The 71,698-nt window shown below is 47.6% G+C and overlaps 5 protein-coding genes and 1 non-coding gene across 7 annotated transcripts in view; 2 read left to right on the forward strand and 4 right to left on the reverse strand.

Moving 5' to 3' along the window:
- Positions 1–1,564, reverse strand: part of LOC135814899 (pyrroline-5-carboxylate reductase 2-like) — a 17,139-nt gene extending 15,575 nt beyond the window's left edge. The window contains exons 1-2 of the mRNA XM_065328097.1: positions 1,155–1,564; positions 885–955 (exon numbers count right to left, since the gene is read on the reverse strand). Coding sequence (XP_065184169.1) covers positions 885–955; positions 1,155–1,236 — 153 coding nt within the window. The 5' untranslated portion in view covers positions 1,237–1,564. The remainder of the gene's footprint in view (positions 1–884; positions 956–1,154) is intronic.
- A 6,537-nt stretch (positions 1,565–8,101) lies between these two features.
- LOC135814901 (E3 ubiquitin-protein ligase NEDD4-like) lies at positions 8,102–30,145 on the reverse strand. Its single transcript, XM_065328099.1, has 22 exons — positions 29,721–30,145; positions 26,566–26,653; positions 26,316–26,354; positions 26,059–26,112; positions 23,623–23,679; positions 23,127–23,188; positions 22,661–22,752; positions 21,409–21,437; positions 19,874–19,930; positions 19,156–19,265; positions 17,782–18,094; positions 17,243–17,362; positions 16,703–16,757; positions 16,142–16,200; positions 15,544–15,615; positions 14,462–14,628; positions 14,003–14,193; positions 13,706–13,776; positions 12,770–13,168; positions 12,009–12,105; positions 10,917–10,989; positions 8,102–9,535 (listed from the first exon to the last, which is right to left on the reverse strand). The coding sequence occupies exons 1-22, from the start codon at positions 29,828–29,830 to the stop codon at positions 9,433–9,435; spliced, it is 2,418 nt and encodes an 805-aa protein (XP_065184171.1). The 5' UTR covers positions 29,831–30,145; the 3' UTR covers positions 8,102–9,432.
- On the reverse strand, positions 11,450–11,521 carry Trnag-ucc (transfer RNA glycine (anticodon UCC)). The gene has a single exon. It is a non-coding gene; the product is annotated as a tRNA-Gly (tRNA).
- A 908-nt stretch (positions 30,146–31,053) lies between the features above and the next one.
- LOC135814904 (E3 ubiquitin-protein ligase Topors-like) lies at positions 31,054–45,045 on the forward strand. Of its 2 annotated transcripts, none has more exons than XM_065328101.1 (8): positions 31,054–31,679; positions 32,580–32,698; positions 35,985–36,073; positions 36,997–37,248; positions 37,453–37,520; positions 38,361–38,499; positions 39,821–40,029; positions 42,718–45,045. In XM_065328101.1, exons 1-8 carry the CDS (start codon positions 31,532–31,534, stop codon positions 44,544–44,546), a joined length of 2,853 nt encoding a protein of 950 aa, XP_065184173.1. In that variant the 5' UTR covers positions 31,054–31,531; the 3' UTR covers positions 44,547–45,045. The 2 variants fall into 2 exon arrangements, with proteins under 2 accessions (XP_065184173.1, XP_065184174.1); XM_065328102.1 differs by having other exon boundaries at positions 31,532–31,654.
- Positions 45,046–45,289: 244 nt separating this feature from the next.
- Positions 45,290–57,225, reverse strand: LOC135814902 (uncharacterized). The gene is made up of 9 exons (XM_065328100.1): positions 56,881–57,225; positions 55,796–55,959; positions 54,050–54,120; positions 52,290–52,703; positions 51,319–51,450; positions 50,102–50,326; positions 49,098–49,445; positions 46,972–48,385; positions 45,290–46,166 (listed from the first exon to the last, which is right to left on the reverse strand). Exons 1-9 carry the CDS (start codon positions 57,012–57,014, stop codon positions 45,928–45,930), a joined length of 3,141 nt encoding a protein of 1,046 aa, XP_065184172.1. The 5' UTR covers positions 57,015–57,225; the 3' UTR covers positions 45,290–45,927.
- A 7,081-nt stretch (positions 57,226–64,306) lies between these two features.
- The window catches only part of LOC135814905 (prolyl endopeptidase-like), a 27,501-nt gene continuing 20,109 nt past the window's right edge, over positions 64,307–71,698 (forward strand). The window contains exons 1-2 of the mRNA XM_065328103.1: positions 64,307–64,677; positions 67,890–67,985. Of these exons, the coding sequence (XP_065184175.1) occupies positions 64,340–64,677; positions 67,890–67,985 (434 nt within the window). The 5' untranslated portion in view covers positions 64,307–64,339. The remainder of the gene's footprint in view (positions 64,678–67,889; positions 67,986–71,698) is intronic.

The following is a 71,698-nucleotide window of genomic DNA, read 5'->3' on the forward strand; positions in this document are numbered from 1 at the left end:
ATAGTTGATTGAATCTTAACCAGAATCATTTTGAAAGAAAAATACAAAAATGAAGCAAATGCGGGAAATACGCACACCTCATTGAAGCCAGCAAGTGACATAGTTAGTCAATAGTCCCCCCCCCCCCCTTACGAGGCCGTCAGCCGTGGAAGCAGTTTTCCAGTGGTCGGGCCGAGCAAACTCAAGGGGAGTTCTGGAAGCGAAATGGTCAGGGTCGGCGACCAACCCGACAAGGTCCCCCACCCCGGCCCTGTGTACGGCGGCGCCACGGCCCTGTGTACGGCGCCGTCACGGCCCTGTGTACGGCGCCGTCACGGCCCTGTGTACGGCGCCGTCACGGCCCTGTGTACGGCGCCGTCACGGCCCTGTGTACGGCGCCGTCACGGCCCTGTGTACGGCGCCGTCACGGCCCTGTGTACGGCGCCGTCACGGCCCTGTGTACGGCGCCGTCACGGCCCTGTGTACGGCGCCGTCACGGCCCTGTGTACGGCGCTGCCACAACATGCCAGTACTGTAAGTTAGACGGTGCCGGGGACATGGCGGCACTCATCATTATCACGGTGCCGGGGACATGGCGGCACTCATCATTATCACGGCACAAGTGGTTGCTTTTATAAGCTACGGAAATTCAGTTTCCCACAGTGACACATGTCCACAATTTGAACCGTACGGAGCACAGAGTGCTACAGAAGCACCAGTTCTCAAGCCAGTACAGCGGGCTCAGCACTATAGAGAGTACAATCATGTACTACTACTACTACTACTCAGTACTGTCAGCAGTGCATGTACTGAGTCTGTGAGCAGTAGATCTACCGCGGTGCCGCGCCGTTACGTGACACCACAATATGAATGGCATGCATTATCCGGAGTTCACGCGCACGCACCTTGATCAGGCTGAGGTTGACTGACGTGTTTTGCGGAGCGCTGGCCAAAATGGATGTGCTTTCAATAATTCCTACAGGCCAGCAGAACAAAGAAAACAATAAAATAAGCTATGGTGACTTTTACCAACTAAGGATAAACAATCCTGCTTCGGAAAATGTCATTGACAATGAAACTTTCTTGGAAACACGCTACATGGCAAACGTCCGAAAACACACGGTTCTGTTTTTTGTCGGTAACGAACAAAAAGGCACTCAACACACGCTGCTTACCGCTTTTTATGAAGCCTCTACTGAGCGCTTGGGCCATTTTGCCAGCACCAAGGAAGCCCACTGATGACAGCGCTCCCGCCATTCTCCTCGATAAATACACTCCGACCTAGAACTTCATAGAACTGTATTGAAATCCGTATGACAATTAATTGGATGTCCGTTCAGTCACGACCGCTTCCGCTTCAGTATGGCACTCAACTCTCAGGACTCCATTGTTGACTAATCATTGCCAGCTCCTAGATCTTGTATTTGTAATCTCTCCACTCCATCAGTACACGATTCTGCTTCAACTTTTCAGCTTGCCTTGATGGACAGAACACCCCTCGGCCTCACCAAGAAACGAAATTTTCGAATCGCCACCCAGATCTCAAACAATGCGAGTTTGAACTGACTGGTGTAGTGGTGGTGAATGCTTGTCGCTGCTCAAGTCACCTTGACGGTTCGTTTTCCGTAGCTAGGAGTAGGATGCTAGCTCCGAAGGCAGCTTTGCCGCTAGCCAGCTGATGTGGCACGTGCTCGAGGCAAGTATTAGTTAGTACATGTACGCTTGTTACGTGTACTATAGAGTAGATCGCGTATATCGAGCTAGCTAGCTGAATGCGTGCACGGGTCAACAGCGTGCATGCTGCAAGAGCGCATGCACGTATATAGCATAAAATTAAAAAGCTCGTGCATGCATGCACGGCGGGTCCTGGTGTTGTTCGCGCGTGGACATTCGATCGATGGAGGCCGAGGCGCGCCGGCGGCCTGTTGCAAGATCTGATACCGTATACGAAGCGTTTGGAAAATGCAGTTCCCTTTGAAGTACGAGTCTACGAGTCACCACCGCGCCGGTGCACCGTGGTTGCTTTTTATCCTACGGCTACGCTCAGTATTACCAAGACGGCAAGAGTACATGATTGTACTCTTGGTATTACCAAAAGTTCATGAACTCGTGGTATTACTATTTATATAATAGAGGTTCCAAGAAAATGGCAGGTGAGAAATCCAATCACAAGCTGCTAACATTAATTTTCTAACGGCTAGGTGATAGTTTTAAAAGGATTTTGGCGAGCCACCAAACAAAGACAGTAGAGTACTATTGATTTCTCACCTGCCATTTTCTTGGAACCCCTGGCAATGTGTTGCTGGAGCTGGAGAGGTTAGCAGCTTGTGATTGGATTACTCACCTGCCATTTTCTTGGAACCCCTGGCACTGTGTTGCTGGAGAATTGTAACTTCTCATTCTCACACTTTGCCCGTCATCTTGCGCCCATGTTTTGCAGTATAAATCTGACCATCTCCACCTGATATCATCCTATTCAATATCACCTTCTCTGATGAGCCTTATGAAGGCGAAACAGCTGTCAGGAGGAATTTCAGTATCTACCTGCAACCCTTCCTTGGTTGGTGTGTGTAATGGCTACTGAGGGTAGCAGTGAGTCGGCTGTGAGAGCGCATGGAGGAGAGGAGAGGAAGAGTTCTTTACAAGTAGCTAGCGTAGTAACTATAGTATATGATGTACGGCCGGGTACGCGGTACTGGTTACAGTGGTGTAAGGAGTAATTGTGATGATGTAACCCCATCATCAGTGGATTGTCTGTAGCCTACAATAGTCAATAGGCATAAAGCTATACTAATACTATTTTCTCCATCCCACGGTGCCTGTTGTTGCCTGTTCGAGACGTTGTTCGCGACTACGTGTACGTATGTGTATTATGAATCATAAATTCATAATGCTTGTGTACTTTATGTGACCTGCGACCATCGTGGAAATCAGTGAAAGATGTACAATATGTATTTCTTTGAATGAAGAGCCATGTGGCATATCTTCACGGCAGCCCAAATGAATCTACAGACAGTAACTAGTAGTGACTAATGGCAATGCTTACTACCAGGTAAAGGCTTCTGCCAAGTAAGTTCTGGCCAAGCCAAGCACACTGAAGCATGGTCTCGGCCGTTGTGAGGAGCGATTGAACGCACGGAGTCTGTGCAGGTGCCAGGATCTCTGCAGACTGCGAGCCACGAATCGCCGGCTGCCTAGCCGGGTTTTCTCGTCTCTGCTGGCTAGCAGCAAGTGTCAGCTGAGCGCGTTCAGCCTGTCGAAGCGGTCCTTTTCTGCGGCTGAGTAAATGCCTGTCGCTGTATGTGTGTGACAGGTCGGTGTTATAACTGCAGCTCTTGCCGACACAATCATAAAAATAATTCATCCTTACTGGGACGTACATGTACATGCACAGCGATATCCAGATTGAAATGCTCATACTTGAAGTACCGGTACTCAGAGTCATACTCAGTCATAGTCATACTCATAGATATCAGACTTTGCTGATTATTTTGACGTCGCTCTTACCTACTACCTAGTCTGTACCTGCACTGCGGTCGTGCGGAGCAGGTCAGGGAGTCGTGAAAGGGCTTTCAAGTTTCACTTTTAGTTTAAACTAATACTTACTTACACGAATCAGGACTCCGTCTGACTGAGAACTTCAAGTGCCTTTATTTGATAACAAACTGGGTGTCGGAATGAAGAATTCGAAAAGCGCAAGCAAAGAAGGCAACGGGGGGGGGGGGGGGTGACAAATCCAGTCATGAGTCAAGTACATGTACATGTACATGTATATGTACATTGTAGATAGGAAAATCAAATCAAATAAATAGGAAAATCCAATTACTTCGAAGTAGAAAATAAGATTAAAGAATCAAGTCAACTAGGGAATACCAAAACAAAGAGTAAACCTGCATCCGCAAACACCATCCAAGCAGCACCGTTTACCCAACTCATCCAACAGGCAACAACCCAGACAAGAGAAAAACCAGATATTTTAAAGACAAACAAAGAAAACGAGTAAGTCAACCATCAACTTGCATCAAGTCATGACCAACATTATAACTAGTTACATGTACCGGTAATAGCACAATTGCTACAACAAAAATACAGACAATATCATGAAACAGTTACATGTACATGTAGGTCAGACGAAGAGTACATACAATGTCATGTACACTGTACATGTACCGGTACATACTACATGTACCGGTACATGTAACTCATTACCCCAATACTGTTATACTTCCCAATCCGTTGCTCCCAAAAATGGCAACTAATACTTTGTCCGGTACACCCTATCCTTGGTCATGTACATGACATTGTACATGTACAATCATGTACATGGACATACAATTCACTGTGCATACATGTAGTTCGAAACTCCCCCCCCACACACACACACAAATTCAATGGTTGCCTCTTTGCTTTGTCATACCACAACCATTCAATGCGGTGAACCCCTCGATAGGCGATTTGCCTTTGGGTTATCCTATTAGAAGCTGTTTTCATCCGTAAACACAATCCTAATCTATGCATTCAGAAAGAAAATGTCACAAAACTGAGACTCTTCACCTAGCATTCACACACGTATTCATTCGCATACACCTACACCTCACAGTTCCTCACTGTATCACATCCACCTGCTTCCACGCCTTCATTTCACTCACCTTATGTAGTAGCTCACACCGTCGGGAACACTCTCACATCCTTTCTTCTAATTTCTTTCGTCTTCTCTCCCACTTTAGTTTTTTCACACCTCACCTTGTATACTTCCCACTATCCAATAACCTATACATGTAAGTAGTTTGTTTCTCCGTATAGCCTCTATTGTGAGACGATTTTCCCTGATGATAGTCTCAAGAAAATCGATTAGGAACAACCATTTTAGATACATGTATTCTCATTCATCATTTTGTAATGTCCGCTTCACTAATACTATTAATCGCATTGATGAAGTTATTGTCTCCTCGTCGCCTTTTCATATCCTAATAAAGTTTAATATTATTATTATTATTATTATTATTATAACCAAGAGTACATAATGGTTACGACTCTTGTTATAACCATGTACGCTTGGTCAGACTAAACAGCCAGGTGAACGGGCTAGCTCTGCACTCCACCACAAAACCGCTATGACCAGCACCAAGAGTACATAACCTGTTTATCTACTCTTGCCAGCACCAAGAGTACATAATGGACTCTTGCCAGCACCCATGATAGTAATATCAGTTTTTAGAACGAGGTCTGTCATGTTGTCCAGGCTACGACCAATCAGTGAGGTTCCCGCCAAGGGCCTTATCAGAGTTTTTTTTTTTTTTTTTTTTTTTAATTTCGGCCAGTCGGCTACTATCATTTTCGTCTTGGGGGCTAGACAAGGGGAAGTAGCCATGTCGGGGCATGAGCCCGCCTTATCAGAGTTTAAAGCCCGCTCAATCGTAATTTTACTACTCTTTGTTCACCGCTGAATCAGTGAATATACTCTAAACAGCAGCGTACAACTCCCTGTACGCATTAGAGTACGATGCAGATAATGAACTCTGCATAAAAGGGTACGGTTATACTACAACAAGCTACACATTTCAGAAGTGTGTACGGTTTTTCTCCCGTGCTCTTTCATCTGTACGATTTTCTGTTGTCAACAGGTTGCGAACCCTATAAAACCGAAGATCGAAGACCGAAAAAAAAAACCCCGAAGATCATTATAGGTACATGTACAACATCGAAAAGGGCTCTCGAGGCTCCTACAATTGTAAATAGCTCCACAAGCTACATGTACATGTACATGTATGAATGTAAGAATGAAGCTCGCAATAAGAGCGGAGCATTTCATTTGCTTCTATTCTCCGTTGTGTAGTTCTCAGTGGTGCTGAGTTACCACACCAATTCTCTCTGCACACAAACCACACAACTACCCAATATTGAATATAAGGGTACTGTACGCATAATAAAATTAATAATAATGAAATAATGCATGTACATGTAATTGTAACCTCGTTCTAAAATAGCCCTCCCTGCCATGCACTAACTATTGTACAAATAGTATTACAATAGCAACCTCCGTTGGGCCTTTTGTGTGTACATGTACATGTATCATATCAAGAGTACAGGGTTATGTACTCTTGATCATATGTACAATAACATGTACATGTATGTATGTGAAGTAGTGGTTGCGACTTCGGCGATGATTTGTAAGAAAGGGGTTGCTCCCCACACCGGAGCTCGCGCTATTCCGCCGACTTTACTTGACACTTGACTGACTCACGACTGCCATCCAGAGCACACGAGAAGTCCATCGAACCTTCGACTCGGCAAACCTGCAAGAAAGCACCACTCCCTGCTCAATACACAGTGTTTCGGGGAATTCACCCCTCATCAGTTGAGCTTGAGTAGGCTGAGGAAGATTGTGCCTGAAGAGCACCACTTATATAGTGCTCTCCAGGCACAAACATCACCAGGGATACAAACTTACAGAGACGCTCCGTTTCCAGCGCGACAAACACCTCGTGAACACCAGATAGCAGCGTGAGTCAGTGTCGCTCCTGGACGGTGAGACAGACGTCGAGGACCCTCGGTCATTCGCAACGCTGTCACCTCCAAACCAACTAGTCGCAAGCCCGCGCTGGGCACAACAGTACGAAGTAGTGGTTGCGACTTCGGCGATGATTTGTAAGAAAGGGGTTGCTCCCCACACCGGAGCTCGCGCTATTCCGCCGACTTTACTTGACACTTGACTGACTCACGACTGCCATCCAGAGCACACGAGAAGTCCATCGAACCTTCGACTCGGCAAACCTGCAAGAAAGCACCACTCCCTGCTCAATACACAGTTTGAGCTTGCGACTAGTTGGTTTGGAGGTGACAGCGTTGCGAATGACCGAGGGTCCTCGACGTCTGTCTCACCGTCCAGGAGCGACACTGACTCACGCTGCTATCTGGTGTTCACGAGGTGTTTGTCGCGCTGGAAACGGAGCGTCTCTGTAAGTTTGTATCCCTGGTGATGTTTGTGCCTGGAGAGCACTATATAAGTGGTGCTCTTCAGGCACAATCTTCCTCAGCCTACTCAAGCTCAACTGATGAGGGGTGAATTCCCCGAAACACTGTGTATTGAGCAGGGAGTGGTGCTTTCTTGCAGGTTTGCCGAGTCGAAGGTTCGATGGACTTCTCGTGTGCTCTGGATGGCAGTCGTGAGTCAGTCAAGTGTCAAGTAAAGTCGGCGGAATAGCGCGAGCTCCGGTGTGGGGAGCAACCCCTTTCTTATGTATGTATGTGTGCAATTTTTTTCGGATTTCACCCAGCCTCTTTTGTACGGGCAAAATAACACATTTCTGATTGTATGTACATGATTGTATGTATATGTACATTGTACATGTACAATGCATGTATGCCTTCAGCACAATACGCAAGAGGAACCGTGACCGTGACAGGAAAGTCACTTGAAGGCTGTAACTCAGTATCACCAATCACCAGATAACAGTGAAGGGGATTGGAAGCAGTGATAATTACATACTTCGAAGTAAAAATTATTCTGCTGAGTAGTTTCATGGTACATGATACATTGTATACTCCTTCTTGGTAGATGCTGGTACCGTACATGTACATGTATATTCTTCAGGGAATATCCAAGTGATACTGGCCTTACGGCTTTCCGGGGAGGATTGTTGCAATGGAAACAGTGTTGGACATTCCCCGAAGAATATAGCAGCACCTACCTAGGAGGAGTATACAATACCTGTACCATGAAACTAACGTTACTCAACAGAATACCACCTGCACTGCACCAATGCCCTTCACTGCTGTTTGCTGATTGGCTGTTTAAAAAATAACCATGCCAGCATTCAGAGTTCATTTCCTTTGCGTGTCTCTGGAGTCTTGTCACTTGCGTACTGGGCTTTGCCCATCACAGGCATTGAAAGCTGGCACACTGCCCCTGTACATAACATAAATGTACGTACAGGCATGAATCTGGAAAGTAACTTACAATACTGCCTTCAATTACCATCGTTACATGTACATGTATGTAGTGAAGGTGTAGCCTATTTGTAGGTGTCACGAGCAGACGCTACAGTACAATACAGTACAGGACAGAGTTTGGATGGTTGCAGGTAGTACTGTAGAGGGAATCTGAAGTGAAGACCAAATAGCACTTTTCAATCGGTTTGTTATTCCGTTGCAGCAGAGCACATGATGGTGTTACTTGAACAAAAGAACGTAAATTCAATAACTAAAAAAGGGAGGAAAGGACTCGAAATGCTGATACTATGAACAGCAGTAGGATGTAAGGAGACGGCAAAAAAACAAAAGAACAAACGCATGGCTGGTTATCGGTTCATCAAGCAGCGCAAAGGGAAGAGACCAAAGTGACACCCCGAAGGGAGTTAGGGACAGGGTTAGCGCAGGTGACAAGTAAGGAGGTAAGGAGCATCTATGGACAGCGGAGATACGTAGGTAGGAAGCTCACGGCGAATACGGTAGCAAAGAGGAGGCAACGAGAAAGGCAACGAGAAAGAAAAAATATTAAATAGTAAACAAAACAAGCGGCACGCAAACTCAGCCACAACAAACAGGAAACGCCACAATAGCAAAAGAAGCAACAGGAATAAGCAACAGCGGAGAACAATCAGCTTAAAATACAATACATCGACCGACCCTCAGTTTATGAGTGGTTTCATTACCAGTACAGACCTAGAGAAAATCACTGCAGCTACAAGTAACACTATAATTACACATGCAGAGACCAGTCTGACTACATGCACATCGAGAATTATCAACACCGACTGAAAAAAAGAGAGAGAACAAGAAGAAAACCCCGACCAAATGATTCGGTAATGGCAATAACTGGCTTCACATAGGACAACACTTGAGCAAGAACAGAAAACTGACGGGTTACAGTACTCTCCATACTCTGCTAGGCCTCGGGGCACACGGCAAAGGAAAGGCAACGTTGAGCGGAAGCAGCGGTTGCACAAGGCTAAAAACAGCCCTGGGCGAAGAATGGCAGCGAAAAGGCGCGCACACCAAATGATGATCAGAAGAAAAAAGAGCGCGTGATCACCGAAGCACGCATGCTGTCACATGACACGGCATGCGAAGGCACATTGCGGAAATACGAGCTACCCATGCACCAGGCAGGCAGAAAATAGATATGCTGTGTGAGCAGTGATCATGCAGACTAAGTGGACGTGCAGAGAGACATTGCTCAGGTTAATTAAGTATGGAAATAGGAATTGATAAGCCTATGCACACGTTTCATCTTCAATATTATTGAAACGCATGCGGTCGAGAATACAGTTACTTTTGTGACTACGAGACGAGTGTCACGCTACTCACCTGCTCGGGGCAGGATCAGGAGCGTGACCGTGAGTGCGAAAGGTGCGCGTGCACGTGCAGGTGGCTAATGCCAGGAGCTTGGCAGTGAGTGCGAGCAGTACAGTGGTGCGGCTGCGGATATGGCCAATGCTGGCTCGACCACTCTTAGTCGACTCCTTCAAAGCCCTCGGTGTTCTCAATCGCGAGATTCAGCTTCTCGCGCAGCTGGTGATAGCTGGTGTACGGCGGCAAGTCCAGGCGGTTGAAGCTGCACACATGACAAACACATGACAAACCCATGACAAACACATGCACACACACACACACGTACACACACACACACACACACGCACATATACAAACACGTATACACGCACACGCACACACACGCACACACACACAGACAAACACAAACACACACATTATCTACCCACACACACTATCTACCCAAGTACCAGTGCATTTGGTCAGATTTGTCCAGGAAAACCACAATAGCCACGCTGTGAATACTGCAAACACACTTAGTTCGGCTTAGCGTAGTTTTTGGCATCGAGGGTCACTTCTTTTTTTGGGGAATGAATTTTGGGCACCTGTGGACATATTCTGCCGCAATTGAATGGAATAAAATTTAGGAGGAATCAAATAATAGGTGGCAGGGTAGAGTATCAAAGCACTGAACATCGGAACGAAACGAGAAAAAAGAAGGTGCGATTAAAGTGATGAGTGCTACAGGCTGTGTTGAGTCATTGATTAGACACAATTATTGGAACATTGCCCAAAGTTTCTACTTCAGCACGGTCAGATTACCAACCGAGACAATGATATTGACACACCCTACCAAACACATACGCAAATGAGAGAGGGAAAGAGTGTGTGTGTGTGTGTGTGTGTGTGTGTGTGTGTGTGTGTGTGTGTGTGTGTGTGTGTGAGAGAGAGAGAGAGAGAGAGAGAGAGAGAGAGAGAGAGAGAGAGAGAGAGAGAGAGAGAGAGAGAGAGAGAGAGAGAGAGAGAGACGAAGATACAGTCAGACCTCGCTTATCCGGTCCTCGTTTATCCGGATCCCTCGCCATCCGGAAGAAAATCGCTGGTTACCGATGTGCAGCATATGTTATGCATACAACAGAACCGGACCTCGCGATCCGCATACCGGTGCATGATTTTGTGTACGAACTGGTTAAAATGTGTACAAAAAGCTTCGTCGTATCCGGTTGCATGTGGCTTGCAGAAGCTAGAATCAGGGAGTTGTACAAGCAAATGAGGTCCTTGACCTGCTGGGTGCATGCGGACAGCACTCAGTTGCATGCACTTGTCATTTTTCTCGCTTGTTTTACATACTGTGCACGCTAGTTATACTGCATAGGACCCGTCTACATGTATGTACGATGTCACTGCTTTTGATATGCCACATGCATATACAGTATGTGTGTTCAGTTATCCGGTTCCCTCGCCTATCCGGATATTTTTGTGGAAAACAGATGTGTGCGGTTAAGCGAGGTCTGACTGTAGCACTGTTTTTTTTTTAATTTGTAATTTTTCTAAAACGCAACAAATTACTGTAGTACAACACACACACACACACACACACACACACACACACACACACACACACACACACACAGGCGCTGATACGTTCGTAAGCGTAAACTAACCATGTATGCGCACGGGGCAGGTCGCGCTCACAGCCCCAGCATTCAATGCAGAACGTCTGTTCACCATTGCTACCTGTAAACAGTCGAGCAAACAAGAGCACCAACGGACCCACACACACACACACACACACAAACGCAAGCACGGACAAGTGCACACGCAAGTGCATACGCAAAGCAGACGATACAACAATAATTATACTTAGGCCCAATATTGTAGACAAGTTGCAAGTGGGATTCCGAGGAGCACACAAGCCAGGCCGCAGTAAGGCTGTTATTACACTATGGCTCGCGGCACGTTTGCCGTCTAACAGCAGAGCTCGCGGAAAGCTGACCTGCCCTCGAAAGCCCAAGTCTGGATTTGTTCACGGCACGGCTCGCGTTTGGATCACGTGACCTGAAACCATCAGAATCTGATCAAACGTGAGCTAGACGCGAGCCACGAGCCGTAGTGTAATAACAGCCTAATAGGATGGCAGAAGAAAATGTTGACCCTCCCCACTCCTCTCAAAGTTCATTCCAAAATGGTAAAAAAATGCGTTGCCCGGGAATCGAACCCGGATCAACTGCTTGGAAGGCAACTATGCTGACCATTACACCAGCAACGCATTGCTGTCAATACATGAAACACCTGCAGTCTTATAGCATGGCCAGTGTTGGTGCACAGCATACAGTCGCAATGCCAAAGGCGACAGTAACTACCAGCCTGGTGCCGTGGTGGATAGATAGTGATTGACATTGTGCAGTTAGTCAGCCAGAATGCTTACACACACTGTCATAGACTCCTGAGTCCTGTGTGTGTGAGAGAGAGTGGGGGCAAGATAGCAGAGAGCCTGGCTGCCATGTGCACACATGCACTGCATGCACTGTGCAGTCAGCTGTCACAAAGACAAGTGCAGAGGGGGTGATGTGCCAAGGCCTGGCACAGATGGCACAGTGACAGACTAGCATCCAGCAGACAGGCCCATGCCATACACACACACACACACACACACACACACACACACACACACACACACACACACACACACACACACACACACACACACACACATACACACACACACACACACACACACGTGCATGCCAACTGACCTTGCAGATGAGCGAAGCCGTTCATGGGTACACGGGATGTGCCGGTCACAAACTGCAGCAGACGCGCCTTGTGCTCATTGTCAAAAGTACCGACAGCCTGAACAACAACACACCATACAAAAAACTAGAAATGGAAATTCAAAATCCGCGTACAGATAGGAGCACGTCTTGCTCTTAGGCACTGCAGTGTGCAGTACATTGGTGTTACAGGCAGGGATTATACGAGATCCTTCAACACGCCACGAACACAGTTTGAGCGCTTACATAATGCATTGGGCTCGACCTAGGTTGAAATAAAGAAGATGTACTAAGGTAATTACTAATTGCACCTTTGTGTCAATATTGCTATGTATATAGGACACGCATTTTCGCTGTTTATTTTAGCTATCTTCTTCTTTGCGCTGTTTTATCACCGCCTTTAATACTGTACTTAATTCACTAAGGTACCTGCGTACACATTTTCACGCCAGGTTTGCACATGCAAATTACTAGTAGCCCTCAAATTAGTCCCTCGACCATAGAAGGTGCTAGAAAGGGACTTTTGCTGGCATATCAACTAGTTGATATTGTCCTCGAGTCAACCTTCTTCACGTTAAACAACCATCACTATTTCAAACTATACCGAGTTTTCAACCCGGGTTGGAAATCCCCATGCAACCCAGCCCTATACTATAGGATGATGCCATTGCCCATTGGGCAGTACTAGTATCTGATTCAGCAAGAGCTGAAGAAAGCAGTGTCTGCACACGCATGCCCCTCACCTTCCAAAACCAGACGATCACCTGATCGCGATCGTTGTAGCGGCCGCGATAGCGTGTGTGCTTTCGCCAGTCGTCCACGTCAATCTGATCAATGCCGCAGATCAGCAGCTCCAGCTCGCGCTCATCAAAGATCTTGTACAAGTTGAACGGGATGAGCTCATTGAAGCCCTCAATAAACGAATCCATTTGCGACTTGATGCGGCTGACAAATCGCCACTGGATCACCAAGTCGACATACTCTTTCTTGTTGGCATTGGTCACCGGGATGTCGGCACCGCCAGGCTTCAGTTCCTTCATTGTCATCTGGCCAAACATTTCCTCATCGACACAGAAATGAGCATCCAGGTCCTCAGGGTCGTTGTCTAGGATCCAGTTCAAGCTGCGGAAGTACTCCTCGTCCTGTACAACATGCACAAATTAGCAGTCACAGACTATCCGCATACACGTACTATTGAAAGAAACTACATGCCAGCACGTGTGCAGTGATGCCCACTACATCTGTTGGAGCGTACCCATCCCGTTGCAGCTCAGGCCCGGAGCATACATGTACTCATGCAGGGGACATCAGTATTCTGCTTGAACATGGTCTAACACTGCCCAGCAAATCAAAGAAGAAACAGCCCCCCATTACTGTCATGAGAAGGCAAAGAGCAGTAAGGGACAGAACAACAAGTAAGAGCTAAAACAAACAAAAAGGTTACGATAACTACTGTAGAAGTGTAGAAGCAGAACATTTCGCCGGTGAAATTTTTCATCCCACTCCAAAGAAAGGCAGTTGGCCCCTTTCAAAATTTCGTCCATGGATCATGAAACACTTTGTGAAGCTACTAGTATACAAATTAAAAAACAGAATTAAAAATTTGCAGCGGATATTTCTGCTAAAACAAACATGAGTCAAGGCGCGAGTTTCCCAATGAGGAGGATATAGAGTCTTACCACAGACTCCATGTCAGCCAAGGTGATCTTCTTCCGCAGCATCATCTTGTAGAATGGACGTACAAAGAAACCTGACAAGAGGAGATAAATGAAGCGAACACGGACACAGATAGAAAACACCTTTGCCTACATGCAGAGAGAGAAGGAGAAAGAGATACGCATAATGATAGAGAGGCTATGCTTTGTGCGTCTTGTGCAGCAGTTGGCCTGCACTCACTGGATATTCAAGTGCCTGCTGAGTATGTGCAGGCTGATGCCCGGGCAAACCAGTTGAAGCAGAGAACGTGATCTACTCACCGTCAACAAGCTTCCCATGGAAAACAGCCATGCCGCACACACGTCCAATGAACTTGAAGTAGGAGAGATGCTCTTCATTGCACACACCGGAATTCGGGTTGATCTGCAGTGTGTAGTTATCGCTAGCTGAGCACTCAAACAAGCCGTAGTACGGGTTGAACATTTCATGCGACAACAGCTCAAACCATTCTCTGAAATGGAAAGTGATGAACAAAGAGAAGAAGCAAACAGCAAAACAAAAAGTCAATTGGAGATGGGACTAAGGCAATGCCCATCAACAGAAACAGTGGCAAAAGTTGACACTCCAACAATGATATCAGCTATGGAGAGGGTCGGTACAAAATTTGTAAATCTGCAAATACACCGGATGTTCACCAACAGATTCTCTCTTATGGCACACCCATCCCCACCCACACCAACCCACACACAAAAGACTAATGCAGATGTTGAGTGACATACCGTGCTACTCCACCGTAGTCAAGACCCTTCTCCCCGGTAAAGTCAATCCAAAGTCGAGATTTCATGATGTCACGGCGATTTCCGGTTAGGAGAGCAATGGCAGAATAAGAATCCTCCAAGATTTGCTTTCGGCGAACCTTGAGCTCAAAGCGATTTGGCGTGCCACTCTGCGCAGCAGAAAGTGAAACACACACACACACAAAATATCACACGTGCACACATGTGCACACACACAGACATGCACGTACCACGGACACGGTGAGAAAATCACAAGAACAAGAAGAAAGAAGCAACCAGGTTTGACACTGGCGTAGAATTGGTTACCGTACGCGCGCGAATACAAGCCCCCTCTCGAATAGAGCCCGTCCCTCAGAGGCATTCGAAGTAATACAGCCCCGTCTCGAATAAAAGCCCGGGGCTCTAATCGAGCGCCCAGTCCGTACGTTGCAGTGCACTACATGAACCATGTACGGTATGCACGATCACCACAGTGTGCTTTGCGGATCACTAAATCCATATTTGAGGTACGGGATCGCTCTGGCCCTCTGGGGTCAACGTAGAGACATGCAAAAATGGGAACACACTGCGCCAGAAACGGATGTGTGCAATCAAAGGGGAGGGGTGAAAAAATAAAGCCCCCCTCTGGGTGTCTTCTGGAAAAATAGAGCCCCGGGGCTTCTATTCGCGCCTATACGGTATATAATTTCTACAAATCAAGATGACAGGAAAGAGAGAGAGAGAGAGAGAGAGAGAGAGAGAGAGAGAGAGTGTGTGTGTGTGTATACAGCATTCTGCCGTGGACATGGAAAACGGCGCCCTTACTGCTTTTAGCGTGCACATGCACTGCATACATGTAGTTCATGTACACACTGTAAAAAACTAAAAATGGACCAGCAGTGCTCACAGCGGATGCAAGGCTAGCGTCCAATGGCTGCTTGCCTTCTGAACGGAGTTCAATGTCCGCTACAGTATGAGGGTGCGTGTGTGTATGTGTGTGTAAGGGTGAGAGAGAGAAAGAGAGAGAGAGAGAGAGAGAGAGAGAGAGAGAGAGAGAGAGCTGGGTGGTTACGAATGAGACTCACTGGTGCACCCTTGAGCTTGTTCCTCATGTAGTCGTACTTCTGCTTGTAGTCGCGGGAATATTGTGGGACGTTCTGTAACACACACACACACACACACACACACACACACACACACACACACACACACACACACACACACACACACACACACGCACACACACATGTGCATTATGCAAACAGATACCCTTGTACAGCTTCACTACACACACAATGCAGTGTATGGACTTGCAGAACACAGCAGTACAAGCTGTACAAGGGTATCTGTTTGCATGTACATTATGCAAACAGAATGATACCCTTGTACAGCTTCACTACACACACAATGCAGTGCATGTACATTATGCAAACAGATACCCTTGTACAGCTTCACTACACACACAATGCAGTGCATGGACTTGCAGAACACAGCAGAGTGACATGATAATCCGATAGGCAAGAGTTCCTGTCTCTGTATCACAAAGAACAACAACGAATTCACGGTTTTCTGTTTCCAGCACCAAAAACAACTGCTCAAAGAGCCTAGTGGCGCAAGTAGGAGAGGAAAATTGACGAGACGCTATAGTTGTGAACCCTGGCATTCAGAAGAGAATCCACTCACAACTTTCTCCTGCTTGTGTGTTTCGGATCGTGGATCATCCCACTGTGTTGAACGGGTACCTGTAGAAGAAGAGTAGGTTACAAGAGAGAGAGAGAGAGAGAGAGAGAGAGAGAGAGAGAGAGAGAGAGAGAGAGAGAGAGAGAGAGAGAGAGAGAGAGAGAGAGAGAGAGAGAGAGAGAGAGAGAGAGAGAGACGCACAGAGAGACAGAGAGAGCACGCAAAATAAATGACAGCATTAGAAGACTCACATGCATGATGTCGTTCTCAGATTAGATTACACTCTATGCTAACAAAATCATAGCCATCTATATCTACACAGTGCCAATGTTCTTTCTTATCAATACAGAGCTAGAAGAACCCATAGAGGAGGGGGAGGACCAGCCATGGACACATGCACCTGGCACACAAAGGTTAGAGTAGCATTCAATGTAACCAACAGACTACTATGCAGCTGGGGTAGGTACATGTACATGTGAGCTCCATCAAGCTGGGCACAACGCTTGCCCACATCGTACAAAGCAATGCTAGTACTCCTTCACTCGTGTGAAGATGGTGACGTACTGTGATCAATGTAGAACACACGGCCTTCTGCTGTGCGCCTCTCTTCCCAACCAGCCTACAAGCAAACCACGCGCACGCACACACGCAACGAGCACAGAACAGAGCAGATGGACTTTAGACGCATTGACCACAAAGATAAGGAGACATGCGGAAAAGGCGTCAGAACGTCCCTCGGAGATTCCCAGTCTCGGAAAACAGATTTCCTCACACTAACAGCAGTGAAGTCAAGAAGCGATTGATTTCTCGAGAAAAAAATTGAAAATCTGTGAACCAACGACCACCATTTTGATTGCCCGGTGCCCGGATCACTTCAACAGGTGTGAAGAACCGTCACCATTGTTCGCAAGTACAGGTATTTCAATATCTCTGCAAGCATACAAAATTAATAAAGCATGCATGCAAGATCCAGGCTAGTTCACGCCAAGGAAACGTTTTTAAAATGACCAGCAGCTGCGCCGTGGCTTCTTAGATTGTGGGTTCCCTGTTGCCGTGTTGGCACAGGCCATTAATATTAACACCGTGCATGAAATCGACCCTCACCGGAAGTGGGCCCAAATCAGAAGACTGCTGCGCTCTCTCCGCCGCACGAACTGACTCTTGCTGCAGACGGCTATGATTTGCTATTTCATCGGCCGTGAAGGATTTCAGGCGAGGGTCCACCTGCAGCCATAAGACAATTCACACACACACACACGCACACACACATGCACACACACATATACATGTAAACACCGTTATGAGCACACATATATTAGAGCACACGTCTGAAACTTGCCAAAACAAACAAAAAAGACATCACCAGGCGGCGGACAGAGAACTGACTTGCAAAGCGCAACACTTCTAGACGCACTAGAGGAGTTGGTACTGGGGTGATACATGCCAGAAAAGAGCTTATGCTGATGCCAATGGTCAGGACCCCGGGAAGACAGAACACTGAACACAAATACATATCTGGGAGCACACCGCTAACTGGGAGCACACCGCTAGCTGGGAGCACACCTCTATACATTTATAGAGCGGCAGTGAATGGCAGTAAGTCCATGAATGACTGTGTTGATGTGCATACTTGAAGTACATACCCAAGATGTAGAGCGCGAGCTATGATCAATGAAGAACGGACGACCGTTCGGTGCCATCTGCGATGCCCAGCCGGATGGCAAAGGTCCGGCGAGTGCGGCCATGATTCTCGGGTCACCGGAAGGCTGAGCCAGGGGATTGGGTGACGAGGAGGATGCCGCTGAGGGAGAAGAGACAGCTGGGGGCAACGACGATGCACCCGAGCTCACGCCGGATGACGAGGAGGCATTCGACAAGCGGTGTGCAGAGTTGGCGTCCTCGCTAATCTGGCGTCGCACACGTGGCGGGATGGGTGGCGGTGCAGCCGCGGCAGGACTGCAGTAAACAACAATGTCAACACAATGAATATACCGGTAGGAACATTAAGCAACAGCCACACATGCACGTACACACACACACACACACACACACACACACACACACACACACACACACACACATACACACACGCACACACACGCACACAAACACTCTAGATCGCATGGAGTCAGGGACACTACTTTAATGAAAAAGACTCAGGAGTGATAATCAACACCCCGTCAACCAACAACAGTGTTTAGCATGCATGTACCAGGGTACCTGGGCATGTACAACCCGGCAGCACTATTCATGCCACGGAAATTCTGCTGGATTAGGGAGGGTGCTGGATTAACAACTCCGATTTATTGTTGAAGTGGGCACACGAACAAGACATTCTGGTTAATGAGAACTGTGCTTGTTCCTCAGGCATGCTGGCGAGAAAAGTGCTCTATTAGAGGGGCAGTTCACCCAACGTAAAATGGAAACTTCACAACTTGTGCTGAAAACGCTGATTCCAATGGTGAAAGTCCCACGCTGATCAGAGCAGCCGTTCTCTAGTTCTAGCAGAGAGGGATTTCGACTGAATTTGGTTACATGATTCTTGAAATCATCATTTGTCCAGATACGTTACATCATAGAGATAAGCGCTACAATTATGGTAGTAGTTGGGGAGTAGCCTAATTCTTCCTTGTTTTGCCACAACTAAAACAAACTTCTGGCCAGCAATTTTTTCAGTTTGGATCCAGATACCAAAATTTGACAAGTTATCGGACTGCCTTGTGACATTTGAGAGCTATTTCCTTATCTACTCCCATTCAAAGTTAATCTCTGTGACACTACAGATACGAGCGAACTATGACACATTATTACGCCATCACGTCACCAAATTTAGTGAAACAGGCGCTGTGACTTCAAAACGCCTGCTCTAGGGCTGGCTGTAGGTACCTGTGCATGTACACCCCCCCCCCCCACACACACAGATACACGCAGATACACACACACACGCGCACACACACACACACACACACACACACACACACACACACACACACACACACACAGATACATGCACTTACGCCGCTGGAGGCACAGAGCCTCCCTGCGCAGGTGGCGCGGAGGCAACAGGGCGATCCCACTGGGTGCGTCGGGTGGAATGGTCCACGAAGAACACACGGCCATTGGCGTCCTGAAACAGAACACAGACATATAACACACCTTTTCTTTATGAATGTGATACTCCACTTCCAGTACAACTAAAACATAATACTGCACCAGCTGATGATGGTGATTGATAGGGCCACATCAAGGCGGTACTGTACTTGGATATCGAGTAGCCCGGCTATACAGTACAGATTGTTTTACACCCCTTGCAGGTATGTTACACTCAACTGTCAATCTAAAGGCTGACAACTTGTGCATATTATGCACGCACCGATTCAGCCGACATGTTCAAAAAATGAAAAGAATTCGGGTGGACACACCCATTCCCATAGCGCTGCATATCACATCCGAACCAGTTCCGTTATTTTTACAACGTTTCGGCACTTGGCCATCGTCAGGTAATAACAATGAATACCGTGGAAGCCACACAAGAGCAGTATATACGCAGAGTGTAGCGCCAAAAAAGATGCGAATTATGTCACCTAGTATGCAGAAGGGTGTTCAAAAAGGTCACATGTAATTCACCAACAAGTGACTTCATTCACTCAGACACGATTCAAAGAGAAAGGAAAACAGCACCCCTTGATATGTAACCAATAAGCACATCGCTTGTTTAGCTGACTAAAGACATACCATTTTCTCTTCCCATCCAGGGGGCAGAGTCTGCGGTTCTTCCACAACCTCCCATGTCTGAATATTGAAAGAAGGAGAAGCGAGGACAACAGACAACGTAATTAACAGAAACAAATACCCAGGAGTAAAAGAAAGAGAACCATGAACCCCACAACCCCCAAAATAGTGGCAAATACTGCAACCCATACATATACTTCCTTCGTTAACAAAAACTTCGTGATAGATTTTCGAGGGACTGGTTTGCGCACAAACTGCCGTGAATTGAGTCGTGATCACTTTCTCGGGCTTCCCTGGCATGGCCATGGCATGGCATGAAAGAGGTACGATGCAAGGAGAGCGACCTTTCACAACAAGCAGAGCGGAATTGATGGTTGCGCTGTGGCAACATAGGTGATGACAGTCATGGCCAGCGAAACTGAAATACCACTTCTCCGAGGGGATAATGCGCTGCTTGGCCTCTCTACTACTCTAGCACTGAGCTCGAGAGTGATAGAGAGCGATGGAACGGAGCAGTGAGCCCACACAATGAGCGAGTGAACAAGGAGCTCCTCCGAACCCATGGCGCAATGAAATAATTCTGAATTCAAGCTCTAGTTCAACCTGCGGAAAGCCCAGATTCGAATGCTGATGACCATGCATTCTTTCAGAAGTCTGCAGTCCGACGCGAGTCTCGTGGCTAAGAAAAGTCGACTGGACTTGCTAGCCGCTGCCGTTCAGTGCTGGCAGGAGTATCCATCAGAGAAATTGTAACAGTTTGGCTGTGCCTTTACTCCTCGTTTCGCGGAGTTCTGGAGAGCGGGGACGAAACCAGGAAGTCGTTAAATATTTTTACAACTCCCTGGTGGAAACGAGTACTCGCCACCGCGGCGGATCAGGGATCGCGCAGCTTGAAAGCCAACTTACTTGAACGACGGCGACATCAAGTTCAGCGGAGTGTGATCAAAGCAGCCGAGGCAAGGCTGAAACGAGCTGAACAATGACTCGAGAGAGAGAGATGATGACTCGCGTGTAGCAGATGACAACAGCGACGCAGGGTCAAAAATGAGTCGAGCGAAAGCGACGCAAGCGGAACTCTCTGTTCATTCCACCAACAGTTTCTCTTGTAAAGACGCTGTACATAGGCTGAACTACCTTCATCCAGTGATGTGTAGTCGATACAAACTGTTCTTGACCTGTTCTAAGTAAGTGTTTTCATATCCATCAAAATCCATCACGAAGTAAATAGTAATAACAACACAGACTCCCCATAGCCGCCTTAGCTCTCTCCTCTCTCTCTCTCTCTCTCTCTCTCTCTCTCTCTCTCTCTCTCTCTCTCTCTCTCTCTCTCTCTCTCTCTCTCTCTCTCTCTCTCTCTCTCTCTCTCTCTCTCTCCCTCTCTTTCTCCCTCTCTGTCTCCCTCTCTCTGTGTATCCCTCTGTGTGTGTATGTGTGTGTGTGTGTGTGTGTGTGTGTGTGTGTGTGTGTGTGTGTGTGTGTGTCCATCTCACCCTCTCGCCCCTCCCTCTGCCTACAAAAGTGCACTATTCGGTGCTTACCGCTAACTGGCTCTCGCTTAGTGTTGAATCTGCAAATAGACACAAAGCAGAACAGAACAGCACAGTCAAACATCTACCCGTACAAGAACACATAGTCACATAGTCACAACAAACAACACAGTAACCAGTACAAGTAGTGGTGTGAGACTCACGCAGATAAGACAACGTTTACTAGACACTGAACCCAGTCTCACAGCCAAGCAAGGGTATGGAGTAGACTAGTTTCCCTCTCTTCACCCAGTACATGTATAACCATACTGTGCAACTTGTCTGATGATTGGTTTTTGCCATGAATCTCTGAGTAACAACGAAACAGCCCTATTTGACTTCCTTTTGTGTACCTCTTGCGTACTGTGCAACTTGTAATTATTTCAAGCACTCTTTCTTGGCTAGGGCGCATTTAGACTGACATGAAAAACAGGGGCCCGGAAAAGAGTTCCGGGGAGCGTAAAAAGCGGAGTGCGAAGTTCGGTGCTGCTCTGTTTACATCTATGGTGCGTCCTTTGGGGCTGGATCTGCCGCCTTTGCTTTCAATTAATTAGGGCTCCCTCTATCTTTCTCACTTCTTGTTTGTTGCTCACTTTGCCCATCGGTAGGTACACATGAAGTGACTAGTCACAACCATTCTGCCTGGGATCCGCTATTGGGGGGAAATATCAACTCGATACAGTCGACGAAGGCAGAATCACATATCAATCCACGTCCACTATAGAAAAGGATGAAATCAAGCACCAAACACTGGATTCTTTATTGATTTGAACTACGAGGATCAAGCTAAATGCAGAGAGGAATACAACAGAAACTTGCAAAGGTTCGAATTTCCCCACATCATGTCTACCTAGTCCTTGGCGTGAAAGCCAGGGCTCCTGATTGTGGAACCAAGCCATCACTGCACTATACATTGCAAATCAAGCATGTACAATGGTACAGGCTGTACATTCGGCACCGCTACTGTTGCTCTTGTAACATGTCAGTACTATGAACCGCATTCTAACATGTTGCGCGCGAACTATCATTAGAAACTCTGGTGACCCATGAGAAACACTATAACTTAGCATCGTGACGAGTTTTACTTGTAGCAACGGTATACATTTCGTGATCATCTTCAACGACCGTGGCGAATCAAACTTACGAAACATACTAAGAAATGAAATATATTCGTAGCATGATATTTGGGCCACCGGTCAAGGTGCGAGCAAAGACTCATGTAAACGACGACTAAAGAACAAGAAAGCACTGCACAAACACATACCCTGACGAGGTGATACGCCACCAGGTGAAACCGGTTCACCGTCGGAGTACTTAAGGTGTAGCTTTAGACTACCGCGCACTGTCGACCGGGTGCTGTTGCAGAGTCACACAGGACCACAGATGCCCAGGCACAAGCATAGGCAAACAAAACAAAAACAAACACACACACACACACACATGTGCAGACAGACAGACAGACACATAGAATATGGCAATGTGAGTCGCTGCCAACAAATGATCTACACACCTCTTGGCCACTCACTCCATCATTGGGTCATGCGATGCATGTGAACAACACACACGCACGCACACATACACACATACACACGCACACATACACACGCACACCTACACACACGCACACATAAACACACGCGCACATGCACATACATACACGCACAGTGTATACCTTTGGCATAGCTTGGGAAATAACATCAGCAACTCTGTCATGCTCGGGACACACTCACCTTCTCGGCATAAGTTTGCACGTAAACTCAGTTCCTATTGATGCACTGCCAACGGGCTCAGTCTGGTTGGGAAACAACACAACGACACATTGCAAACACACACATACATTATTGTACTTGCACAATGTACTTGCTCACTGCCATAAACTGGTCCCGTGGGTCTTCACCTGGAAGAGGCGAGAGAGAGATTTAAAAGAAATCTTCGAAAGAGAACTCAATTGGCTAATGAACTGCCCGAAGGCTGACAACCCCCACATCTCCAACCTATGGGTGGACTTGGAGTAATTTCTAACTTCACACGCACACACACACACACACACACACACACACACATTAACGTTATTAATTTTACTGACAAGAGCCGAAGATTATACAACCATACGTCAGTGACAGGGAATACAAGTGGACCCTGTACTGCCTACCTTACTATTTGCAACAAGACTACGCGGCATAGTTTACTAAAGAGGGTGACAAGGGAAAAATGTGAAATACTTACTGGAATGGCAAAGTCACAAGGAGAAATCGTGAACTGCCCAAGAAAGTCATCTCGTGTCTGAACATGAAAATACACACGCATATACGCATACACCCACACGTGCGCACGCACGCACACCCACGAACGCACACACACACACACACACCCGCCCACACCCACCCACACATACATACACAAGCTCAGACCGTCACCAACTGTCACCAACTATCACCGACTATCACCGACTATCACCGACTTGTCTATCACCGACTATCACCGACTTATCATCACCGACTATTACAGACTATCACAGACTATCGGTTCCCTACTCTGTATATGCTGCATGAGCAGCTATGCTAGGAGATAGTGCACACCACTGTCCCGTATCACTGCACAATCTGCCAAGTAACTGCCTGGATCTAAGAACTACATTGCACTTTCCAGCAACACACATGTGTGATGTAGCACAACATAGTATCACAAAGCACATGTATATAAGTTATAATATAACTACTCCATTGCAAGCTTGCATACCTGTCTGATAAGGGCAATTTTGCCGAAATGTTGCAAAAATTGATTGGTAAAAGAGTTCGATCGTTGCAGAGTAAATGAAAAAGAGCGAGTCTGCTCAACAAACCTCTTCCTATGAATAAAGCTGCAGGAAGCCTCACCACTGCTACACATGTAACATTTTTCTTAAAGAGTGCGCTCAATACAAAAAAAGTTCCTTCTTGTCTGATTGTGCGAGATTACATTGATGCATGTGTACAGTATTTTACACTAGGAAATTAGAGGCCACATGCCACGTACTGCTCTTTTCTCTCCGAAACTCAACACTTGCAAGCCAGATATGAAAGAAAGAAAGAAAAAATCATCAGTCACACCTTGCAAGTGTTGAGTTTCGGAGAGAAAAGAGCAGTACGTGGCATGTGGCCTCTAATTTCCTAAAACTTTGAAATCCTCCGTGAAGTCCAAATTTGAAATTGTATTTTACACACTAGAAAAAAGAGTAACACTTGCACATCCGCGCTACCACCAGCAACAAAATGTGTTGAGAGACACAACCAGGTTTGGGAGTTTCGCTCGTGACAGGCAACCACCATGCCTGAATATAGCAAGGTGGCAGATGCAGTGCTTAGCGGCAAGGCATAACACAATGCTAACGATTCATGTAATGCAGTGCATACAATAATTTTCCGTCCTCTTATTGTTTGAACTAGCTCTGCCTCACGGTATTGAGCACTCTCTTGGACAGCCTGGAACCTCTCTGTTTTGCTGTGATACAGTGCATACAGGTATTATAATAATAGTAGTAGTAATTGTAGTTACCAGTAGTTGGATATACTTGGTAGATTGATTTTACCACACTAAGGCTGCAACCACACTAGGTACAAAACTGCGTAAACGCAACTTTTCTGCTTGTGTCGTCAAGGAAACGCGTACGAAACGCAAAACGTACTGCGTTTCGTTTCAGCAAACCGGGTACCCCTGTAGAAAGCAACTTTTCGCCTTTTCCTTGCGTTTCGCTCGGTTCTTCATACGGGTAGATGTTTCTTGTTGAGGCTTGCACTGTGTCGGTAGTAGACGGCTTCCTTGTCAGTGCAGTTTGTAGTATTTGAGATTTCATCTGCCAGGGCTTTGCTTTCAGTATAATTTCCGGACAGTCCCGTTGCCTGCTGTTGTTAGTTCGAGATGCCGCGCAACTACATTGTATTTCGCTGATAATCTCAAATTGAGGAGCTCATGCAGCTTGGGGCAGCGTACCATGAAGACGAAGCAGGGCCAGATGACAGCCTGGAGCGGACAATCCGAGAGAAGGAGATGACCGAGGCCTTGAACGTGTATGTCAAGGCGCTCGCGACTCTTTTTCAAACTACTACTACATGTAGTACAATACATTTTCACAGCGCTATTTTTTCTGGGACCCAGAAATGTAGACAAAACGCAAGGATTCCTTGCGCATGAAATGGCAGTGTGGATGCGACTTTGCGTTATCTAAAAGCTGAACGCAAACGCGTACTTGATTTTGTACATAGTGTGGTTGCAGCCTAAGGTGGAGTACAGGCAGACAGTCAGCACACAGTGCTGCATCATACTGTAACACATGTATATATAACGAGGAAGTAAATCTAACGTTTTAACGGATGACATTTCTTCGTTATAAGATCCGTTGAGGCCGTACTGCTTCATATACTAGTATGTTGTATGTAGATACGCCGGAATACTGCAAGATCGTTAACAATTCTTCTCGTTAACCTATGGATTTTGGACAACCGTTAAATTTGCGACTCGTTATAATAACATGTCTTACAGTACAATCTCCACGAGATGTGATCTCAGCTAAATGGAAATGCTCAGGCCATAAGCCAACAGACTGAGCACAACAGCAAGCGATTACAATGCAGTCCCTCATACAGCAACAGATTCAGCACAACAGCAAGCAGTTTAGTCCCTTACCACTCTGTTTTCGTCAAAGACGTCGAATGCAAGAATGTTTGCGCTCGGCTTCACCTACGCGCAAGATACAGAAAAATGCAAACCATCGAGATCAGGCCATGTGGAAGTCGACGTCAGTTCAGAACGAGAGCACTAGTCACAGAAGACGGGAAGAACAACAAGCACATGCCCCTCCCTACCAACCAACGCACATTATCTGCCAGACGAGCAAAGAGGATGCACTCTCGTCCCCTGATCTGCATAGATCAAGAACTTACGATCGTTTTAAACTCCTGGTTCCATTTTGGTGACAGGCTCTATACGTGCAGAGCAAAGACCACAGTAGCACATGTACATTAAACAGCATTAGCACACTACAATTACAGACAAAAACAAACTTTCACACGCTGGGAATTCGATAAATTACATTGCAGAGCCATGCAGCACATTGTACAGCTCGCACCGTGGCATGCAAGAAATGATAATACAGGTCAGAAGCGAGGTATTAGACAATAACGAGGAACGTACCCTTTTCACTGTCTTCGTCGTAAACTCCTGAAGAATGCGTGTGTTACGGGTTTTACCAACATGTACACGAATCCGGACATACGGGTCGCTACACGAAGAGCAAAGCGCACACATCACATAGGAGACTTGTGAAGGACACAGGCAAAATGAGGAGAAAACGGGAGATAAGGGGCCATTAACCCCTTTAGCGCGAGCGTCGTACTAGTACGACGCACATGAGTTGCATGCCCCACGGCCGTCGTACTAGTACGACGCGCGCTGTACACTGTACAGTGAACCTGCATCTCATAGTCGCGGAGTCCGTGTTGAGTCAATAGTGACTTGTTCAAACTATCGTAACTCACTGAATACTTGGTCGATTCTCACAATCGAAACATTTATCTGCAAGAGAAAACTCTCAGCTAGCGATAGAGACAATCGCCGAAGCGATGCGACTACCGGTTGTTGAGATATGCGACTCGACACGGCAAATTTCAACTCGATCTTTTTGCGCAGTCTGCAGAACGCGTATTTTCCATCATGGATCATTTTTGCGCTACCTGCCGCCATGGAAACAAGATTCAAATGATGGTAGTGGATCCCATGAGTCCTCACAAAAAATTTGAGCTCGATACGAGCAAGGAGACCGAAATGGCAGCTGAATATTTGAGCTCGGATATTCTTGGCCGTGCTCAAGTCTGTCGAGCGCGTGGATGAAGTTTGCCAGACTATAGCACGGGGGTTTGGTTTCGCTCCGAGCTGGTTTTGACATCAGTTTGTCCCTCGTCTCAAGACCTTTCCAGGAAGCTCAAGATCGTGGAATTCGTCCAAGGGAAGGTAAAGTTATCGATCCTTGAGCAGCTAGTACTTTCATGGGAAAATGCGACTTTTACAGGTGTTGACGTGGGGCGCGCTCAGGTAGCATCGTGCTAAAGAGGTTAAAGGGGAAGTTAAGGCAAAAATTAAAATTTCACCAGTTGTAGTCTTCGGGGTGCTGAGTCGAATGGTCTTGGTCCGAGAAAGCTGAGACGCTCCCTTCCTACTTGAATCCCAATCGAACTCGCGCACTTCCACCGAAACTGGGTGACTGCGCCCTACTAGATGGGGATTTGTATGCAAAATGTCACTAAAAGCGCCATTTCGTTCTTATAAAAGCACGGATGACCGCGATTGGCCCATATGTTGTAGTCTTTTGGACGCTGAGTCGACTGGTTTTGGTCCGAAAAGGCTGCGATGCAGCGTTCCTCCTTTATTCCCAATCGAACATGGTTGAACAAGTGGTCACGTGCTCCTGGGTTCCCAAATCACCTGGTCACCACGCCAGCAGGCGACAACTTTCACACCAAGGTTCAACTCGAGTGACAGGACTGCACCCAAAAAAGGTCAAACAGGCTAGTAAGTTGTACCCTGCACTGGGCCTGCAGGCACGGTGACCAGGTGACTGGTGTACGCAGGAGCACGTGACCGCTTGTTCAACCATGTTCGATTGGGAATAAAGGAGGAACGCTGCATCGCAGCCTTTTCGGACCAAAACCAGTCGACTCAGCGTCCAAAAGACTACAACATATGGGCCAATCGCGGTCATCCATGCTTTTATAAGAACGAAATGGCGCTTTTAGTGACATTTTGCATACAAATCCCCATCTAGTAGGGCGCAGTCACCCAGTTTCGGTGGAAGTGCGCGAGTTCGATTGGGATTCAAGTAGGAAGGGAGCGTCTCAGCTTCCTCGGACCACGACCATTCGACTCAGCACCCCGAAGACTACAACTGGTGAAATTTTAATTTTTGCCTAAACTTCCCCTTTAAGCACGATTCACAAGATCACTTTCTGCGATGCAACATGCGATGCGCGACAAGGAAATGAACGTTGTGTACTGTTGAATGCAGTCGCAAGGCTACTGTAGCAGACGTTGACTCAAGTTCAACTTTTGCAACGTGCGGTGTGGAACACACATGTCAGTAAAGTACAGCTTATACGCTGGGTGGACGTGCGGTAAACGTGCACGTACTGTGCACTGCATGCATTCGGATAGCAAAAGAAATCAAAGATCGTAAATCGTGCGCGTCACAGTCGCAACTCAATTGAACTTGCAGCATGTTGTGCATTGTATCGCAAAAATAATAATTTATTGGTATCGTGACTTGTGCTTTACAGGCTCAATGTCCCAGTTGTAAGTAGTCCCAACACCACAGTACAGTACAGTACCCGCCACAAGCCTGGAGTATCACAGAAACTCTGCAAAAATTCACTTATTCAGTTGAAAAGACGTTACAGGGGGGTGCAGAGTAACAGTTCAGCGATTCTCCACGCATGCACACGATACGGACTGGAATGCGACGGCCTTACTACAGGCAGTACTACTCTCTGTGCTGCGCTGATGAGTTCAAAAAGAACGAAACAGCATGCTGTCCGCAGATTGAGTATTTCGCTCCTGCTCTTGTAGCAGTTGAACACTCTTGCGTGGGGTAGTGCCTTTGCTGTTTGCGTTATGCAGAGCTCACTGACTTGTCAGTTTGAGCACTCTGGCAAGGTACGTTCGGGCCTGATTGGAAATTTTTATTTCCATTGCTATCAGGTTCGGCCTCATTTTCTCTGTGCTGCGCTGATGAGTTCAAAAAGAACGAAACAGCATGCTGTCCGCAGATTGAGTATTTCGCTCCTGCTCTTGTAGCAGTTGAGCACTCTTGCGTGGGGTAGTGCCTTTGCTGTTTGCGTTATGCAGAGCTCACTGACTTGTCAGTTTGAGCACTCTGGCAAGGTACGTTCGGGCCTGATTGGAAATTTTTATTTCCATTGCTATCAGGTTCGGCCTCATTTTCTCTGTGCTGCGCTGATGAGTTCAAAAAGAACGAAACAGCATGCTGTCCGCAGATTGAGTATTTCGCTCCTGCTCTTGTAGCAGTTGAGCACTCTTGCGTGGGGTAGTGCCTTTGCTGTTTGCGTTATGCAGAGCTCACTGACTTGTCAGTTTGAGCACTCTGGCAAGGTACGTTCGGGCCTGATTGGAAATTTTTATTTCCATTGCTATCAGGTTCGGCCTCATTTTCTCTGTGCTGCGCTGATGAGTTCAAAAAGAACGAAACAGCATGCTGTCCGCAGATTGAGTACAGGCAGTACTAGTAAGTAGAGCCGGCATCATACAGGAAGTGCGCTTCATACATCTACCAATCCTACCTGTGTCCGAATATGTCCTTCTTGGCAAGTCCAATTCCTTCAACGACTCGAATGGTCAGATTTCGTCTTGCGTTAGGGTCAGTTCTCGACTGGAGAGACCTGAGGCTCATTATTGCTTTTTACTAGCCACCACCACCAACCACCTCTCTTTATCCCAGACGTACAGGTCGTTGGCAAGGCCAAGACCAGACTATAAAAAGTACCAGACCTATACTAATCAACGACCACGTTTCCCCGAAACATAGCGCTCAACAGAAGAAACTGGGGCGCAACATTGTGCAGTGCAGACGATATACGATACAGAAACTGAACTGACACAATTCCCTAAACCAGCCTTCGTGTCCCTCCAAGGAAAACTGGCCTCTGAGTCTGAGGCTGAGAACACTGAACTACAAAACAACAAGCACTGTCTCGCTGCCTCAAATAACAACTTTCTACTATCTTGATTCTTGAACAAAAAATCCTGACAACAATGCAATGACGTAGTCTGCCGGAATGACCCGGGGTACCCTGATGTCGGTGATGATCTGTGAATGTTGTGTGAATGTGTGATGTCTGATGACTCCCACCAGCCAGGTCTAGATCCTGTATATCTCTTATCTGTGGTATACCGGTAGTATAGTGGGCCCAGGAGTCAGGACAACGGCAACGCACCCTGCCAAGTCTAGTCGTATCTTTAGGATTCTCAGGAAGTGGGACACTGAGTCGTGAGCATGCAGTAACCTGCCTGGTAACAGGGGTAGGCCTGATTATCAGGGGTCGTAAAATACCGGTATTTTACGACTCCCTGATGATTAATATTATAGCTAGGAGAACAACTCCAGATGTATTTGTGTAGGGAGGTATTTTTACTCGAACAATTGACCGGGAGTCTCTGCAATCGTTGATCACAGACTACGAGTCCATAGGCCTAGCATGCCAGCAGGACAAATTTGCAAAGCAAAGCCAGGAAGGATGCACACGGAAGAAGACTACTGCCCCTGTGCAGAACCAGGTGTACCGACTGAACTCTGCAGGCCGGCTGGCAGCTGAGCAGTGATACAGCAGATCGCACCAGACGTCCGGACGTACGTCCAGACTTCAGAGTCACATACATGTACGTAATACAACAAGTAACAATTATTACATGATTGTAAACTGTAAAAGAACTGATAATGATGAAGTAAAAAGCAACAGCGATGACATCAAAGCATGCAAATGAAATCGTAATCGCGTGCTGATGCATCATTGCATGACGCAGCATATGCGCATGTGCACTGACCAGGCAATCAAAATACCAATAATCTATGTGTGCGTGTGTACGTGTGCAGCTCTTTCAAATAGAAAGTACTGTTGCATTTCATAATTTTTTTGTGAAAGTCAAGACATTTCAAGAAACCAGTCTGGTCGTGAGTCGTGACTCCTAATTCCCTGCGCAGATAGGCTGAGCAGCATCATAGCATTGCATCAATTTGCATAACTGTGTTTGACTGATAAGTGATAGCTACTAACGAGCAGTGGCTGTATGTGTTTGTACCTTGTTCAGAATTATTTGAATAGAATTCTACTCAGCTGCGGTACAGCTAGCTGCCAGTCAGTAAAAAAAGTCCACAAACTTCACTCTTGCTTTGTAGCTGGTACAGGATTCTAGATACGTGCAGTCATTTATTGACACTATATCAGTGCGTTCTCATGCAGCTGGTAGCTGAATGTGATCGACATTAATTTGGCCAAATTCTGACCTAAGATTTGCCTTGCATCCTTCTACATGATCCGGACCGAGGAATACAGGCAGTAGTGTTGTGTACAGGCAGCCAACTGAACAACGCACAATGGAAGTCTCACTCTCACCGGGGCTATCTGAGCCTCGTGATGATCAAGCTGAGAAGTCGCGCGATGCGGAGAACGCCGAAGCGGATTTGCAGTGTCCAGTGTGTCTGGAGCGAATTAAGGACGTCAGTTTCCTGGATTTGTGCTTCCGTATCCTCTTCCATGTACATATTTCCACGGTGCATTGGGTTGTGTGCACCCTTAAAATGAACTTCGGGTATCCAATAGGCAGCATACGTAGTACAGTCAGACGTCGCTTAACCGCACACATCCGCTTTCCACGAAAATATCCGGATAGGCGAGGGAACCGGATAATCGAACACACATACTGCATGTATGCGTGGCATATGCTGTAAATCGGTAACCAACGATTTTCTTCCGGATGGCGAGGGATCCGGATAAAAGAGGGCCAGTTAATCGAGTTCTGACTGTACGTAGGCAATATGAAAGCCAACAGCGTACTAAAAGGTATGTGGCATGTACATTGGGGTGTCGTAGTACCTAGGGAGATGACATGGGTGACTGGAATGTGAAACAAGGTGGGTTCCGCTCCCAGGCTGGCTGTTTCAGTCGCCCTTGGGGCAGGGCCGGTTTATGCACACCCGCATATGGCATCATTGGTCTTGTTCACGTCTGTGATCAGTAGGTCAAGCGCACGATTGTGATTGGGACCTGCACAGAGCATGGACCACGTAGAAGTTCCGAATCCGGGGTCTACTGTGGTCTTGTGTTATCTCCCCCAGATGCCACCACTCCCCGATGCACATATTATGGTGTTGACTCTGCATATCCTCTTAGAGTGACTGTCCATAGTGGTTACGGATGGCCTCAAAGACATACTTTGAAGTAGAAGCTATGAGGACTGGTATTTGGTTCCGAAGGGTGGGGTATCTCTAGCGCTTTGACTATCACCCTTGGTTTCTTACCACCATAGATGAGGGCAGATGCTTCTTGGGACTCCATCATGTTGTTCGCTGAATGCATTGCAGTCAATGAGGTTGTACCGTTCTTGTGAATCTCCTTGACTGGTGCGGTGATTCCATGCTGCAGACCGGTTCTGCTTTGACTGCGTGATGAAATGGGCCGAGGTGAATCGCTCCTGTCCGCTGTGCAAGATGACGTTCAAGAGCATCATTCACAAAGTGCGCAGCATCTACGATTATGAGCAGGTGAGTGCTTCAAGCTATTTAGCATTACACCAGTGTGCTGGATGTACACTGCCGGTGAGATCCGTTAAGAAGTACACATTTTCCAATTTAATGGTCACACCCGTACTGACTTTCGGGCACGAACTTTCAAACCCGACTTGCCCGTAGCAGAGAAGTCGTTTTTTTCTCCAGAGCATGCCGTAGTACATGTATGCACAATGCACGTCATGTACACATGCATGCTACGCTCTGCATGTGAGAACCATACCGGTACTTACTAATTCAGGCAGTATGTTTATCGGGCCAAACTCGACTGCAACAGACAGAGTCGAAAAGATGAAGGGATGTTTATTTTTAGCAAAAAAAGGACCAAGGGCAAGGAACTACAAGTTACGCTATAATGTCCACTAACACCACCAATTACTTGACAATCAGCTCGTGCGTGTTTATTTCCGGCACTTACTTGTCAGCTGTGCAGGAATGGACTCGGATGGAAAGCCAAGGATGAATTTATTATTATTATTATTATTTTACAAGAAGTCGGAGGCGGATAATACTTTAATAACGAAGGTACGTGTTGGGTCGTAAGTATCCACGCAAACACACATCCAGTCAAAATAAGGCACTTGTCAAAGTATCCGAACGTTTTCGGTCCCTTCTCATCAAGGATTATACAGGGAATGGCTCAAGTTGGAAAGACTAAAACTTATATAGCGTAAAGATATGAGATAACAACACTCGTGACAAGGTGGAAAATTATCAAGTTCAGCACGACACAAAACTCGAAGGAAATAATAATAGTGACAAGAACATAGTGAACAAGTTAAGTTACATTGTTAACACCTCGACGAGGAGTAACACCAAACAATTGTAGCGACAACACATTTTCTTTCTGTACGCAAAGTTCAGGATCTAACTTACGGATATACAAAGCTTCTAACACAGCCAGATGCAACGCACATCTACCACGTGACAATATTGAGAACACATTATCACTGTACAACTCACGACAATTGGTACGGGCTGACAGATGTTGCTTGATGGACGAAGTGCGATTCTTAGCTCCGTTGGGTGTTGTCTCCTCCAATGTCCCGTCATCTCGCCTCTTCGCGGCATCACCACTATCCGTCTCTTTGCTTTTCCGCGGCCTTCCACGTTTTCTGACACTAGCCGTTGTGTGCGCGATGCCCAGTGTCCTTTCAGCTACGTCTCCTCCATTGTGGATTTCTATTGATCTTCTTACTCCAACTTCTTACGCACGTACAACGACAACGGAAGTGACAACAACAGTCAATATTCGAAAACGTGGTAGACCGCGAAAACGAACCTCAATATCGAACACCGGACAAGTTGGAGTAAGAAGATCAATAGAAATCCACAATGGAGGAGACGTAGCTGAAAGGACACTGGGCATCGCGCACACAACGGCTAGTGTCAGAAAACGTGGAAGGCCGCGGAAAAGCAAAGAGACGGATAGTGGTGATGCCGCGAAGAGGCGAGATGACGGGACATTGGAGGAGACAACACCCAACGGAGCTAAGAATCGCACTTCGTCCATCAAGCAACATCTGTCAGCCCGTACCAATTGTCGTGAGTTGTACAGTGATAATGTGTTCTCAATATTGTCACGTGGTAGATGTGCGTTGCATCTGGCTGTGTTAGAAGCTTTGTATATCCGTAAGTTAGATCCTGAACTTTGCGTACAGAAAGAAAATGTGTTGTCGCTACAATTGTTTGGTGTTACTCCTCGTCGAGGTGTTAACAATGTAACTTAACTTGTTCACTATGTTCTTGTCACTATTATTATTTCCTTCGAGTTTTGTGTCGTGCTGAACTTGATAATTTTCCACCTTGTCACGAGTGTTGTTATCTCATATCTTTACGCTATATAAGTTTTAGTCTTTCCAACTTGAGCCATTCCCTGTATAATCCTTGATGAGAAGGGACCGAAAACGTTCGGATACTTTGACAAGTGCCTTATTTTGACTGGATGTGTGTTTGCGTGGATACTTACGACCCAACACGTACCTTCGTAATTATTATTATTATTATTATTATTATTATTATTATACGCATTCCCGCGTTGAAGTGTAGCAGCAGTATGCTGCGTCCACAGCTTCGCTTATGCAGAATGGCTTGGGTGAGAGGAGAGGGGAGAGAAAACAACAAGGCAACCAACATCTATGAAATAGGTCACAATAACATGAACATGAAGAGAACCAACCTACATATGCATGATTGCACAAGAATGGAGACGACAAATGGCTATAATCATTGTGCCACAACACCGAATTTATAGAAGAACAAAAAGGACCACGGAACTACAAATTACGCTATTATGTCCACTAACACCACCAGTTACTAAACAATCAGCTCACATCCAAGATGTGCTAGAGCTGTTAGCCAGTTAATTGTAGAACGTCAGTACCGTCGGTCAGCGTCGTGCAATGTTATCGCATGAGCTGATTGTTTAGTAACTGGTGGTGTTAGGGGACATTATAGCGTTACTTGTAGTTGCTTGGTCCTTTTTGTTCTTCTATAAATTACTTACTTGTTAACGGACTTTACGATAATGTATTCCGGCCAGGACTGACCTGTGTTATTACTGCAGCCTGCTCACTTGAATGTCAAACAACGTTATTTCCTAATCAGCTGCTAATCTGACATGCCGCGCATGTGCTACGTGAACGTAGATGTGCACTCATGCATGGACACACACACAGCACACGCACATAAACACACACACACACACACACACACACACACACACACACACACACACAATACAATACAATAATGCCCATCCGGAGATGATGGCAGGTCCTGAAAGGACCGACAGTGTTTCAGTCACGCGGAACAGAACTTCGAGTGGCGAGTGAGGTCCTGGCGACGGCGAAAATCTCGGCCGCAGTGGCACCTGAAATCCCGAGACACAGGTTTAGGCGGCTGGATGGTGTTTCAGGCCAGTCTCCACGCACGACGGTCCTCGGCTAGGCTGAACCAGTCATTGCGGTGACGGTCCTCTAGATCAATCACGATGTCACGCCAGCGCTTGCGTGGCCCGTGGCGAGGGCGCGTCTTCTGGAGCTCACCAAACAATACGCACTTTGGTATTCTGTCGTCCGACATGCGCCACACACACACGCACACACACACACACACGCGCACACACACACACACACATCATAGTATACATTTGTGTATGCAGGCTACACGCAAGTACTTAAGTATGTGCCCCGCGAAAGCCGGGCTCTATTGTTTTAAACTTAAAACCGTTTCTACCCCTTGTCTTTACTTGCCTCTACAGTTTGATTTGCCAGGCCTGGCATCAAAGGATGGAGCTCCACGCCAAGGTGGCCGGCTGTATTTCTCGGAAACAATGCCAGACGGACGCAGGTCAGTGATTCCGGGGTGTCTTTCCCACAACGTAAATGCTTAAAAGCAAGGCGCACAATAAAAATGCTTACTGGTACTTGTCTAGAAGACTGAAAACTCAGTCAAATTCGGAGATAGAGAGGGAGAGAGAGAGACAGAGACAGAGACAGAGACAGACAGAGACAGAGAGAGAGACAGAGAGAGAGACAGAGACAGAGAGAGAGACAGAGAGGGGGGGGGGGGGAGGGAGAGGGAGAGAGGGAGGGAGAGAGAGAGAGAGAGAGAGAGAGAGAGAGAGAGAGAGAGAGAGAGAGAGAGAGAGGCAGGTTGACGTTTCGTAGAATCTTGATTTTCGATATGATGGCATACCGGCACAGATCAAGCTAGATGATTCATGCTACACAGCTACAAGCTCATAATGCTGAACCACACAACAGGAGCAAGACCTCCGACGGACACCGATATATTACGTGTTTCAACAAGAGAATGTCTTCTTGAGAAATGATGTTGAACGCCCACGAGAACACAGTAAATACAGGGTATAGGAATGTGCCAAAAAGCAGTGTAAAACTAGGAGTGAAAACAGGGGCAGCGCAGTGATAAGGTGACAATCAGCAGCATGAAGAAATCCAAAGGATCCACTCAATCGATCTGGATCCCGATCCAACCAATCATCTTTCCTGATGAAGACATTTACTTGTTGAAACGCTAAGTATAGCAGTATACGCCTTGAGTCTTTTTCCTTTTTGCGCTTCTGCTATTTACAGTTCAAAAGCCAAGCAGGCAGACAGAGAAGAGTGTGAAGTTTGTAGTTTTATTCCTGAGTCGCATAATTGTTGTTTTTTCGCGGTTGAGGAGTGTTTAAGAAAAGCTAAAGTGTCAATTGGGCACTGCTGATGTAAGATGATGGAACATTGTGCACTGTATTCGGATGTTGTGTTTAGATTTCACTACAGCTCAACGATGATAGGTGACCATCACCGTTCTACCACTTCAGCGACGGACAGCACAAATACGAATGCGAATACTAGACACCATGTGGCTTCTGGTTCAGGAGCAGTGTCGGTGGCAGTGACTTCCTTGTCGTCGTCCAGCACTACCGCCGCCGCATCCTCTTCATCCTCCCGTGCGGGCACCGCCGCCGGCGCTGTGTCCGTTCGCCAGCGTCGCAACGACGCCGCCATCGCGCGTCGCAGGTGAGAAATCTGTGCACCTCTGTTGCTGTTTGTGTGGAATTGTCAGCTTGCGGCTGTCAGTGTACGCCCAGGTGTATGCTATTGTAATTATGCATACATGTACTTATTCAATCTGGGGACAGCATGCAGTTTTGTCCCTTGTGGACTGATGATGAAGTTAGTGTGTGCTCGTGTGTGTGTGTGTGTGTTTATTTGTGTGTTCAGAATGGTCTACGCAAATCAGATCACAACACACTTGCCGCCAGATCGAATTCGTCGCCAACGTAACATCAGTGAGTTCAGATGCTGTGGCCATTGATGTCAGCCTGATGGTGCAATCCCATTATGCTTTTGCATCAATCATGTCATCTTCATCCAGTTGCAGGTGTTTGTGTAAGCCCTACTGGGTAAAGCTGAAGAGAGCGAAGACAACTAGAATAACAGAGAGCAATAAAAAAGAGTATGTCCGTACAGGCAACAAAGGGGAGTAGGAACTGCTGCAGAAGCAGCTGTGTTTGGAGGGACTATCATGTAGCTCCACTCTGCTCGAGATTCCGGCGTCAATGCCGACAGCGTGCGCAGCAAGTCCAACAGGGGCTGCTCAATCCTGGACAGCTCACACAGCAAGGCATAGTGCGATCTCTCTGTTCTTACTCTTGCCTCGGCCGGCTGAACAACTGACGGCTGCAGGCATACCACACCACGGTACGCTGCCCTACCCTGCTACTACACCGCTGCTGTTGTTACGTAGAGTACATACCTGCCCAGAGTGTGCAACCAGCGATGGGTAGCTGTCATGATTTCATTTCTGTCTTACGTAATTGTTCATGACATAAATCAGCTCTGCATGTGTTCGATACGCGGGGTTGACGCATCCAATGCAGGTTTTGTACAGCTAAGTGGATTGCGTCACGAGTAAAGCAATTTTGTAAACGTGACGAAAGTTTATGTGGAGTTTGATACTCTGGGGAGTTGTGTTGTCTTGTTGCTACGTGCAAGCAAACACAGTGGGCAGTAATTCATACATGCAACCAGCCGTATGTAGTGGTACTGTTTTGCACTGTCTTACACGTGTGTGCGTGATTGTGGCAAATGCAAGCGTATGAGATTGTGACCTGTGTTATTTGTCGCAGCGGCAACTTTCTACAGGAATAATCCGGCTGCAACACACCGGCTTGCGCCGTGGCTCTCCCGTGACCTGGGCATTCTTCTGCTTGGTGATGCGGAGCATACGAATTTTGTCGCTGACTTCATTCTGAAGCTAGTTTCCCGGTAAGTAATACTGATTGTACACAGCAGTGACAGCACTCCTGTACTAACGAGCAGGGGCCGTTTAATACCCCCGGAAAAAAAAGAACCCCCCCCGAGTAGGTGGTGTGTGGCTTTGCCTTGTCCAATATTTTTTACAAACCTATGTAGTTAGAAGTTGCGACTTCGGCGGTAATAGTCATGAAGTTGATTGTTCCAACTAGGAACACACGCTTCTTGCCGAACTTGACACTTGACTGACTCACGACTGCCATCCGGAGCACACGAGGAGCACGTCGCACCTTCCACTCGGCAAACCTGCAAGAAAGCACCACTCCCTGCTCAATACACGGTGTTTCGGGGAATTCACCCCTCATCTGTTGAGCTTGAGTAGGCTGAGGAAGATTGTGCCTGAAAAGCACCACTTATATACTGCTCTCCAGGCCAAACCATCATCAGGGATACAAACTTACAGAGACGCTTTGTTTCCAGCGCGACAAACACCTAGTTGTTGGAGGTGACAGCGTTGCAAATAGCTATACTGGCTCTCAACGTCTGTTTATCACAACTCCATGAGCGACTCTGACTCACGCTGCTACCTGGAGCTTTACGAGGTGTTTGTCGCGCTGGAAACAAAGCGTCTCTGTAAGTTTGTATCCCTGGTGATGGTTTGGCCTGGAGAGCAGTATATAAGTGGTGCTTTTCAGGCACAATCTTCCTCAGCCTACTCAAGCTCAACTGATGAGGGGTGAATTCCCCGAAACACCGTGTATTGAGCAGGGAGTGGTGCTTTCTTGCAGGTTTGCCGAGTGGAAGGTGCGACGTGCTCCTCGTGTGCTCCGGATGGCAGTCGTGAGTCAGTCAAGTGTCAAGTTCGGCAAGAAGCGTGTGTTCCTAGTTGGAACAATCAACTTCAAACCTATGTAGATTGAAACTGTTAGGACGGACTCATTTTTAGGTGTATGAAGTCTGGCTGTCTTCTCGCTGTGCCTTGTGTATTACTGTACTGGGTTTTGTTATCGACGTGCTTGCTAGCGTCGTCATGCGCTTGTGTTTGTTGGTCCTGCTGGTGGTGATGACAGTACTCTGCGTTGTTGTTTCTGTTGTTGTTGCTGCTGCTGCTGCTGTTGCTGGTGTTGCTGCTGCTGTTGCTGTTGCTGTTTGAATTTTGAATTCTTTATTCTCACGATGGCATCATCGCCGATAAGAGATGTGTTGTTGTTGTTGTTGTTGTTGTTGTTGTTGTTGTTGTTGTTTTTGTTGCTGCTGTTGCTGTTGCTGTTGTTGTCGTTGTTGTTGTTGCCGTTGTTCTTGTTGCTGTGATTGATGCTGTTGCTGTTGTTAGGATCGACATGGACTCGAATGAATTTGCTGACGAGGTCCAGGCATTCCTGCACGACAGGTCACCACTCTTTGTGCAAGAGCTTCTGTCATTCGCACGCTCTCCGTTTGATGTTACTGGCTATGACTCTGCATGTATCTACAACGGCCTTCGGGTCACTGAAGAACCACGCTCGCTACAAGATGGCGGAGAAACTGAACGTGTATTGCGAGGTATGGTGCATTTTTGAAATGTGGGCATGATAGGGCTAGTGCACATAGTGGCGCCAACTACATAATTATATCGCAGCTCAAGATAGGAGTTGCACACTCTTGGTTATGTGCTCTTGCTAGTGTCAAACAACAATGGGGACCCAGAGGTCTAGCCAGGATTTTATGCCAGCCGGCCAACGTTCTAGTTAAAATGCATCGTTCTGGGGGAGACCCCGCCATCAGTCACGTATCCACACAGACACACACACACACACACACACACACACACACACACACACCCACCACTACAAATCTTTCATTGCAGCTTGCATCTCCTTTCGCTTCGTCCAAGTATGGGCATTCATCAGGCAGTTGTGAACGTGAATGTGATTATAGGTAAATTAACAAAATATGAAAAAGAAAGCAAACAGCTACATGATCATGGATCATGTGTTCACCAATGTCATGTCTGAATGCAGTGTACATTGGTCATCTGACAAGACCCAGCCTAGCCACAGCCGTGTACACCACCAGAAGCAGCGAACCATGACCCAACCTGTTACATTTTACTGACGTACTTAAGTGCATACTCAAGTGCATTTGAGCTTGAGTGAAGAGCTAGCACTGAGCCTGAGTAGCCAGTGCTACGTACTGTACTGTACATACCTACGCCTAGGATATGGGGCACTACAGTCTACATGGGGGGTGACTGCAGCCGGCCAAAATTACCCTACCCTTGGAGCTGTCTCAGCCGGCAGGTCGCCCTCCCAGCCGGCAGAATGCCGCTGGCAGGTCGCCCTCCCAGCGCCGGCTGGGAGGTCACCCAGCCCAGCCGGCATTCTGCATTCTGCCGGCTGAGCCGGCTTTGGCTAGATCACTGGGACCACGGTACTACAATGTGTGCGCAAAAGCAGTATGTGCGAAATTTGTCACTGCTTTGACATTAGAGAGGTTCTGCTACACGGAACTACGTTCCAAACTCTGTGTCAACTGCAGTGAAGTTTGACACGGAATTTTCGTACGTTGCACCGGTTCTGCTGTACGTAGCATGCTCGAAGCATGCACGAACACAACGCCACATGTACTCTGTACGCTCACTTTTCACACGGAGTCCAGTCCGTGTGAAGCGCGCTTCACACGGAAAACGGTATGAAAAAATCCGTATCAAACTAAATCCCGTACCGCGGCGAAGTTTCCATACGTACTTTGGCACGTTTTACCGTGTGGCAGAACCTCACTATTGTAGTACCGTGGTCCCCACTGTTGTTTGATACTAGTAATATTCATTGTTTCACTACTGTATGTCAGCGCCTTTAAAGCCATGGCCTTATATTCGAAATACCGTTGCTTTCCTAGCAATTTTAGATGCAAAATGACACACCCACTACGCCATGCCATAAAAGTCAAAGTCCACACAGATATTTCAATCAAAATCCACTTGTTCACCATACCTGCTGGGCTGTAAGTTTGTTAGCATAGTACTTATTCCTTCATTTTTACAAAACATACTTCAAATGTCATTTCATTTATGAAGCCCATGGCTTTATAACTGAGACTGGCTTTATAATCGAATATACCGCCATGGCTTTATAATCGAATATACCGCCATGGCTTTAAAGGTGCGGACATACGGTACCGTAAGCCCCGGGCGTATACTTTGCAGAGCGTCAAAAACCGGGCGTATATTTGGGCATGAGCGTTATTTCGGACACAATCTGCAGAAGATCAATCTATCAGCAACCCACTAGTTTCAGTGAACCACCATTCACACTGAGCGCGGTACAGGTACATCAAACCACAGCTGGAAATTTGGTCGTAACCAAGAATGTAGCGATAAATTACAGATCTGATAGGTAAACCACTTGCTATGGTAAGTACAAGGCACAACAGGTACCGGCATGACTGAAAACGTCGTGACGCTCAAGCAGTTTCTACAGTTTGTACGCGAACGCACGCTCGCGCGCTAGTCATTTTGAGTCCACTTTACGCCCTGGGCTTATTTCGGGCATGGGCGCTAAAACGGACTTGAAGTGTACACCGCCTAAAACTGGGCTTATTATCGGACATGGGCGTTATTTAGGGTGGGCTTATTTACGGAATTTTACGGTATGTAGTTGGCGCCACTAGCGCTATCTTTTAAAGTGCCATTTGGTCAATGCTCTGACCGCCAAATATGTAGTTGGCGCCACTAGCGCTATCTTCTAAAGTGCTATTTTGTCAACGTTCTGACCGCCAAAGTGCCGGTTATAAGGACTTGCTTGCTACCTTGTTAAGGCCATGGTAAAAAAAAGTTGATTCTCAGGTCATGAGCCTGTGAAAATCGGTGCGAGCGAGCGATTTTTTATTTAATTTCCCACAATTTTTTTATTTCCAAAGATAGGGTCACACATATATCATGGTCACATGTTCATAATATTCAGGCCAGGGAGTAGAAAAATACCGGTATTTTACTACTCCCTGATTCATGCCTTTCGCATTGACCGTTTTCATGCGCGCATATGCACGCATAGAATTGAAAAAATCCGTCGGTGCGCCGCCAAAAATCGGTGGGCGCGTACTTGAGAATCAAAGATAATTTTTACCATTGCCCAATCACCATTGTTTTTTTCTTGAAAAGTAATGGTACGAAAGGCCTAGTGGCTTCTGTGCTTCGTGTGCTGATTTGCTTTCCTCCAACCAGGAATCTATTTTTCTTACTTGCCTATACAGATGCTGGACAGCTTCATCTGCAGCAGGCGATATTCGAGGAGCTCGCCGCCACCAGTTGGGACACTCCGGCTCATGCTGCTGCTCCTGCAGGTGGCGAGTCCACGCCTGGCCATAGTGACGAGCTACCAGGAGCAAGACCAGCACGCAGTGGTGGTGGTGGTGGTGGTGGCGGCAGTGCTTGGTCTGATCGTGAATCAGATGATGACAGTCTGTTAGTAACTGCCGTGTATTCGCCAAACACAGCGGTCAGAAGAGGCCGCGATCATCACCCATTAGTTACTATTGATATTGATGATGATAGCAACACTTCCGACCACACCATCACACTGATGTCCTCGTCTAGTCCGACTGCACTTAGTGGAGCGACTGGTGACGCTCCCCACTCAAACTCTCCCACGGTCGATGGACAAGGAGAGGCAGCATGTCCGCTGTCCTCGCATGAAAATCAAGCACACAGTTCCGATGGTCACACTGCAGAATGCAAGCGCGAGCTAAGTCCCAGCCGCCTATCACCGTGTAGCACTGAAGAGTCGGAGCGGACTGCGCAGGATATCAGTTTAAGTACGGCTGCCGTTGAGCCTTGTGCAGAGCAGCAGGACCCGCCTGTACTGACCCAGGCCGATGAGCAGCAAGCTAGTCAACGACATAGTGGCACTGCTCAGATATCTAGCCCAGGTCGTTCTCAACGCCAGTCCTCTCCGAGCGGAGGGCATGTGGGAAGTGCAGCTGAGCCTACCCGCCGTGCTACAGTGCACAGCAATGCTTCTCCGTGCTCACACCGGCATGCACAGTCACCGAGTCGCTCTCGCTCTCCAACGTCACGGCAACAGCGGCAACAACAACAGCAGCATAGCGAACAGCACCATCGACATCGTCGATCTCGTTCCAAACACCGTTACACCAGCAACTCGCGTTCGCCGCCAAGCCACCACCGCAAGCATGCGCGTTCCAGGTCAAAGTCGCACTCGCGCAGCCAACGTCGCTCGCATCCACGCTCCCCAGCGGCTCGCGATCATGGCGAAACGCGCAGCCGTCACCGCCACGTGTGTCAGCACCATCGTCAGCAGATACGTCGCAGTCGAGCCCGCAGCCGAGACCGCAGTCGAGATCGCAGTAGCGAACGTGCACGCCAGAGACGGAGGTCCCGCTCATCGTCCTTGTCACGCCGCCGCCGCAGGGCCCATTCACCGGCGATGTCTTACTCATGGAGGCACCGTCGCCGTGAAGGAGAACGCACATCAACAGCATCATCACCGTCGTCATCATCATCATCAAGAAGTAGATCCAGAGCTCGACATGAACGTTACGAACGGAATTCTTCTCGCCGTGACCGTGGCCGGAATCATAGATCAATACGCCAATCTTCATCTTCTTCTTCGCCTAGAAGAAGACGAACATCCAGACGGAATAATTCCAACGGACGCCGCTCTCTTAGCCCCCGAAGAAGACCTCAGTATGTAGCGGGCCGTATGAAGACAGTCTCTCGGTATTCCCAGGAAAAACGTCCTCGGCGAGACAGTAATCAGAGGCAAGAGATGTACAGCCGGGAAGAGAGGCACAGCCGGGAAGAGAGGCACAGTCGGGAAGGTGCTAAACAGTATCGGCAACAGCAGCAACGAGTGCGTTCACCAAAATCGCATGGCATCTTACGCAACGAGTCTCCCGGACCAGCCATTTCTTCTCGCCAGCAGCAGGGTCAGGCAAGCGAACGCCGTGACAAATGCCTGAGCAGCGTTGTCGCGCTCCCATCTGGCCATCAGACCAGTAAGCGCGAGCAGAGGCAGCAGCAGAACTTGACCGAGGAAGTGCTACAACTCGAGCACCAGTAGCAGGAGCTGCGCGACGAACTGTCCGCTACCCATGACCGGGCTATGCACGTGCTGGCCCAGCTGGAGGTGCTCGGCACTGGCAGTGCAGGTGACGGCGGCGGCAGCTGTGACATTGAGCATGCGGGTAGCAGTGCAGCGAGGGCTGGTAGCAGTGCAATCACATTGCGTACCTCTAGCGCCGCTGCAGCTACTACTGCCCCTGACGATGACGCCGATCTTGATGCTCTACAGCAGGAATATGTACAACTGGACGCCGATATACTGCGTGCCAAGAAATCTCTGGTGCGTGTCATGAACCGACTAGAACATGCAACAGGTCTTGGTACTGCCCCTGAGTCCAGCACTGATAAGTGATTCAATCTGACCGAAAAAGTTGAAATCACATTGTTTTGCCTGACTCCTTTAGAAAATGTGTGTCTATTTCAGGAAGTAAATTGAAATTTCAAAGAAGTCTACTGATTTCCTTCTTTCTTCCTATTTTTATCTATTTTACGTTAAATCAATGGTTGTGGTTGTGTTCGTTACTGTGTATGTGCTGTGCCTACAAGTACGTTCTGAGCGGGTAAATGGGATTATTTCCAATTCCACCACCCTGTTCAGAGTGTGTAGGCCGTTGGGCGGTTCGAAAGAATTATCTTTCACGCTAGCTCTCCCGGGGAGGAGACCATTGTGCCCGGTTCTGGCAGTGAGTGTGTGTGTGTATGTGTGCGTGCGTGCGTGCGCGTGCTGAGACACGTGCATAACTCGTACACAAGTTCAGCTTGACCACAGTATAAACAATGCAAAGATAGTGCATGTACCACCATTATTCTGCCAAGGCGTGTTGCAGTTTCATACGTCAACAATGCTAAGATGGGATGTAGGATGTAATTGCAGTACGCGTACATGTACATGCGTTCAAAAGAAAGAAAAAAAACTTCTCAACTCTATGTGCGGCTATGCTATGTCACGGCAAGTGCACGCGTCAATACGAGCACGCTGACTGACGCTTTGGCTCAGGGAATATAGCATGATCAACAAATCTTGACATTGATTGAAATGCAACAAACGGGCCGAATGGTTTATATTAGATCTGGAGGGCAGAGCGATCAGGTGCTACTGCTAGAGTTGTCCGCGATGGCTGCAGTCCAGGCAAGATGAGTTGTCTGATATACTGGCAAGTCCGGCCGGGGGAGCTGTGCCTGATACCGACAAGCATTGTAGTACCGGATTGGCTGCTCGTGGCAAGGAATGCAAGCGCAGCGGGGAGAGGGCTGGTGGCTATCACAGCTACCTGTTTCCTCCATGATGATCCGGACCGGCCACTGCCCGGCAGCACGGCACCACTCCATTAACCATCAGACTCGTTGATCACACGCACACATACTGGCACTAAATGCGATCAGCCCTCGCTTCTATGTTTCTGTGCATATTTTTCTTTTAAATCCAGGTACACTCGAGCCATGTGCTGTCGACTGAGATACGGTTTTTTGGCGTTTTGAAGCTGTTCAATGAACGATTGGGCTGCTCTGGATTCCTGCCAGCCCTGCGCCACCATAGCAGCTTCGACTTCTTCGACGTCAATGTAGCCATTTCCGTTCGCATCTATCGTACCAAACTCGCTAGCGAGAAACTCAAGAACTGCAAAACACCAGACACATACGGGTATGGTCAGTTACGCCACTGCCGCATTGACCTGAAATACACTGGTTGTGAGCGAAATCTTAACTCATGAACAATCTAAGGGTGTGTTTTTTATACCCCCCGCCCCGGAAAAGTTCAAGACTCTCCGAAAAGTTGGAGCACTCACGGTTCTTATATCCTGTCTGACTTTTAGGAGATTCTCTAAAGCTCTCCAAGCTCCCCGGGCTTGAAACTTGGAGATCAGTCTCACGTTCTGGGGTCCAATAATTTGAACTTTTGCGAAACGCCAGGTGTTGGATCATGAGCGTAAATTACAACATTCCCTTTTGGCATATGCACAGTGCATACTACATTCACATGGGCGAGATATCCAAATTCTTCGAGACCTGTTCCTAAATTATTCCAGTGTCCTTGACTTGCAGGATAAATTTCTCCGAGAAGCTAGAGAAAATTTGAACAATTTCCCTTTTTACCCCATTACACGGAGACTCCCTCGATTTAGGCTAAGGCCTGTGGAGAATCCATAAATACAAAATACAAATACACAACTGCAACACAACATGCACTCAGCTGTTGACTTGCCACCACTGAAAACTAACCGTCATGTCAACATGCACTCGCTGCAGCTCTCTATTCCTTCCATCCGGCACAGTGACATTCAGGCAATGGCCGTGAAGCACGAGAGTTTGGCAAGTTAAAGTACCAGCCATGACGCCAGAACCGGCTGCTTCAGGATCGCAGTAACGTGCTTAATGCGGTGATTGCGGAGGCCCTAAACGGGTTGGTTATCCCTAGAACTCACCGTTAAGCATATTGACGCCGGCGACTTCAGCATCGCCGGTATCCTCTCGCGCAATCCCGCCATTCGCCTCGACAGGACTATCATTGTCCTTCTCCATGGTTGCATCTTCATCATCCTTCTCGCCGCCTGTAGCTGTCATGTCGGGCGCCTCTTGTTCAGGGCTGCTGTTCTCTGTCACAGCACCTCGGTCCTCTGTTGTCTCCTCTTGCACCTCTTCTGTGGGTGACTGCTGCGATTCAGTGTCGACGTCTGGCCTCTCAGTGGTCTCCAATTCGGCATTATTGTTTTGAGGCTCCTGTTCACCATCCTCATCAACTGGATTGTCTTCATCATTATTATTTGTGTCTGGCTCTTCCTCATGCTGGGTATTGCTATCCACTTGCTCATTACCTGCAAGAGTATCACTGTTTTGCTCATGTGCGGGACTAACCGTGCTACTGGGCTCTGGATCCTCTTTGGCTGGTTCATCTTGATCATTATTATTAGTGCCTAGCTCTTCCTCATGCTGGGTATTGCTATCCACTTGCTCATTACCTAGAAGATTGTCACTGTTTTGCTCATGTGCGGGACTGGCCGTGCCACTTGGCTCTGGATCCTCTTTGGCTGGTTCATCTTCATCCGCATGATTATTATTAGTGCCTGGCTCTTCCTCATTCTGAGTATTGCCATCCACTTGCTCATTACCTAGAAGATTGTCACTGTTTTGCTCATGTGCGGGACTGACAGTGCTACTTGGCTCTGGATGATCCTCTTCAGCTGGTTCATCTTCATCATTGGTATTACTTGTCTCACCCTCGTGCTGGGTATTGCTATCCAGCTGCTCAGCACTGTGCACATTTTCGTTGATGGCAGTGTGGCCGGTCTGCTCTGCATCCTCTTTGGCTGGCTCGTCCTCGTCAGTGGTGTCTGCCTCTGCCTGCTGCTGTTGTTCCTCCTCGTTGGTATTTGCCTCAGCCTGGTTGGCGGCTCCCTGTCCAACTTGTGCATTTTCTTCCGGGACCTGACCGGCATTGCTGGCAGTTTTCACACCATTCACAGACTCGCTGTTTTCTTCTGCATGATAATGAAGATTGGGGACGAGTACATGGAGGAGGGGACTGATGGCTTGCGGAGGGAATGCCCGCATGATGACCGGCATGAGGTGCTGGGTCAGGTTGGTCACGGCCGGTATCATCGCCGTGAAGTTGACACGCTCCAGCACAGACTGCAGGTAGCCAGAGTTGATGTATATATTCATCACGGACCCCCAGTCAACACTCTTCAACTCCTCCAGGGTGGCATTCAGCGCAGCGGGCTGCAGCTGGCGAGAGACGTTCGTTTTCGAGCGCACAAAGTCATACAATTGCATGATGCGCCGTGATACATGCACCCGATGGTCAAAGATGCTGCTGTTCAGGAATCGCTGGTCAGCTTCCTGAGAAACAAAGCACAGAGATGAATGTCCGGACGTTAAGTAGGCTAACTATATACATGTATACATATGCCTGGCGCACTCACTGCCGCGCAGAGTACATGAGAAACACAGCTAACACTCAATCCGGGAAGTGGAACATTTATATATTCTAATCATAATAGGCTTGGCATGTCCCCCGGACAGGAGAATTCTTGTGACAAAAGAGAGCTTTACGAAATAGTGGTTGCGACTTTGGCGATGATGGTTAGGAAAGAGTTTTAATTAAAAATGTTCTAAAGTAAACAGGTACAATGCACTTGTACTTCAAACTGCAAAAAAGTGTTTTGCAGGCAATGCTGAGGTGAGTTGTTTCGCTGCACGCTACTCGCAATGCCATCTTGCTGTTTCTAGCATGCAGTAAACCCTCCGTGAGCACAGGTTGGCTAGGTTAGCGTGTCTATAAATACTGATGGAGAAAGGTATACTAGAAAGATCCTATCCCTGATGTCTGACCAGCATCGTCCCACTGTACATGCCCACAAGCCATGCATTTAGTACGACACGGACATAAACACGACATCGTGGGAGGAAGGTTACAAAGCCAGTTCAAGTGTCCTTCAGTTGCACGGGTACTTGTGACGTATGCTATAAGCTGAGGAAACAGGATATTTACTCGTGACTTATTACATACCAGCTATACCCTGAGCACACTGGATATCCAATAGCGACTTACCAGCTCACTTATCTTGGTCTGTGCTGCCGTCATGTTGCCAACAAGCGCAGAAAGCGTGCTGCGCACACTTGCTATGCTAACTTCTCCGCTACGTGTGCCCATGCCAAAGCCGGCCTCCCGAAGCTGAGCCGTTGTGCCTGTCTCGGCCGCGCTCGTGGTCTCCGCGACCTGTGGCGGCTCAGTGGCGGGGTGCTCCGGCAGTCTGGGCGTCGTCGTCGTCGGAGCCGGCCGTAGCAGCTCTTGCAGAAGCAGTGCACTCGTCGTGTTCATGTAGGTCACGGCGTTGCCGAGCTCTGCTACCTCTGACTGGACTTCGGTCACCAGCATGGAGATATTCTTCTGGCCACTCTGCAAGGAAGAATGAGTACGAGCACACAGTGGACGAGGGATACCCAGTGTCAGGAAGAGAGAATGCGAGTACATGTACAGTGCACGAGAGCAACAAAGACTAAGTGAATGTAACTACACTCTCACATGTGCACAAGAGCCTGCATCATCAGAGTCACAGCAAAACCTGTGTTTGGTTGAGTCAGCAGTCACAGCAAAACCTGTGTTTGGTTGAGTGCATTCACAGCAAAACATGTGTTTGGTTGAGTGCATTCACAGCAAAACATGTGTTTGGTTGAGTGCATTCACAGCAAAACCTGTGTTTGGTTGAGTGCATTCACAGTGAAACCTGTGCTTTTCAAGGTACCTAGCATTCTTTTATCCATCGTACAGGATATCAAGAAAATTGGCTGGCCCACAGCAACGCAGCAGTGCAACTGAAAAGCGATCACAGTGACAGGTTCTCAAGGTGCAGCTCTAGTAGATGTGGCAACTGCAACAATAGAAGCACATCGTATACCGAGACCCTTCGAGTGAGTTGTTGATGTTGAATTGCTTATTCTCACGATGGCACCATCGCCAATATGAGAGTTACATACGGTATAACTATTGCCTTGAAAAACTGCCAATCCAATAGGGTGGTGGGTATTACCGTGAACATAGCCACTGGAACTCACCACGCGGTATCCATGCTCAGCCTTCACGATAGCAACGAGCTTCTGGAAGGACTTGGATAGCGACCCATTCACTGCCTGAACGGACTCGGATAGCGAGCTGCTCAGAGTATGCATAGTCTGCTGTACCGAGGCGTTGAGGTTCTGGATAGAGTGCCTGAGTGAAGTGTTGAGCCTTTCCACAGTGTCCAGTGCAACCTGTGCCTGTGTTATGATGGGTGGGAGTGTCTGCCATCACAAACGACAGATCACAGAGACAGCACAGAGTGGATCAGAGGCACAGGCACACACACGCGCGCACACACACACACGCGCGTGCGCACGCACGCACACACACACACAGTGACACACATACACACACACACAGTGACACACACACACACACACTCTCTCTCTATTATGACTATAATCAATGAGCTAGACTTCTATTAAAACCAGTCTTGTAATTATACTGGCCAACGAAACCTCGTGAATAAAGTAGCGCCAAGTTTGAGTGCTCAGAATAGTGCTGGTGGCAATAGGGCGCTGCAGCACCTAGTGCTTTATGATCATGAGGTAGCAGTTCTCTGGTAACTTCATGTAACTTGTTGTCTCCACACATGCAGGGCCGGAGGCAGCTTCCGCGGAGTGGTACGGCCGAAGGGCCATCTTTAAGGGGGGTCTGGGGGTCCTCCCCCAGAAATTTTTTGGAATTTAGACGGCAAATCCTGCACTCTGGGCGACTCCCTGTACAAAATCATACATCGAAACTTTTTCTCCCCGGTTTTGGACGTTCCATGTAGACCCGACTTTTTGAGAAGTTTTTTTTTTTTTTTTTTTTTTTTTGGTACGGCCATGGCCGTACCGGCCGTACCAGTGGCGCCGGCCCTGACATGTCAGCACAAACACCAGGCTTATGATATGCAGTATGCGCAGAATGTACATCACCACGGTCAAGCTTGATTCAAAAGTGGCTTTCATTCAAGCTAGGCTTCTATAGAGGTTGTGCAAGTGACGCCTTTGTGATTAATAATATGCTTGTGTTCAGTTGCAAACGAGTGCTTGTGATGCAACTGAATACAAACAAGAATACATTTTAAAGCCCTGCGTTGCCTAACTACATTGTCTTCTTGATACAAAACACTTCAAATGATGACATAATGATGATGTAATCACATGACCTCTACGCAAGGCAGAACAAAAGAAGGAAGAAGGGGCTCTAAACGAGCAACCAATCTTACTGGCATGGCGTCATCTTCATCCCCGTTTGTCATGGCGTCTATCGACGCTGTCATTACATTCATGGTGGACGTCATCGTGTTCATGGAGGTCTTCATATTCTCCATGTTACCATGCATTGCCAACATGTCCGCCTAAGCCGGCACACATATGATGATAACAGCGACAAAAAAAAACGAACTATTAGCACTGCGAGCTCGGGCAAGAAGATGAAAGAGAGCAAACCGAAGCGCAACCATATAGGCTGCTACGCTCCACACTCGAGTGTCAAAAATCCGACTCAAAATACACAGACAAGACAGTGAGCTGGTGGTGTTAAAACACACATTATCATCATGTCCGTTTAGCCATGGCCTGGTGGCCAAGATATCTGACTGGATTCTAATATTAGGCGAGACCAGAAAAATAGAGATTCCTGGGCCCTCCCGCACCAAAATCGCGCCAAAGCCAATTTTTTTTCTTGAACAGTTCATACATGTACAGTACTGATCGTGTGAGTAGATCTGTGACGTGGAGTCACACAAACCCGAGCTTGTACAACTCCCTGATGTACAGATCAGGGCCATCGTTGGCCGAAATACAGAAAAATAGAACGGGTAAACCGCGTACCTGTTGTCTGTAAAATAAAAATTACCGGAAAATGCTGTAAAAAAAGTTCAACATGGCATGCACACATAAAGTCATGTACATACATGGGAAAAAAATAAAAAATAAAATTCGCCCGCCCGCACCAATTTCACATGGATCCTGCCCGGGAATCTCGATTTTATTTTGGTCTCGCCTAACCATGCATCGTAAGCTGCAATGATTGCTTTCTGTTTACTGCACAGTGGAATACTGCCAACAGTGGCGCCTATAGCAACCTTTTTTAGAGTACCGTTTTTTCAGGGTTTTATCATTGTAGTGTTATTAACACCAGTAGGGTAGGACCAGGTACTAGTAGCAACACCCCACGAGTGGGCGCTTCACGTACCTCCATGCTGTCGATGTTGACGTTCACCTTGGTCATGTTGCTGCGCATGCCTGCGTCCATTTCATCGTGGGTGGTGGTGATGGTGGCGATGTCGCTCTGCACCTCGTCCAGGTCGCTGACCATGTCGTTCATGCGCTGAAGCATGCTGCTGTTCATGCGAGCGACGGCGCTGGCAAACGCGGCGTGCGTCTCGCGCACACTGCCGAGCTGCGACTGCACCGACTGCGACGCTTGACTCTGGTCGTTCGCCGCGCTGCTGCTCAGGGCCGCCAGGCGTTGCTGAAACTGCTGGCGAGTGTCTGCAATGTCTATCTCCATCTTCTCACTCATCGCTTTCATCTCGCCATGCATGGCCGAGTGTGCGGCTGTCTGCGTTTTATTCACTTCTAATAGTTTACTCCTAAGGCCTGAGACCTACAGGAGAGAGAGAGAGAGAGAGAGAGAGAGAGAGAGAGAGAGAGAGAGAGAGAGAGAGAGAGAGAGAGAGAGAGAGAGAGAGACAGACAGACACACACACAGAGAGAGAGAGAGAGAGAGACAGAGAGAGAGCGAGAGACAGAGCGAGAGACAGAGAGAGCGAGAGACAGAGAGACAGACAGACAGAGAGAGAGAGAGAGCGAAAGAGAGAGAGAGAGAGAGAGAGAGAGAGAGAGAGAGAGACAGAGAGAGAGACAGAGAGAGAGAGCGAGAGAGACAGACAGAGAGACAGACAGAGAGACAGACAGAGAGACAGACAGAGAGACAGACAGACAGAGAGAGAGAGAGACAGAGAGAGAGACAGAGAGAGAGATAGACAGAGAGAGACAGAGAGACAGAGAAAGAGAGAAAGAAAGAGAGAGAGAAGAGAGAGAGAGAGAGAGAGAGAGAGAGAGAGAGAGAGAGAGAGAGAGAAGAGAGAGAGAGAGAGAGAGAGAGAGAGAGAGAGAGAGAGAGAGAGAGAGAGAGAGAGAGAGAGAGAGAGAGAGAGAGAGAGAGAGAGAGAGAGAAAGAGAGAGAGAGAGAGACAGAGACAGACAGAGAGAGAAAGTTACAGTGAAGCTTCAGTACAACATACCCGGACGGACGGATGTTTAGGTGCGGCTTAGGCTAGGTACCTAGACATCCGTAAATATAAGCCAGGGTACTGCGTATCCAAGGTCACATGACCGAAGAAATACACATGTACGCAGGGACCTCAATGAGTGCTATATCCCTTGCAAGGAGAAACACCTGTTATAGCCAGGGTGTCTTTGCTATACAGTGTACTGAAGTAACGATAGATGGGTGTAGATGGATGGCTGTACTTCGAAGTAGATGGATGTACTTCAAAGTATCAGCATGCAATATGACTATAATGTATATACTACAGCGCTGGCAACTGAAATCCGACCCCCTTGGCGGATTTCAGTTGCCAGCACTGTACGAGGGTAGTAGTCATGATGTTTATCCTGGCAGTCTACTGCTCATCGCAAAGAGACTGCTCTACTTCTAGTTCCAAACTTAGCAATCACACCGTACGCTCGAGATCATCATTATAGTGTCGATACGTTTGAGCATGTGTGGGTGTGGGTGTGTGTGGGGGGGGGGGGGTGTGAGGTGTGCGGGCGCACACAGTGTGTGTGTGTGTGTGTGTGTGTGTGTGTGTGTGTGTGTGTGTGTGTGTGTGTGTGTGTGTGTGTGTGTGTGTGTGGTGTGTGCACGTGTGTGTATATCCGTGTGCGTATATCCATGTGTGCGTGTGCATGCACAATGACTAGCCATTGTCCGAGTCCAAACCTCACCAGCTTTGCTTTGTCCACAGTGTCCTCCATGTTGAGCCTGTACTGACTTTCAGTGTCCTTCATCGATGATACTAGCAGAGTCACCATCATTACCATGGTTCCACACAGTAGGAATGGAGACACAGAACACAATGAGTATCCGTAAGTGAATGCGATGCACACAGATGGTTCTGGTCTGCACACAAGATGTTCAGGAAAACAAGACCGACATGTTGCGGAGTTCCAATTCCAGTACCGTACTATTGTACACTACTATGTGTAGGCAGCAACGCTAGTACAGCCCAGGCAGTTATCCAAACCGTGGCACTTTTGGGCATGCAGTGTCCGTCTGGGGTATTCTACCGTATCACCCTTGCATGCACACTGTGACACAGAAACATAATTTACTAAAATAATTACGTCTTCACTTCAATCACAGCAATATTCAAATGCTCGAGGGTAGAGCAGGTATGCCCACGTACGCGCTAGCCACACAATTAAATGCGCCATTGCATCCATGTACCCCTTGTGCCTGGCCACAAGTTCCCAGTTGACTGTGGGTAGCAGCACGGCTGGAAAAACCGCTCCCAGGCAGGACTTGAACCAGGTACCTCTCGTATCTCAATCATGGTCTTCGACCACCCACTGTGCCTGCCTGGTCCGACAAGACATTACAGGCGCGTCGGAACGACTTTGGAGGTGGGGCGGCCATGGAAGGGGGGTCCGGGGGTCCTCCCCCGGGAAAAAAATTAAAAAATTGAAGCCAATTGCAAGCATTTCCGGGCATTTGGTGCCATTTCAGTGTACGGTAACTACAATGAAAGACTTTTTGATTCTGCAAAAAAAACAAGAAGATGCTACGATCGGGGACAAACATTACCCTCCCCCGGGAAAAAAATTCAAAAATTGAAGCCAATTGCAAGCATTCCCAGGCATTTGGTGCCATTTCAGTGTACATGGACTTTTGATTCTGCAACAAACCACGATCGGGGACAAGGATTTGCCACGTTTGCGCTGAGATCATCGCGCTTTGTTGCAGGGTGCTAAAAAAAAAAAAAAAAAAAAACCCCGAAAAAGTGGGGCGGCCATGGTGCGGTTCCGACGCCCTTGCATTACAAGATGTGAAAAGGCCACCTTGCTGTGAGCGCCGGAGTATGTTCAAGTTCTAACTAATTCTTAATCGTGTCTGCGCTTTTTGTCACTATACTAGTCCATGTAGAGTTTAGGACTCATGATTGTCCTTCTGCTCCAATCACCTAGCACCTAACTTACGGTACCTATGATTATGACAAAAGTAACATCCAATCAACTTTGGCTACAAAGCTTGCAAGGCAAACTCATCAGATGCAATAATGCAAGGGTGCATTTTTGTTGTAAGACCATAATGGAGCACTAGCAGTAGTGAGCAGTTGCCTCTTCAGCTACATGTCGTACATCGTACATATACCGCTATGCATAATGGGGCCAGTCCGTGTAAAAATCTACCATGCTCGCCCCCTTGGGTGTACATAGTGCATCTACATCAGAGTCACTGCTCCCATTTGGATCACACACATGCATACACACACACACACACACACACACACACACACACACACACACACACACACACACACACACACACACACACACACACACATACACACACCACACACACACACACACACACACACATGCAAACACACACACACACACACACACACACACACACCACAGACTCGCTTCACAAGCTTTCCAGATAAACATGTGTCAGAGGTGCAGGCTTACATTCTTTCTTCAATGCCTCGACATCCTTAGTCAACTCCCAGCCGCGATACCCTATGAAGCCAATACATGCCAGGATGGCGATGTTGAGTACCAGGAACATACAGCGAGAGCATGTACGGCAGCATCCATCTCGCTTCTTCACGTGTACGCTACGGGGCTTCCTCCTGCCAGTAGACGGGCAAATAATGACATCATGACACAGGTACACTGTGTGCGGGAATGTCGCACAAGCCCCGGAAAAATCCTGGATAGGTGATGGATGCAGGCACCAGAGCATGCATGGTTGGCAAGTGGGGATAGTTCTACTGGTGAGGTGCTAAGGCACACTTTGCCTGCTGTGCTTCTAGACTGCATAACTATGGAGCCGCTATGCATATTGCAACATAGCAGAACATCGTCATGCAAGACACAACGGATATCCTACGCCACTGTGTCTGACAAAGCCTCAGACAGCCCGGTTTGCTTTATCCGGCAACATGTTTCGGTACTCAGAGACTAACTTCAGGAGAGTGGACAGGAATGCGCACCGCAACGAGCGATCTGTGTTTTCGCCCTACCCTCCTACCCCCCGCCCCCCACACACACACACATACACACACCCCATCCCTACCAAATAATTTAATTTGTTCCAACGTAACACATTTGATACTGTCGCAAAAGAACGTTAGAAAGCTTATTTCAGAATACATGTAATAGGGAGCGAGCACATATCGCCTGTCGTCATGCTGTCGTCATGCTCGACAATTCAGTCCGCTGACATTTCGGTTCTCAACCCAACTCTTTGTTCCGTTATACTGAAAATATTCGATTCGATAAACTAATTTTTGAAGTAATTGTTACTCTTCCCTTTGACTAAGAATTTGAGTGCGTACCCACTGAGTGGAGCGGTTGGCAGGTGACAAGCCACCCTCTCTAATATTATTGGAATTGAATTTCATAAGTTTAATATTGTGAATTCTTTCGAAATTTCAGAATGTAACTCATTGACATAGGCCGCTGCATGCTGGCACAGGTAAACAATGGATAATGTGACAGTGTCATTATTATGGATATCGCGACTTGAGCGCTAGCATCGTGCAACTCACGTCCTAGGTGAGCGATGAGTGGGGAGGTCATGCAGTGCGAACTCCTGCACGTCTGAGTCGGAGTCATCCAGCAAAGGCTGACCGTCACCTTTCCTGCCTCGACCACCGTTCGACATCCTGTTCAGCTCGGCCATTCAAGACGTTTTCTGCACGGCCGTAGAAACCACTGCCCCTCCTGCAGCTCAGAGCTGCTGCTGCTGCTGCTTGCCCAACAGTTCTGCTGGGGACTACAATGGTCGCAGGACAAGTAATAGTAGTGGTTCCCGGTCTAAGCCTAACCCGTCCTCTATCTACCGAGTCACCGAGTGTCGCTACCATTCGAACAGCTCCGTACAGTACTCGTCAGTAGAAGTAGAAGTGACGAACAAAGCCACCACGGCGAGTAGCGCCGCCGGCACTCATCATCACCATGATCACTGCCTAGAAAGTCATTTTGACGCTACCGGAACTACAGTCATGTATGATGTAGTAGATCTGGTATGTACTAGGCCATGGCCATGCCATGCGCGTGCGCGGCATTGCGCGCCGCCAGTGCACGCTGTGCTCACTGCTCAGTGCATGCTCACTGCATGCTCATTGCTCAGCCTATTTAAAACGCATGCATTACGGAGTCATTATGCTCATATTATGAGTCATAGAGTCATACCATGGCATGGAGTCATGCATGCAGTCGAACTAGTATTGTCTTTAGACATTTGAGTATTGTTAGATTGACAGGTTTATCTAATACTGGTCTTTAACCAGTGTTCATAGTAGTGACTACCGTATTTTCCGGAGTATAGTGCGCACTTTAGATGTGCTATTTTAGGCCCTAAATCGCAGGTGCGCACTATGCTCCGAATATGAAATGCATGTACTTCAATGAAGATTGAAGTGCGCACCCCGATGAAGATTGGGGGTGCGCGTTATACAAAGGTGCGCACTATACTCCGAAAAATACGGTACATGTAGTACTACTGTCTGATCTGTACAGCGATGTCGACTCGAGCACCCAGACTTTATACTACAAATCATGTAGTCTTGGAGAACACCGGATTCCCTTCCTATCTCTGTCTCAGCTCTTGCCTAGTAGTAGTACTACCGGTGATAGTTCATGACATGACTCATGAGTTGTGTCTTGGACTTGGATGGCCTTGACTTGGTAGATCTACAGACCAGTAAGCTTGGTAAGGCAGTAGATCTACATCATACATGGCCCTGGCTATGGCTATGCGTACAGGTACTGAGGTAGGCATAACTACTTCAGCCTCAGGTGATGCATGCATGGCGGTCTTGCCCTGGCGGAGCCGAGGCTAGGCCCTAGTCACTCGGAGTCGTACTGTACTAGTCGTAGGCATGGTACCGGTAGAGGCTAGATTAATATTATTAATGATCTAGTCTGCATCATGACCTGATCATGATGTAGACTGTTAGTTGTAGACACTTCTTTCTACGTAGATCTACGTGTCGCTCTCTTTCCGATCCGGCTTTGCATGCATGCGCATGATTGATAGTACGTCATCTTCGACGTGGCTAGCTACTCGACGTACTCGTACTCCACGCCCTCAAGTCACGTGTCCTGTGATTATGCTAGTTAATAGTTATCACTGGTTATGGCCAGGGAGTACTACTCCCTGTGGTTATGGCCATGACTCATGAGCTCCACTACTAGCGTGTCACCATTGTATTAATTTTGTCACTGGAGTCTAGTACACTGTACACATGATGTGGTGGAGACTTTCAGGAAACCACGGTTGATCGCAAGAAGACAAAGACTACTACAATCTACATGTACATTGTACATCGTACTTTCGTAGTAGAAGACGAATCACTGACGTCAGCCACACGCTCCGCCCCTGTTCCTTCACTTCAGCAGGAGTCACCCGGAGTCAGGATAGAAATGCGGGAAGGAAGAAGAGGAGATTTACTGGCAGTCTGTACCTTACAAACTCCCTCATGGAACCGTGTGCCCTTTGGCTGCCTTGTTACTAGTGCCTATCAAGAGTAAACTCACGCTTGACGCTAACGTTAGCAAGACCGTGTGAAGAATCTAGCTACCATGGCGTTGTACAAGTAGTGCATGACTGTATTATTATGATCTCTTGACAAGACAGTAATAGTTGACAGTCTAGTTTTTTTCTTCATGTAGTACTCAACACGACTGATCACACAGATCCTCCAGATGCGGACATCACCGCTGGAACAAATGACGTCCACTCAATGTTCCTCACGCGCTCCCCATACCACCTTTTCTTCTGGTGAACTATTGTAAGCATCCACGGTTATGTCAATGGATTATGTTTCATTGATCCCACCAAGTTAGTTGGTATCCATGGCACTGGGCTGTGTGTATGATTGGACTTGGCAAGTCCGGTGTAGTAGCACCGACAATATCTCCGATATCATCTCCATTATCATGCATCTTTCATGCCGTCTTAAAAGTGTTTCCAGTGTCCCTTGTACTGACCATGGCCAGAGTCCAGTGAAAAATCAGCGGAGTGATCAGATGATGGCGGTGAATTCGCCCGCACTGAGGAACCATGCCCGGTGGCAATACCGTCCAGGTTACGACAGGTCCCATCCGGCATTCCCGGTCAGCAATTGATATACATGTAGGAACGTCCTGCTCTCCTGCACCTACAATGTCCACACAGGTCACCCGTTGATGTGCATCGACAGCAAACGTCCGGTGTAGCTGAGGAAACATCCGCAATAGGGACCGCATGATGCGACCATCTGCAGTGATATTCTTCTTGTTCTTCTTCTTCCGAAGTTATTGGAATTGATACCATGATCTGAAGTGCTATCATTGGGATGGACATCCAGACCAGAGTATGAGACGAGGCCGAAACAACAGCCGGCAAGGACCCAGCCACATGAGAAACTTGGATGTGCCTTGCCGATACGACCGGCCGACCGATCCCAAGCAGCAGGAGAAATGCGTGTGCATTCTGCCCCTCTGAAAGAAGAGCAACGGCCCGGCGTGGTCCGACCGATAATTTCACATCGAGGTGGTATGGTCAAGTGTTGGCCAACAGCAGGAGGCCGTCAATCATGCACAGCATTCACTGTGTCCGTTATCAACAAGCCATGCCACCCCATTGACCCAGTGCAGCCAGGGGCAACGGCCGTCAGAGAGTAGAGTACCCGGATGTGTTGAAGGGTGACTATCTCCCATACCTGCATCCGCTCCAGGGCCCACAGGACAGAGTGCCAGCGGAATAACTTGCCAGGATCACATTCAGAGCAACATCTCCGCGACTCACAGCAAGGACAACCTGCACTACACGCGTCGGCGCGAAAGCTGCATAAACAGCAATGATTATGTCCCACTGGCCGAAACGAGCCGAGCAGAGTCTGAGACTGAGATATACTTTCCCATATGCATAGGGCCATGGCGGGACTCTACAAAGGGTCTTCCGTGCACACAGCTACATGTATAACACTCTCGGATCGGAGCATCGACAAACCAGCACTGCTCGGCTTCGTGAGAGGTGTCGCACCTCACTCAGAGTGACCACTCACGTGATCACTGGCCAGGCAGTAGGGCCAGACAGATCCTGCCGGCAATTCTTTCGGCAAAATATCGAAGAATTGAAAGAGCGGAAATTGCCGGCAAAATCGGAGCAAGATATCGAGATGTTGGGTAAAATCGATGCCTGATACTTGGATTTCCTTACTCGTTCAGCAGGACACACTGCCCAGGACGAGATCAGGTCACCGAAATATCACTGGAATTCACTCCGAGTGGATCGACATGATTTAGGAAGAACTCAGGGACACGTGCTTGGAAACCCGTGTTGGGAAACCGACCCTGCGACTTTTATGAAACGTTGTACGGGATTAATTGTACGGGAAAGGGATAAAATACACGTTTTCCGGAGCAAAATATCGAGTTTCTTGTGCCAGGCTCGGCAAAATATCGAAGATTTCGCAGCAACATTTTGCGGCAAAATGTCGAGGCGAGCGGAGCAGAATCTGTCTGGGCCTACCAGGCAGCATGCAGTGTGCCACGTAACAGGATACACTATAATTATATGAGCCGACGAGTAGCCGTCCTCGTGAAGCCAAGGAGATCGAGAGGCGCAAACACGTAACAGTCGCGTAAACCGCAAAATGCGTGTGTCACCCTGCACTACAACTGTACTGTACTTACAAGTACAAGGGCTAACAATTATGTATTGTTACAAGGCGGATGACGCACTGTGTTGAAAACAGGGAGGCACAACAGAAGTAGGGAAGAACCAGAAAACTGCAATGGTCACCCAGCGAACAGGCAAACCACCTGGCTAGAGGAACGGCCCAGGAAACCAAGTCACGGCCAAGGGGAACAGCGGAACCGACGCACACGGTCCCCAGCAAGGTAAAGAAGCAAGTCCCGAAGCGGTTGAATGAAGATTCAGGAATGTACTGGTTCTATCACGGTTCGGATTTGGCCGGCTGTCGTTCGGCAGTCAACCGTAAGTCTTGGTGTTCTGGCTTCTTCTGGATGACAACACCGCTGTATGGTAGATCCACATTAGAGCACAGGCCGCATAGAGGTTGTCCAGGCGGAGCACCTCCGCCTCGTCCTCGTCGTTGTCGGTCGATTGAAAGCAGGGAGTACTCAGTACTGACAGTAGTACGAGTATCAGTGGTTGAACTTGAAGGTCTCTCGGGTTATATGGCGCGGCTGCATACTATGGCCTCACAACGAACAGTGAAAAACGACTGTTGGAGACAGCTTGCAACCAGTGCCTGCGCGCCGCTTCAGGATGTGTGTCCTGTACACCACTGGCCAAGCTCTACGAGGTTGCAGGTGCCCTGCCGCGGCTGCATACAAAGATCACACGCCAGGCTGGGAATTTGGCTAATTATATTAATATTGCTCATCGTCACAACACCGGGCCCCAACCCCTGCTCGCATCGTTCACCCCACTCAGGTCCCCCAACGCCTACACCATGACAAGACCACTTGGCAACACTGAGTTAGCCCAGGAGACTTTCCCTATACTGAGCACGTCTTTATCCCGCTGCCTTCGCCACCACCGCCATGGGCAAAGGTGGAGAGAACCTGACGATCACTGACTGCAGCAGAGATGATCCCCGCATGTCCGGTTGTCTGCAGCCCTGGAGTGCCTGGACAGGCCAAGGTTTCCTCTCTTTAAATTGTGCTGAATCTCAGTCCGGCATATGAGGTCTGGACAGATGGTAGTGTCACTGATAAGGGTACAGGAGGAAGCAGCTATCTTGTCATAAAAGTCACTGAAGGCCAACGCTCTGAAGACGAAGTGTGCAGTGGCAGCGATCCTGCAGGCGTGGTAGCAACTTCCTTCACCGCCGAGGTAACTGCAGCAGTAGCCGGTCTCTCTGTGGCAGGAGATCTACTTACGGGTGGCCTCACCAACACCGATGATCAAACCTCGCAGCCAGACCTTCTTGTTACGGGCAGTCGTTCGTTGACTGTTATTCTGTTGCTGGCGATCCGTACCGTATGAGCCCAGATACAATACCTGTGTTCAAGTTGAGGCCATCAAGAGCATTAGCCAGCTTGTTAGCAGCATCCACCTTGTCTGGGTTGGCAGTCACTGTGGCTTATTCCTCAATGACAAAGTAGATCGCCTGGCTGCGGCTGGTACCCAGCCCCCCCCCCCCCCCCCCTAGGCATTGGCGGATAATGCTCGAAAAGGTGGCAGATTCTGCTCGAAAAGCAGTGAAATTGGCAGAACCATACAAACCTTATGGCGGGCATTTCCTCGAGTTCTGCTCCATTTCTTTATCCACATACCAAACATGCATGAAACTTACCAGAAAAAGTACCAAATTCTGCCAATTTTTCTGCCGGCATTATCCGCCAAGGCCTACACCCCCCAGGGGCATGTCCGTCTTCCAATGCAAGCCACAAAGACTGCAGTCCACAAGGCAACATGGTACCCGCCACCACTGCTAGACACCAAGAAGCTCGGAGAACTTCGGACGCGGAAAGCGTCCTGCAAGCTGAACAAGCTGATGACCTGCCACTGTAGTCTTCTGAATGGCTACCTCCATCGCATTGGAGCTGCAGACTTGCCTTACTGTGTTTTCTGCCCTGGAGTCGTCGAGGATGCAACTCACTTCCTTTTCGACTGCCCAGGAAGAGCACAAAGCCGCCACTCTGCAGCCCTTCAGTCGTCTTCATCCGTCAGTCAAGCTGTAGCCGACTCTCCCTACAATATTGCACGATTCTTGCAGTTGGAGAAACTGTTATAAGTTTCGAACGCAGACTTGAAGCACAATGCATGATGAATTTACTGCTTTGTAGTGGACTCTGATTACACCGGTACTATTACCAAGAGTTCATAACCCCTGGGGGTTATGAACTCTTATTACCCAGTACCCTCCACATAGTCATTAGTCTAGCATGACGTCATTACATGCGTTACTGTAAAGCAGAAATTTTCGGTGGTGTAATATTTTCGGTATTCTCCAAAATCGGCGGTTCGGCGGAGGGAAATTTCGGTAAACCCGCGTTCCAGGTAAGTGTACTAGTACTATACCGACATTTTTGGTGAGTTTTATTTTCGGTGAAAATTTCGGCACCGAAGTTACCGAAAATAAAACACCACCGAAAATTTCTGCTTTTACAGTGTTCATCTCGATTCGTTTTCCGAAGAATAATAAAACCAAGCGCACTACGGTTGCGCCACAACTTGCCGTTCGTAACTTGGTCCGGTGTACAACCCAGGTACCCTCCTGCCATGCCTAGCGCCTGTGGGCAATGACTATGTCACAGTATGTGGGCATGGTGTCGATGAAAAAAACTCCAGAAAGCGCGTAGACCTACTCATATGATCAAGAGTCCATAACCCACCTGGGTTAGGACTCTTGATATGATGTACATGTATGTAATCAAGCACGCTCAGGAGGTCATGATGGCTGAATCTTGCCCGAGCCTACAGCCCAAGGGCCGTAGGCCCGAGGGCTGCAGGCAAGGGCAAGATTCAGCCATCATGGCAGACAGAGCGTGCTTGATTTGATTTCTTACATCGCGAAGCAACATATTAGGGAAGGTCAAAGGTCGAAAGGTCGAAAAATTATTCCCGAAATGACGTCAAACGGTCCGAACATTCCCGAAATGACGTCAAACGGTCCTGAAACTCCCGAAATGACGTCAAATGGTCCTGATGGCCTGATTATGCCCGCGGCGGGAAGATCGCCTATTGGCCATGGCCCCGGCAACGATCACGTCACAGATTCACGTGTCATGTAAGAACAAGAGTTCATAACCCACCTGGGCCGGGTTATGAACTCTTGACTTGATAATCATGACATGAGCTCGTACTACACTCTACAGCCTACAGCCTACAGGACAGACAGTCTATCACGTGCACGTGTACCTAGCCTACTACACGTAGAGTCTACGTACATAGCTACGTAGATCTACGTAATTACGTAAAATAAAGCACAACACGTACAATAGATCTACACTACAGTTTAGAATTTTTCATTTTTGTTCTGGATCATGCAATATACATTTGCTGCTGATGCTATCAGGAAATCACAACGTGTTCTGTCATTGAGAGCTTTCTCTACTTCTTGCCTTCGTTCTGCCGCAGTAACTGGACTGTTCTCAGCTGAGAGAACATCAATCATGTCTTCTCACACACAGAAATGGCAGTACCCAGAGGTCAGACGAGACGATAGTGTTGTTGACAACTACCATGGCACGAGCATCGCCGACCCGTACCGGTCGCTCGAGGATCCCGATGCAAAGGAGACGCAGGAATTCGTGGAGGCGCAGAACGATTTATCAGTGCCATACATTAATGGTAGCTCGGTCAAGGAAACATATTTGAAAAGGTACGTTAAATCAAAATTCAGTCAGAATAATTATCATTATAAGTCCAATACAAAAAATAGGCTTGTTTCGGGTCGGCAACCCCTCAAAAAGGAGACTCGGTCGGCCAGAATGAAGCTTTTTTTGGATACTTTTTTTGGTTCATCAATTGTTGTGTTATTGATGAACAAGAGCACCTACAGTCTATTTCAAAAATATAGGCACATAGTATTTTTGAAAATTTTCAAATTTGGCTGGAGCTTTTTGAGAATTTTTTCCGAATATTGCTCAGGTCCTTCACGCAATTACTGTCAGATTTTTAAGCGATCGGATAGCAAACGCCCAATTATTTCAATTTTTTTATGCACGAAGTGATCACAGATTTTATGTGGTATAGATGTTGGCCTAACGGTTTTTTGAAATCATGCGTCTATACAGTACTGTAGGTATCGGTTATACGTGGGTGTTTGAAAAACGACTTTCTATTCTTATTTCCGATATTTCTTACACACGATACATCAAGTGTGACATATCATATGTAATGCATGTGCACAGAGGCAGGAAGATCATCATCGTACATGCAACATAGTGCTACTGTGCATGCAGCTGGTCATAGTCACATATACAGTAAAACCTGTGACTACCGACCACCCCTTGGTGCCAGCAAAAGCGGTCTTTAGTAGCAGGTGGTCTTTAGTTAGAGGTTTGCACCGCGCGACCATATATGGATCCCATTATATGATAATAATTATTATGTATATCAAAATGCAGCTAGTACAATTCTCCAAGACTTGCGCAATGCCATTCTTATTTCAGGTCAAACCACCCTTGGAGAGAAAGACGGAGAGATGGAGAGAGACAGAGAGAGAGAGAAGATTAGTATTTTTTGCGGACATCAAATTCAGCTCCTACTTCTGAAGCCAGGAGTCAAACGTTCCCTGTGGAAGTTTCGTTTTGCGCTGGGCTTCAAATTCGTTCATGCGATCAATCGTACCGACTGTCCTTGTTGGGACTTCTCGATTGCTTGAACGCGATCCTTCAGCATCAGGACCTTGCGGTGCTGCTTTGTTTCTGGATTCCTTGATGCCATCGTCGATTCGTGTGTATTACTGGGGTGACAGAGCCGCTTAGTCTTTGTGTCTCCTCCGAGTAGTAACATCAATCAGAGAGCGCTTTCGATGCGCTCTCCAAGACGTTTCCTCTCATTTTTATTCTAGACAGCGCTTGAAATTCTGACAGGTGTAGTGCAGTCCACACCGACTCCACAGTCAAAATGACCTGCGTTCATTTCTTCAGCTGTAGCATCGAAAGATTCCTTTCAGGACCACGGAAAATCATCAAAATTTCAAGAAGGAGCTTCGAGCAACATTTGATTTCCTATAGCGCGGTCGCTAGTTACGGGTCAAAAATCATCTTTGGGACAAGAAAAGGCGGTCGCTGGTCGCGTTCAGCAGGTAGTCGCTAGTCACAGTGCATTTTGAATGTGAGACCGTCCGTGCCTGGCGAAGTGGTCGGTAGTACCAGGCTGGTCGCTAGTCACGGTGGTCTTGAGTTACAGGTTTTACTGTAGTTACCATTTTGGCTATGCAACATGAGTTACATAACCAAAACAGTTGAACCTGCAGCACTATGACGCAACGCGAGTCAGATCAGAACTGCATTGGACAGATGTTATTACTACAGGTGATACACGTTGTACTAGTCTGGCATGTTTCGCGACACAAAGTCCATTCTTAGGACCGATATATTCTGCTATGCGATAACATTGCTTGTAAGAATAAAAGTGCACTTGAAACCCATGTTATGATTATGAAAACATGAGAGTTCATTCTTGTAGGCAGTATATTCTTTTACACGACCACGCTATAACCGATACGCACTGTATTCTTGAAACGCACTGTACACAATGTACATAATACTTGTACATGTATCATGGTAAGGATCAATGTCACAGTTGACTGATTGTTCTTGTACAGCAGTATTCCTGTCGTCCTAGATCCTGAGAAACCAAGCAAAACGTTCGAGTGCTTGCAGCTCCGTTATACTAGCTCGCATCAACCCCGGAGTGTTTGGAGCCGACAGCTGAGAATCTCTGCTACCTCGTCGGTAGTTTGATTGTAGAATTCGGTTGAGATTTGACGGACTTATGACTCATTGAGTGCACTTGCACACATGGCATTGGTACCTTTCGTATACATTTGGGACCAAAAAAAGTTTCAGAATTTGGGAAAAAATGGCCCGGTCGACCGACCCGAAACAAGGTCATTATTTGTTTTGGCCCAACCAGTAATCGGTTGTATACATGTAGTGATAATTAAACCACACGTTTTTATTTCTATGTTTCTAGCTCGTCACCCGAAAATCTAAAATCGTATGCGAGAGGTGGGAAAAAATTACCGAAAAAAAGAAAGTTTACTAGACCTTTGGTCATACTAAAATCGACCAATACACCGTGTAAAATAGCATCCAAAGTTAGCAACTAGTACATGGTAGGAGCTTCTGTGCGCGCATAGCTAGATTGCGCAACAAAAACTGCATGCAGCGACCTGGCATCATGTGTCGCTCAGGCCAGGCCAGGGTGCACATGTGCATGTGCTGGTCCCCACAGTGCAGCACAGTTTTTTTTCTTTCTTCCAGACTCCTGAATCGTATGCCGCCGGGTGACGAGAAACATAGAAGTAAAAACGTGTGGCCTTGTGTGTGGCCTTTTATCGGATATTACGATGTTATCCCAGAATCAGAACATGCATTGCACGCTATAATAATAGTGGCTATAGTGATTATACGTGGCTAGCTGGTGGATTGTCAGCCATGGCAGGGGTGTCGGAACCGGTGCGACAGGTGCGGCCAAAGCCGCACCAATACTTTTATCCTGTGATTTCTGAAGCAATGAAATAATTATGGGGCTGTTTGGGCCCAATTTTCCTAAACATTTCCCCGAGGTCGGGCCCCGGGACGCCTTTTGATGGCTGTACCAATGTAGAACACCTTCCAACCCCCTGCATGTGTGTGCATGTGTGTGCATGTGTGTGCATGTGCACCTGAAAGGCATGATACATGTATTTCAAAACACATTATGAGGTACAGTGTCATTTGCATGCACACATGCACACATCTACACACATGACCATGTGGATGTGATCCCACATCTTATTTATGTGTAGTACAAGTAGCTGTAATTCTTTTTCGTCGAGGCTCGTTCTCTTACTTCTTCGTTTTCTCTCTCTTCCATCAGCCTCACTGACGCGTATAATTATCCCAAGACTGGCTGTCCATATCGGCGCGGCGATAGTTTCTACCATTACCACAACACCGGCCTGCAAAACCAGAGGTTAGTGCTTAGTAAGGTCCTGGCAGTTTGTATCATCGACTCCTCTCTCTCTCTCTCTCTCTCTCTCTCTCTCTCTCTCTCTCTCTCTCTCTCTCTCTCTCTCTCTCTCTCTCTCTCTCTCTCTCTCTCTCTCTCTCTCTCTCTCTCTCTCTCTCTCTCTCTCTCTCTCTCTCTCTCTCTCTCTCTCCCTCCCTCCCTCCCTCCCTCCCTCCCTCCCTCCCTCCCTCCCTCCCTCCCTCCCTCCCTCCCTCCCTCCCTCCCTCCCTCCCTCCCTCCTCTCTCTCTCTCTCTCTCTCTCTCTCTCTCTCTCTCTCTCTCTCTCTCTCTCTCTCTCTCTCTCTCTCCCCCTCTCCCTCAGTCTACCGAGGACCCTGTGGGCGAGTTTTAGTTTAAATATTACTAGCTTTTGTACGAAGTAGTGGTTGCGACTTCGGTGATGATTTGTAAGAAAGGGTTTGCTCCCCACACCGGAGCTCGCGCTATTCCGCCGACTTTACTTGACACTTGACTGACTCACGACTGCCAGTCAAGTGTCAAGTAAAGTCGGCGGAATAGCGCGAGCTCCGGTGTGGGGAGCAAACCCTTTATTACTAGCTTTTGCCTGTTTTTGTGGAAATGGTGATGCCATATGCCAGATCTCTGGTACTTCCCCATCAAAATGAATGTGTTTCAGAGTCACGGATATTTTCAAATTATGGCCAGTGCCCGGTCCCGGACAGTCCGGATAAGACATTATAGGCGTGAGTGTATTACTTTTAGCGAAGTGTTTCTCTTAACTAAAGGGTAAGCACCTAACAAACAAACAGGAGTCTATCTCTACTCTACAAGCAGAAATATTCGTCTGGAATTTAATTTCGTCTTTTTCGTCCAAGGAGCTTTGGACTAAATTAAATGCCAGACTAATGTCGATTTGTCCAGCTTTTCAATACAATCTTATGATCCAGGGATGAAATTTACAACGGGACGAACTCCCTTTCTTTGGAGTTGGACGAAATTATTGACCGACGAAATTTTCTGCCTATACAGTATCTACTGTAGTAGGGGTAGGGAGTTTAGGTGGTTTTACTTGGGAGAGATTTAAGTACAAAGGTCTGTTTTATCTGAAAGACCAACATATTACAAGACTGCAGAGAAAATTTCAGGTCAAAATTCCAAGGGATACCAAAGTTATGGTCTTTTGAAGTTCCGTGCTATTCACACTATACGTGCATAGTCTTTACTTGGTCCGACTTATTAAAATGTGCGTTTCGCTTCGAACGTCAGCCAAACAAATTCAAATAATCTCAGGACGGAACAAACTTTTCAGCTACCTAACACTATCCTTCAGTTGTCGATTTGTGATGTTGAAGAAGAAATGGCTCCAACCCCAAAGGAGGCAGCGTCTCAGGATCCTAGTCGACTCGAGTATTTTGCGTGCAAATTTTGTCGTCAGAGGACTCCTGTTGCTTCTCGCGCAACACAGAGAAGGCCTGGTGCTGAAATCAACACCCCACTACGATGGGGAATTGTCACGGAGTACCAGAAACTCCTGGGTGATCGTTCTCGAGTGCTTCCTGGCGGATTGAAATCGCCGAGTGCAGTCGCTGTTTCCTTGGAAGAATCAAGTACATGTAACAGCAAACGCGTCATCCAGAAACTCGTGCAGAAAGCACCTGCATCGCTCCGTCCAGGTTGTGCTGATCTCTCTCGCATTCGTTCACGATGTGGCGGCCGACGAATCAAGAGTACAGAAGAGATTGTCGAGAAGTTGATCGATATAAACAACCGCCCTTGAGGTCGACTTTCAGGCGACAACCTGGCTGGAAAACTGAAGCGCAGAAAGGGTGAATACGTGAATGGTGCGGAGTCCCCGCCGACTCCTCGGAGCCGCGATGCGTCACAAGATCGCCAGTCTCAGGGGCCAGTAGATTCGTGAAACAGGCAGGGAAGAGCACGCATGGTCTGATGCAGCTGACTGTGTCGACAGTCATGTCGACACAGATCAGACTCGGTAGTTCTACGCGCGCGGCACACGGTGATGAGAAGCAGGCAGTAGTACCAGTATGGTATTGTACTACTCCCTGATGAGAAGTGATCTTTTTATGCGTGGTGGTTTACTTGTTCGCCTCATTTGAAAGTGTCGTGGGAGCGTCAGGCGAAAACCCCTACAGCCACCATTCTGGCAGTCGTACTGCACGAGGAGGAGGCGAAGTCGATCGTCTAAATTGTGCCTATGGAGTGAAAAAATCAAGGAAGCGCAGTGTAGCTTGGAGGAGATGAAAAAATGTCGACGTTTTGCAGGCTGACGCACTTGAAGAAGCGCCCTGAGACACCAGCAGAGATGAAAACTACAAGGTCAGGCCAAGAAACGACACAGTAGTAATCTATCTATCGTCTCTTGGTCGATTTTTTAGTACAGGTGCTCCTTTGGACATAGGCTTGAGGTTTGAAGCGAAGCGCACATTTTAATAAGTCGGACCAAGTACATTGAGGATATGGCACATGCACTGTTTTCGGCCGTCCATAGCAACCAGCATGGCAACGGGAAAAAAAGCTCAGATTGCTTAGATTTTCTAGTTGCTTGATTGCCCCCCTCCACAAAACCTAGGGTTACCGTCAAAATTCAAATTTAACGGCCAAATTTTAAATATGGGCCTTAGCAACCACCATAGCAACCAAGCGATTAATGCAAGAAGTCCACTAGAAAGCAACATACTTGGAGTACTAAAGACCACAGATCGACAAATAGTAATACAGCAACGGGACAACAGTACCAACACGTGCTGCAGGCTACAAAGCACTTCAGTTCACCAATGCATGGCAGTGCAACCAAAAATTCTACAAGAGAGAGAGAGAGCGAGTATGCGCCGGCCATCAACATTGACAGGAAAACGCAAAGCAACATGGTCCAATTCAACACCAGCAAAAAGCACAGTGGAACAAGTAGGGTGTCAAAGTGAAGACCTGGGCTTGCTGGGAACAGGGCACTCAGCGGAAGCAAAGAAAACTAAAGCAATATTAAATAGACCAGTGATATTCACATTCACCGCACGCATGACTAAAAGGCGGAGTCGCACAACATGAGCATTGTGTAGGCGCACCAAGATCATCGTCATAATCAACACACACACACACACACACACACACACACACACACACACACACACACACACACACACACACACACACACACACACACACACAGAAGAATAAATAATTGTTATTGACTGTACAAATGTATAAACAGACGGAGTAGGCAGGTTCCTTCAACAGCAGGTCACTGGTTGGCAGTGGACGAGCTCGCTTCAGTGGCACTGCCTCCAGGTGTGGTGCTCTCACCTATCAGCTTCTTCAGGTTACTGACAAGTGTTGGAATCGGCAGGACACGGCCACCACTGCCACTGGTATTTCGGTCAACATCACCCATTCTATCTTCACTACTAGTAGTACCACCACTACACGCATGCACAGATGTAGTGCCAGAATAATGCTCTGGTCGTGTTTGGCTTTGAGGGTATGCAAATTCCTCACTGCAGAGTGTGGACAGAGACTTGTGATCGGATGCTTTGAGCAGCTTGGTTCTGGCTGCCTGAAGCCGTCTCACCGTCTCACCTTGGCAGTGAGGGCGTTCGCAGTACAGGACAGCAACGTTTCCTCGACCGTTGAGAGCCAGGTATGGAGGGCTGACCACGGCAGTTTCTTGCTGGTCATGAACACTGCAAGCTCAAGTACCA

Source organism: Sycon ciliatum, chromosome 4, assembly GCF_964019385.1.
Source record: "Sycon ciliatum chromosome 4, ocSycCili1.1, whole genome shotgun sequence".
Lineage (NCBI taxonomy): Eukaryota > Metazoa > Porifera > Calcarea > Leucosolenida > Sycettidae > Sycon > Sycon ciliatum.

Coding starts and splice junctions, on each gene's coding strand:
- LOC135814901 (XM_065328099.1), bottom strand. CDS start 29,830: ATGAGCCTCAGGTCTCTCCAGTCGAGAACTGACCCTAACGCAAGACGA. Junction 26,113..26,315: donor ACCAGGAGTTTAAAACGATC/GTAAGTTCTTGA, acceptor TCTTGCGCGTAG/GTGAAGCCGAGCGCAAACAT. Junction 17,363..17,781: donor GCTCGCGCTCTACATCTTGG/GTATGTACTTCA, acceptor TTATGGCTGCAG/GTGGACCCTCGCCTGAAATC.
- LOC135814904 (XM_065328101.1), top strand. CDS start 31,532: ATGGAAGTCTCACTCTCACCGGGGCTATCTGAGCCTCGTGATGATCAA. Junction 36,074..36,996: donor ACAATGCCAGACGGACGCAG/GTCAGTGATTCC, acceptor TGTTGTGTTTAG/ATTTCACTACAGCTCAACGA. Junction 37,521..38,360: donor TCGTCGCCAACGTAACATCA/GTGAGTTCAGAT, acceptor TATTTGTCGCAG/CGGCAACTTTCTACAGGAAT.
- LOC135814902 (XM_065328100.1), bottom strand. CDS start 57,014: ATGGCCGAGCTGAACAGGATGTCGAACGGTGGTCGAGGCAGGAAAGGT. Junction 52,704..54,049: donor CTGTGGACAAAGCAAAGCTG/GTGAGGTTTGGA, acceptor TCTCTCCTGTAG/GTCTCAGGCCTTAGGAGTAA. Junction 51,451..52,289: donor TCAACATCGACAGCATGGAG/GTACGTGAAGCG, acceptor GTGCCGGCTTAG/GCGGACATGTTGGCAATGCA.